This window comes from Cricetulus griseus, assembly GCF_003668045.3.
Source record: "Cricetulus griseus strain 17A/GY chromosome 1 unlocalized genomic scaffold, alternate assembly CriGri-PICRH-1.0 chr1_0, whole genome shotgun sequence".
Classification (NCBI taxonomy): domain Eukaryota; kingdom Metazoa; phylum Chordata; class Mammalia; order Rodentia; family Cricetidae; genus Cricetulus; species Cricetulus griseus.
The window spans coordinates 119,718,618-119,777,282 of NW_023276806.1; the positions used below are offsets into that span (position 1 = coordinate 119,718,618).

Consider the following 58,665-nt stretch of genomic DNA (forward strand, 5'->3'; position numbering starts at 1 on the left):
AAAGGAAATGTTTGACTAACGTTTGCCTGCTGTACCCATAGCTACCTGCCCACAAGACTGTGGCTCCCTGGTGACAGCTGCACTAATTATAGAAAAGCAAGTGGAAGATGAATTATGTAAATTTACATTGACTGAGGATCCTGCTGGAACATTCAGGAGTCTTGGTTATCAAAATACAATGAGGATTTTCTGACACTGAAAAGCAGTTAGAAGACAAAGTATAATTTGCTATAATCTTAGAATGAGATATGGATTGTTCAAAGTAACATTGACATTACTGTAAGTTATTTGGAGGTAACAGACATTTTGTGAATTTGACAGAAAACATCACATGGCTTTTTGTCTTAAATTTAATATTTGTATTTTTAAAAAGGAAAATTATTTACATTTTCTATAAATCCTCATTGGTAAGTAAAATAAAAATCTTCATGTCCTCTGCTTCATTACAATCAGTTTTCTTACTTTTTAAGTGTCAACATAGTTTAGAAATTTTATTAAAATAATGAAAATAAGAAAGAATAAAAAAGCCTTCTTAAAAAAAAGAAAGCCAGGCTTACTGTGTACATTTGTAAAGGCAGCTATGAACTTAGAACCCTTAATAAGGATGTGTAACACAATGCTTTGCACATCAGAAAATTTAATAATTTTTTTTTTTTTGCTAGCAGAAGCAAATGAAACTGGTATTTAAGATGTTTCTTGGGAAAGCGTTATTCAACATCTAATTGAACATGCTATAATTTAAAATGGATCTTTTTTTTTTCCTTCTCAGACACGTTGGGAATGTAGCTACACTGTACTCACCATATAGAAACAAACCACAGCAGAAAGATCAGCTAGATATTATTTACTGTGTCTCAGGAAGGGTAAGGACCAGTCACAGAGGCAGCACCCTTCCCAGGGGATGCTCTCGTCTTACTCCCTGCCTCACCTGACTTAGAAACTATGTTAACTCTGTGTGTGTGTGTGCAGCCAGGGGGGAAACGCTGAGCCTTCTCCAAATCCAAATCCCTCAGGATTTGTACTGTATCCGTGTGGATGAAGGACAGTGTGAGGATTCCCACTTGTTCACATTTAGCCCTGACACAGCACTGTGATCGGAGTGGTGTCTTATAAACATGAATTAATTAAGAGGAACAACAAAGCCTCAAGGTACTTAGCAGGATGCAAAAATGAAAACCTACAAGCAAGACAGCCAGGGTGCATAAAGGGTGCACTGTTAAAGCAACATGACCTAGGGCAGCAGGGCTCCATTCTCTTTTCTTTGCTGCAAGATCTTGGGGGAAAGTCAGGAAGTTATATTTTAGGTCAAGATGTGCATCTGTGTGGGGTGGGGTGTTGCCTTCATGGAGATGCCTGAGAGGACCGGGAGGATTCCAGGCTTCACATTTGCAAGGGGGAAATGTTCTATTGACTCATATTAGAGGCTTCAAGGATACAACCCTTTCAGAAGTGCAAAATCAATGCAGGGTTTAATTAATCCACTGCAGATGGACTTCATGCAGAGAAGCCTGAGTAGGAAAGTCATGCTGGGAAACCAGACAGGGCTCAGGTGAGCGAGCAGTATGAGAAGGCGAAGGACTACTGGGCTGCAGGGCTAACCTTCATTTTTTGTTCTAGGAGGCCGGGAGACAGAGGAGGACACGGTGTGCTTCCTGGTATCTGACTGCACCGACTTGTCTGGCCCGTTCTCTAAAGGCACACCTCACAGGCACAGCGCAGTGGCCAGTGAACGGAGTCCAGCTGCTTCCAGAAGAGGGAATAGATCATAACAGACTGCACTAAAGGCAGTGGCTAGCAAATAGGAACGTGTTTAAGATGATGTAGTGTTCTTATTTCATATTTCAAGTTCATCAATTTGGAGGGATTTCTGTTAGCAAAGAAATAAAGAGCTGGCTATGTGTGTCTGATGTGAGTTTTCATGGGAGATCAAAGCATAGTTGCTAAAGGAAAACAAAATAGGAAGAGGGTAGAGGGAGAACTTCATCAGTAAAGTGCTTCCACTCAAGCTCAAGAACCAAGTTCAATCCCCAGGGCATTGTTATCTACATCTGTAAACCTAGCACTGGGGAGACAGACAGGAGATCCCTGGGGCTAGCTGGCCAGTCGATTTGGCCTCACAGGTAAGCTCCAGGAAAGGAGAGATCCTATCTCCAAGCCCGTGATGGACATTTCCTTGGGGATGACACATGAGGTTGCCTTCCAGCCTCAATATGCATCACACACCTGCGAAGGAACATGAAAACACACACGCATAGAAACAAAAGTAAACACACTAAATCTAAATACATACTTCTAAGTGTACTCATCCTGTAATTTAAATTTTCAAAGTTACCGCTGGAACTTGTGTTTATGGAAGGTTAAAGTCACATAAGGAGTTCACATTGATAGCTGACAAGTATTGCCTTCTAATATCCCTGATTATTACTTTTAGAAGTCTGAAAATACCCTACCAAATATATAATTTTATGTTTGGAAATATATTTTACATACATTAGAAAATCTGTAATCAAAATTAGGAAAGAATGAGAGAAAATATATGACTAGGCCTTCTCTCTCCCTACCTGCCCCAGGATCTTCATGTACACCCTTAAGCTGTGCACAGAACACCCCAGGACCTTCATGTACACCCCTGGGCTATGTACAGAATACCCCAGGGTCTTCATGTACACTCCTGGGCTGTACACAGACCACCCCAGGACCTTCATGTACACCCTAGGCTGTACACAGACCACCCCAGGACCTTCATGTGCACCCCTGGTCTATGCACAGACCACTCTAGAGATTGCCACCTTAGAAATGACTTGTAATGAGGTCAAGGCCCGACTGGTCACACTTTGTTGGGGAGAAGAATTTGGTGATTGTAATTGGAAAGAAGCAGTTATAACAGAAACTGTACCAGTCTGATGAGGTTCTCAGTGGGTTAAGGTGCTTGCTCCCAAGCCTGACAAGCTGAGTTCCATCTCCAATACCACATGGTGAAGGGAGAGAACCAACTCCTGCAAGTTGTTCTCTGACTACCATTTGTGTGCATGGCATGTCCCCCAATAAATAAATAAATGATAAAAATAAAAGTCACCGTAACAGCATATAGATCAGCAAGTACGACTGAAGCCAAGCATTACAGATGCTATTACAGTAAGAAAAGACACACTGGCATCCCCAGTTCCCTCTGCAGCCCTTTGCTGGGAGCAAGCAGCGCCCAGGCAAGCTTCTCTAATGAGGGGGCTCTTCGTAAATACAGCACTGCAAAGAATCAGGAAGTTGCCATTTGGGACAAGAAGAACGGTAGGCTCAGGCTACTCTTGATGCCTTCTTTCCCCAGTTCTTTGTAGTAAAAAGATGTGAGCTCTGGGTCTCTGAAATTTCAGTGAGAGGAAGTTTGTTGTAAGTCTCTCCAAAGTGGTGATGGTGAGGGGTTGCAGGGTGGAGGAGGTGCTGAGAAAAGCATGACTGGAGTCCAAGGAGGAAAGTATGTATATATCTGAGAAAAGACAGGAGTCCATATGGGGTCCCAGGGCGACAAGGCTGCCTTCCTCTCTTCCTTCCATCTCTCCCACCAGTCCTCATCTCCCAAGCCTCTTTCTCTGCCCTCTGTGGACAGCATCTCATTGTGTGACTCTGACACACTGGTACAGAGCTCAGGATCCATTTGCCTCATGCTCCAGAGCAGCCAGGTCACTGGCATGGACCAAACCCAGCAAAGCATAGAAAGCTCTCTGATGACAGGGCACTAGGCTTTGAGGGCACATGTGATAGTTAGAATTGATGGCCAGCTTGACAGTCACAGAGGACACAAACCTCTGCACCTCTGTATGAGAGTGTTTCCAGAGAAGTCTAGCTGAGAGGAAAGACTACCATGAACTCCGGGCATCATCCCATGGTCTGGGACCCTACAATGGTCTGTGAGGTAGTTCAGCAGGTAAAGGCAGAAAGCTGATGATATGAGTTTGAGTCCGAGAACCCACATGATAGAAAGGCAGAACTTACTCCCACTAAGTTGTTGTCTGACCCCTACATGTGCTCTCTCTCTCTCTCTCTCTCTCTCTCTCTCTCTCTCTCTCTCTCTCTCTTTCTCTCTCTCTCTCTCTCTGTCTCTCTTTCTTACACACACACACACACACACACACACACACACACACACACATATTAAAAATAAAAGCAAAAGCACAAAAAAGACCCAAACAAAACAACGACAACAAAAACCCAAATTAAAAACTGTGTTGGTCACTCTTGGAGGCTTAGAGACTGAAAACCCGAAAACAAAAGGAAATAGACAAGCAGTCTCCTTCTCTGAAACAAGAACAATTATAGCTTACAGCAACCAATAAATGATGAGGAAGGACACTTTAAAAATTAATTCTGGCTAATCAGTGAAGAAGGAGCAAATGATGTTGCCTCCTGGGAAAATAGTTGGTCCAGGTTATGCTCATCATTGACTATTGATTCTGCTGTTGAAAACTGATGGGGGATTTTTGTTGTTGTTTGTGTTTTGGCTTTTGAGACAGGGTTTCTCTGTGTAGCCCTGGCTGTCCTTGCACTCACTCTGTAGACCAGGTTGGCCTGGAGCTCACAAAGATCTACCTGCCTCTGCCTCCTGAGTGCTGGAATTAAAGGTGTGTGCCACCACTGCCCGGCTCTAAAAAACAGAGAATTTTATAGTGGACTCAGGTTGACCATACCTGAGCACACTGATTATTATCAAAGTAGCTACTACATGTCTTTCGTAACCCACAGAGAGGCAAGAGCACTGAAGTTAAATATTCTTGCTTCACACACTACATGAACCCTGATAAAGTTTCTAACCTTTTCTGGAAACAGGGCCTTACATATGCCAGGCTGGCATCAAAATCACTATGGGGCTGAATGTGACCTTGCACTTCTAACCCTCCTGCCTCCACCTTCCAGTTGCTGGGATTAGTGTGTACCACCACATCCAGTATCTGCAGTGACGAGAATGGAACCCAGAGCTCATGAATGTCAGGCAAGCACTTGGCCAGCTGAGCTGGACCCACAAGTATAAGTCTCTAAATTCTTGCCATCACTATTCTGGAAAACAAGAAGGGGCCAGAATATGGTATCTGATACCATAAAGATGCAGCCTGCAGAACTATCTAGACTTAAAAAGTAGGAACTTCTATAAGATGATAGCTCCTGCAGTAAATGAAATGTAAGGATAAGAAGGTAGGTAGAGCCGGGCGGTGGTAGCGCATGCCTTTAATCCCAGCACTTGGGAGGCAGAGGCAGGCGGATCTCTGTGAGTTCGAGACCAGCTGGTCTACAAGAGCTAGTTCTAGGACAGCCTCCAAAGCCACAGAGAAACCCTATCTCAAAAAACAAACAAACAAACAAACAAAAAAAGAAAAGAAAAGAAGAAAAGAAGGTAGGTAAAGAGCTTCAAGAAACACGAAGAAACAAACACACAACCCACACAAACAAGTGAGTAAGTCTTCAGGAGACATCTAGGAAACTGAACACTGAACAAGAACTGTGTTAACCACTGAAAGTAGCATCAGCCCTGTGCCTGTGTTTGTGGTGATCCCTTGTTATCTAGATACAGCATACAGAGAAGCTAGTGTGGCCTAGCACTCTGGTTCCACCAAGTGTTACCCCGAGGGTGGGCTCTTGTCACAAATGCTGTCATGGGTGCCCAGACCTCTCTGAGACCTGTCATAGCCTAGGTATGCGGAGCCAAGAAGACCCAGGGTAGCTGGCTGGATACTAATTGTTGGGTATGAAAATGTCTGCCTGGGCCAACGACAGGGATTGATTGGTGGGGCCAGGGCAAATTAAAGAGCAAGCTCTATGTGAAAGCATTCAGGTTAATTGAGGAAGAAGGAAGTGGGGGGAGGGGTGGGAGGACAGGGTGAGGGGTGGAAACAAAAAGGAAAAGGAGGATAAGGAAAGAGAAAGAGACAGAAACAGGCTGGAGACAACACAGCCCAAGGCTATGTGTTCTGGCCAAATACATGATCCCGCTTACACATAAATTTATACTCGAATTAAATCCATATTTTTCTTGGAAGTACAGCTGTTGAGTGCATTCATCTCTTCAGTAGTCATTAGAAAACTCCAGTGCCTAGTCAAGGTGGAATAAAAAAATTAGCACACTTATCACAGTAAGAATGGGCAGGAAGTGCTCCACAAGGAAAAAAGCTGTCCCTTGGGGAGCCTGACTGTGTTGGTTTAATGATAAGGATCTGTACACTAAGGTTGTCCGCCAGCACAGGAAATTTCTTCTGGTGGTGAGCAGGCTTCCCAGTCAGGACTGATGGCCTCCGGCCACATCGATTGGCTCCAAAGGGCATCTCTTAGACACAGGCAAAGGGCATCCTATCTAGATTTCTGGGTCACAGAAGGCCTTCCTGGCTTCTGAATGGGAGCAAAAGGCAAGGACCCAAGCGGAAGAAAGAGGCTGGAACCCTGCTTCTTCACACCTGTGAGTAGCTGGTTTTCACCTCATTTAAGGCAATTTGAGGCCTGTAAAGATGGCTTGGCAGGTGAAAGTGCCTGCTGGCAAGACTGAGACCGGAATTCAGTCCCTCAAATCTACACAGTGGAAGGAGAGAACTTCTCCAGCACGTTGTCTTCTGTCACATGTGAGTTAAAAAAAAAAAAAAAAAAAAAAAAGAGCAAAACCAGAAAGGCAATCCTGAGAGTATTCCAAAAATCCTAGACAAATAGCAAAGTGTGGGGGTTGAAACTACTGCAAACAATTTAGGATTTTAGGATTTTTTTTCGGTTTTACCAGATAGGAACTATTGTTTATGTGTTGGATTTGCAGAGAGACTGACTGTATCAAATTTGGTATAATCAAGACAAAATATCTTATTGAGTGTACCATGTAGAGGAACCAGACCAAGCCCCATGGAGGACATGGTTCTGGAGAATTTGCTCTGGAAGATTTTCATAGCAGAGCAGCCTGAAGAACTACACAAAACAACTTAAAATTCGTACATACATTCTCCTTTTATACAGGGTCTTGATGCTGTGTAGTCGGTCTGAGGCTTAGCGGAGCTCAGAACTGACTCTAGTCCTGCAAGGCAACCTGACGGTTTAAACTGGAGGAATTCTTTTTTCTGTCTAATTCCTTCACAGTAAACAGATGTGTCCAGTGTATTCCCACCAGAGAAACTCCTTTAAAAAAAATTTCCTCGAAATGCTGGGGGTCAAAACCAGGGCTTTGTGCAAGTTAAGTGAACGCTCCACTGCTGAATGGCACCCTCAGCTCCACACTCAAGTGCCTGTCACACCAGACCCTGTTAATCCAGTAGGTTAGGCAAGAGGTCACCCAAAGTCTAAGGATCTCTGACATAGCAATGGTCTGACATAGCGAGTTACATTCGGATCCAATCAGTCTCTTTGACAGCTTAAATGTAAGGACACAGGCACAATTCAGGTCCAGAGTCACATAAAATGAAGAAAAGGTTCCACTAGGCCACTGAGAGTCTGCAGACTTTCCGGTTCCAGTTACAAGTCTCTTTATGATTCCCCACCCTGAAGTGACTTTGACCAGATTATGTCATTACATTATATGGAGAGCATGAATGGAAATAGTAATACAATGTTTTGTTTGTTTGTCTCTGAGACCCTTATGCTACAAGTCTTCCTTTGACCGTCTCAAGAGATACCCACCTCACACCCCCCAAAACCATCTTAGTGTTTACGAGGTGGACATTGTCCTTACATTTACATGCAAGAGGGACCAACAAATGACACATTAACCAGCATTTCCTGTCTTTCTTCTGCCTTGGACTTCTCTCCTCCACTTGATTTCCCTCTTTACTCAATTGTGGATGAAATGAGCAATGAAAATTTATTTGTAGGAAATACAACCATCCCTGGGTAGAATCAACATTTAACTGTTGCTGGGAGATGGTCTATGAAGGGAACTTTGTAGAAAAATGCTTTATCTTGATTCTTTGGGAACCTGTAGGACAGAAACAAATGAACTAAAAACCCAAAGAAAACATTCCCACAAGCCCCAATGAAGGAATACTGAGGACTCTCAACCAACCAATTATACACAGCTTTTCCTTGGAAAGCCCCTCCTCAGACAGGGAACCCTCTTCAGGTGGGAGCTCTCTCTCTGTTTTATGTATGAACCTCTTGGATGACCTGAGAAGACTCCAGCCAAGAAACTAATATGCCTGGAGGAGTGGCTGGCTTTCTTCAGGACATCCTTGATGAATCAAATAGTGCTCCCCACAGATGTGTGCTAAGATTTCACAAGCAAGGTCTAGGGAGATGGTTCAGTGGGTAAAGTTCTTGTCACAAAAGTGTGAGGCCCCAAAATCAGATCCCAGAACACCTGGGCACCAACACCGGGGAGACAGAAACAGGAGGATTGCTGGTACTTGCTGGTCAGTCAATCAACTGACCAGTGAGCTCAAGGTTCAGTGAGAAACTGCTTCAAAAGTAAGATGGAGCCTGGTGTGGTGGTCCATGCCTTTAATCCCAGCACTTCGGAGGCCGAGGCAGGCAGAACTTTGTGAGTTGGAGGCCAGCCTGGTCTACAGAGCAAGTTCCAGGACAGCCAGTGCTACACATAGAAGCCCTGTCTGGGGGTTGGGGGGGTTGTAAGGTGGAGCCTGCATGTTAGTACACACCTTTAATCCCAACACTCAGAAGTGTGAGTGTTGCAGCTCTGAGGGGAAAGTCTTTCCCAAAGGAAGTGTTACAGCTCTGAGAGGAACGGTTTCCCTAATGAAGGTGTTACAGTCTGAGGGGAAATGTATCCTGGCAATGGGGAGCCAAGTAATACCACAAAGTCACACTGCATTCCAAACCTCACACAAGAGGTTTACTGGGAGAGACACAAGAGGGTGGCTGCCTCTGCTGGGGAGAAGCAGCAGGCAACTGAGCAGGAGGCAGCTTCTGTAGGAATTCTTGGAGGGGAGGAGTTTTCCAGGGTGAAGATTTCCAGGGTGGGGATTGGTGAGGTTTCAAGCCAAATCTGGTGACTGGTGGGATTCTATGTTCAGAGATTGGTGGGTTTTGGTAGATTTTCAAACCTGGAAGTGGGCTTGGACTTTTTAACCCCACAAGGAGGCAGAGGCAAAAGGATCTCAATGCATTGGAAGCTAGCCTGGTCTACAGAGAGAATTCTACCAGCAAGGGCTACATAGTGAGACCCTGTGTGAAAAACAAATCTTGGAGAAGGGATTGAGGAAAATATTTGATATTGATTCTGGTCCCACCTCACCCTGCATGCTCGATCCAGTGGGTCATGATTGCGCGCGTGCGTGCACACACACACACACACACACACACACACACACACACACACCAATCCTGAAGCACAGAAGTTTGACATAGTTGACCAATGGCAGTGGTATGTTTTTGGTAGTTGGTAGTTTCTGGAAGCAAAAAGGCACACTTGGAGAGGGGACAACAGAGGAACTTCAAGTTAAGGAAGAGGTCTCAAGGGACACTGAGCAGGTGTGTCACTGCTGGTGAGGTCACCGAGGCCTGTTGGGGACTGGACACTTCTGTTCTATTTACTTTGGCTGGATGTGATAGCTACTGTGTATATTTCATGGATGGCCCTGGGAGTGTGCCTCTGTACAGACAACTGTTTGCAGCTAAGTAAATGTTAACATCTATTAGCAAGTTTTCCACGTTCTTAAAATTATGGTAGTGTAGTGTTTATTCTATTTTTGAACGTGTTAGATATTTAAATATTGAGTACTGAATGCCTGTCCCTTGTCACTCCAAGAGAGGGGGACCAAAGCCCAAGAGGTAAACATTATACAGTGCTTTATTTGACAGACTGATTTATTTAAAAAATCAACAAAGTGGCTGAGGGAAATTTAGGGTATTAATTTTACATTTTTATTATCTTTTAAAGAGCCAATGTGGCTTTTAAACATCTATATTATCTACGTTAGGAAGTCTATTCATTAGCAACTGAGCTGAGTAGAGAACCAACATTCACCAATTGGAGTGAGTGTGAAAATCCAGGACAGTTAACTTCATGAGTAGAAGGCCTCATTGCCCACACCTATTTCCAATGATGGCTGAGCACCCATCATTGCTAATAAGAGATGGAGAGGTTGATGGGTAAAACCATAGCACTGTTAATACCTTCCTCAGTAAATTTTACATGTGTATTAGGCACATTTACAAGTAACTATTTTACTGCCTGCCTAACTATTTTACTTGTATATTAGTAAATATGTATTATTTATTAAAGATATATTTCAGGCTAGGGAGATGGCTCAGTGTGTAAAGTGCTTGTTATACAAGCTTGAGAACTGAGATCAACTCCCAACATGCATGTAAAAATGTCAGGACTTGTAATCTCTCCACTGGAGGACTGGAGACAGGTCCCTTGGGCTCTCTGGGCACCAGTCCTGTCTATTTAGGTAGCCAGGGTCCAGTGAGAACTGGTGGACACATCCTGAAAAATGATGTTGAAGTTGACCTCTGGCCTCTATGTGTATACGTTCACAAGAGTACAGACTCACATGAACACACACCCTCACAGACAAAGAAAGGAGAGAGGTCAATTCCAGATGAGTGTCTTTTTTGAGCAGATCATAAAGAGAAAGTCTCATTGGCTGAACAAACCAGTACCAACTGTTTAGCTGAGCTCTCTGGGACACATAAAGGCCAGGTTGGTCAGCCTATGGTTCAGGTCCCTTTCCCTGGTCCTTTCAATGCCATTCTTCACTCAGCAAGGGACTGTGGCCAGGGTGATTTCTGTTAGAAGAGGAGTTTGGAGCATTGAGAGTGGTATGTTCTGAATGAGTGCATCTCTGATTTTCTCTCTGGGAAACACCACCAGTGTTGCTGCTCCCCCACTAACTTTGTTAGGATGAATTCTAGAAGTGCAACTACTGAGTTTTCAAAGGGTATGGGAATACTCTAATTTTGATGACTATCCTGCCAGATTTTTGCTGTTTTATTTTTTGTACTAATTGATCAATGCTTGTATGTGTATGGTGTATACACGTGTACAGATACAGAAGTCTGAGGAAGATGTCTGTATTGTGCTTAATCGATCTCCATTTCATTCCTTGGAGACAGGGTCTTTCAGTGACCCTGGAGGTGGCCAGCAAGCCCCACTGATCCTCCTGTCCCATGCCCCAGCATTGGATTTACAGGGATCTGAGTGACCACATCTGAATTTTTAGATGGTGCTGAGATCAGAATTCAGATTCTTATGTACACAGAGAGCCACTCTTACCCACTGTGATATCTGTCCAGCCCTTTTATTTTTCTGGATTTTCTACCCACATTTCACTTACCAAACAACACCATGAATACGGTATTCCTTTTTTTTTTTTTTTTTCCATGTGAGAAAACACGTAGGAAATAAAAGTTTTACCCTTTTCTTTCCCCCTCCTTTCTATACCGGTATCAACCCCAGGATGTCACATATGCTAGGCAAATACACCACAGCCCCAAAGTGTCACTTTGGTGATCAACTTTACATATGTGGTTGAACCTCATAACCTTGTTCTATTCTTTTCTTTTTATATTTAGCTTAGCTTGAACACTTTTGTTTTGTTTTGCTTATGGTTTTTTGAGACAGGGTTTCTCTCTAGGTAGCCCTGGCTGTCCTGAAACTTGTTCTGTAGTCCAAGCTGGCCTTGTACTCAAAAGATCTGCCTGCCTCTGCTTCCCAAGTGCTGGATTTCAAGGCGTGCACCACTACCACCTGGCTTGTTCTTTGTTTTTCTTTTTCTTTTTTCTTTCTTTTTTTCTTTTCTGTTTTTTTTTTGTTTGTTTGTTTGTCTTTTTTTTTTTTTTGGCTTTTTTCGAGACAGGGTTTCTCTGTGGCTTTGGAGCCTATCCTGGAACTAGCTCTTGTAGACCAGGCTGGTCTTGAACTCACAGAGATCCGCCTGCCTCTGCCTCCCGAGTGCTGGGATGAAAGGCATGCGCCACCACTGCCCGGCTGTTCCTTGTTTTTCTATGGACTTACTTATTCAAGAGTTTCAATATTATTTGGGGAAATATTCTTATCTCTAGAAGGTTTTCTATTCCAAGGGCAGCTTGACGGCTGGGAGGACACCAGTGTTTCGGGGGAGAATGAATATTCCAGGTGCTCTTTTTACTTAACTTTCCAGTATGTGAATAAGTGTAATGGATTGCTGCCCCTACCCTCAGGTAAGTCTGTGTCTCTGCTTCAGTTCTGCCAGCCCCAGTGTCCTGCCTGAGCCGGTACAACTGCAGGCTGAGAACTCCCTCTGTCTTTCCTTTATCCTTCACTTGATGCGAAGTCTCTCAAGCTTAGGGGACAGAAAAGCACCTGGAGCAAACAGAAAGTGCACTTTCCTACATCCTGATCCTGGAGGTTCAAATCTGGAAGTTCTGGCATCCTAGGATTTCATATTTTTAATGTGTTCCTTGGAGGATTCTGGGGGAAAAAACTCTCATTTTGAAGGATGTTGCATTGGAAACTCAATAGGTGTTTTTGTTGGGGTAGAGCCGGGTGGAATGGGATGAAACCAGATGAACCCCTCTCTACTTAAAAACATTGGGCTTCAGCTGGGTGTGGTTATGCACACCTGTTCTTTCTGCTACTCAGGAAACTGACATCTGGAAGATGAGCTTGGGAGTTTGTGGACAGCCTGGACAACAAGTGAATCTCAAAATATTTAAAGTGTGCCTGGGGAGTTTGTTGCCTTCCAAGCATGCGGACATGAGTTCTATCTCCAGACTCCAGTTAGCTTTGTTTGTTGTTATTGTTATTTTCCTTCTAAAGGAGGGTGTAGTGGCATGGGCTGGAAGTCCTAGCCCTGGAGGGAGAGGCAATGTGGTCTTTGGGGCTCACTGACTGTTTGGCAAGTTCAAAGCCAGGGAGAAACCTGTCTCTGAAATTCAAGGTGGACTGCTCCTGAGGTTGTCCTCTAGTTTCCACATATGCCCCCCACACAACTTAAAACATGGGCTATCCCACTCTATCAGCAAGTCTGGTCTCAGCAAACACCTTTGTTACAAAGGTTGAGGAACCTCCTTCCCCAGCACTTCTAGACAAGAATGCTGTTGCTGAGGCAGGAAGGTTTCTTCCTCTTTCCCCCCCACCCCCTTCTCCTTCTCTTCCTCCTCCTCCTTCTGGTTAAAGCTATGTTATCCCAACTGACCACACATTTCTGGACTCAGGAAACCTCTGGCCTTAGCCTCCCGAGTAGCTGGAGGCTAAGGCCATCCATTTTAGTTAACCCATGGATCCGATAGTCCCTCCCTGTTGTTATGCTCTTATTTGAACCTTCCAGAATAGTTCTAGAACCTCCAGTCTCCCCTTCTGCTATTTTAGGAAACACTGACTTGAGGGTACATTCCTGAGACAGGTCAGGGAGTTGGTGGGGAGATCTTTGGCTATCTGACAGGGGCCTGACCAAGCCAGCATTATATGAGTTAATTAGAACCTGGCTTACTGCCTTGTAGGTTCAGACAACTGATTTTTGTCAGCAAACAAGACTAAATCTGGTCTGTGACAAGGTTCACATTAACCAAACTCATAGCACCGTGAACACACAAGCCTCACGTCATGGACTTGTTTACAGTTATCGAAGGAACTGTAACGTGGAATCTCCCCCTGCACAAGTGGTTTGGGAAGCCCCATTACAATCAGAAGGCTGCTTTGTGGGCAAGAAGTTAGAATAAGGGAAGTTAAATACATAACTTGCTTTCTGAGGAGACTGGGCCTGCTTTATGAATTTCCACAATTGAGATAACGTTCCTGACCTTGCAGACTGACTTATGCCTTCGGAGCGGTACATTCATTTTGTGGATTTTTTTTAAAAAAAACAATGAGTTAAATTTCACTCTGAGAAGAAACTACTTTTCATTCTTTAAAGTGATTCTGCAGGGCCCAGGAGAGAGTGTCTGCTATACAAGTATGAGGACTGGAATTTGAACCCTTGAAAGCATATTTAAAAGCTGGGCATGGTAGTGCTTGCTTACTTGGAATCTCACTAGCACCAACATCCACCCCCCCCACCCCCCCACCCCCGGCCAGTCAGGCCAGGCCAGGCTAGCTGACTCAGCAAGTTTCAGATCAGCATGGGACCCTGTCTCAAAAAACAAGATGCAAGGCACCAGAGGAACCACACCCAAGATTGATCTCTGGCCTCCACACCTGTGCACACAGGCATACCCACAAACAGAAAAGTGACCAACCCCACCCACACCTTCTTTCTCTCCCTCTATGCCTCCCCTTTCTGTCTTTTCCTTCTCCCCTTTTCCTTTTTGTTGGTTTTACTAGTAATTCTTAGAAAACCATCTCCATTAACCGATTCGGGGTCACTAATAACACAACACCGCAGGCTGGGTACATCCTACAAAAAAGGGTTTTTAGCTGAACATGGTGGCACACACCTAATCCCAGCACACTTGAACAGGAGTACTGCAGCAGGCTTGAGGCCAGTCTAGTCCACACAGCAAATTCTCTACCAGGGGAGGTGAGGTACCAGGGAGTGGGTAATATGTCTGTTTTGTCTCATGTTCAGTCAAGAATATCTGCTTGAAAAGGCAGCCTTTTCTTTTCTTTTTTTTGGGGGGTGGGGTGGGGAGGGAGGGTGCAGTTGAGGGAGGGACAGGGTTTCCCTGTAGCTTTGGAGCCTGTCCTGGAACTCACTCTGTAGACCAGGCTGGTCTTGAACTCACAGAGATCAGCCTGCTTCTGCCTCCTGAGTGCTGGGATTAATGGCATTCACCATCACTGTCCAGCTCGAGAAGATAGCCTTTTAGATGGCAGAACTCTCAGGCAATGAGGAATACTACATGGGAAGAAACAAGAGGACATACATTTGTGTTTCCTGGTTTCTCCCTCTCTTCTTATGAAGCCATCAATGTTCAAACACAGGATACCCCATCCCTAGTGACGAACATAAACATAATCCCCTCCCATAGACATTGCAGTGTTTTTAACACCTCACAATGGGCTTAAAATCCACCATGAGTTTTAGAGGGCATATGCCGCAAACCATCACATTATTCATTTCTCTAGGTTACTGCATGGAGTAAGAGTTAGGAACATAGTTTGTGGTACTGGGTCGGTTAGTGTACAGTTATCCCATAGTGGTTCTACAATAGCTACTTTTCAGAGAAAAACAAAAGATCCAATGAAACACAACAACCCATTTCTTTTGCCTTTGGCATAGCATGTAAAATATTTCAGGGTATTCATGTTTCTTTTATTTTTAAAAGATTTTTTTATTTTTGCATATTTCTGTGTTTGTATGTGTGTGCACATGCATGCAGGTGACTGTGGAGGCCAGAAGAGGCCATCAGAGTTGGGAGTAAACCAAGCAGAGACCAGGCATTCCTTAGTAATAATAGACTCCATGTGTGATTATTTGGGAGCTGGGTGGCAGGCCCCCAAAGAGCCAAAGAGTAACGAGTAAAAGAACAACCAACAGCAGTCAACCTTAGCTGTTTGAAACTCTGTTGTTTATGTCTATGTGCCTTAAGAGGTTGGGAAAGGGACCACGTGAGAAATAGGGCTTGGGTAGGAAACCCCATGGGAGGTGACCACAGTGTTCACTGTCTTACTAGGTGACCTGGTCCTTCACTGAGTTGTATAGTGTGTCTGTCTCTCTAGCCTCCTTTGATGGAGGCATCCTTATCTTGCATTCCATTACAGCAGAACTCTGCTGCTAGGTGACTAATTAATCTGATAGAGGCAACAATCTATAACAAAGAACTCAGCTCAGGAGCCTAGTTAAGAGCACTGACTGCTCTTCCAGAGGACTGGGGTTCAATTCCCAGCACCCACTTGGCAGCTGACACCTGTCTATAACTCCAGGATCCAACACCTTTACACAGGCAAAATCTCAAATAAAAAAATTAAATAATAAAATAAAATAAAATAAAATAAAAAAATAATTTATTCAAAAACACAAAAAAATTGCATTGTACATAATAAGGGTACATATCACTGTGAGCTATTGTGGTGGTTTGAAAGAAAATGGCCCTCATAGGGAATGAGTGCACTATTAGGGGGTGTGGTTTTGTTGAAGTGTGTCATTGTGGGGGTGGGCTTTGAGGTCCCCTATGCTCAAGCTACACTCAGTGCTTCTGCTTCCTATGGATCAAGATGTAGAAATCTCGGCTCCTTTTCCAGCATCATGTCTGCCTGCATGCTGCCATGCCACCTGCCATGACAATAATGGACTAAACCTCTGAATTGTAAGCCAGACCTAATTAAATGTTTTCTTCATAAGAGTTTTTGTCGTCATGGTGTCTCTTCACAGCAAGAGAAAACCTACTAAGACAGCTATGAAACATGTGCCCAACCCAGGAGTTTCAATACTTGTCTTTTTGGCTAATATGAATTAGTCCTTATCACTTATTTGCATACTCAACAAGAAGAGGGAATGAAAATCAAAACCTGCTCTGGTGTAGGTCAAGTGCATATGGTTCTAATTCCTGTTTTGCCATCAATGAGTGATGAGTTTCGGGAGATGACCTAAACTCTCCCTCAACTTCCTTTTAGTATTTCTTAGAAGAATATGAGAAGTGTTTTGAGCTACTTATTGAGTCGAGCTCCATTAATTAGAAAATATCTCTCTGCCTTTAATCTCAGCACTTGGGAGGGAGAAGCAGGTGGATCTCTGTGAATTTGAGGCCAGCCTGGTCTACAGAGCGAGTTCCAGGACAGCCAGGGCTACAGAGAAACCCTGTCTTGGGAAACAAAAACAAAAACGCACAAACAAATAAACAAAAACAAAAAAGAAAGAAAAGAAAGGAAAGGAAAAAAATCTCTCAACCTGCAGGTGACATATTGTAATATGTTGTATGTGGTAATATGTAATAGAGCCAATTATAATTCCCCACTTTCTTAGATTAAAAAAATCAAAGATAAATGTTTGATTTCGGGGGATGGGGAGATAGGTTGGTAAGATACTTTCTCTACAAACTCTTTTGAAGACTTGAGTTTCATCTACAGAACCCATCTAAAAACAAACATAACACCCCCCCCCCCTCGCAAACACTAGTGCAGTGATATGTGCTTGTAATTCTAGCACCGGGGAGGTCCAGGTCACAGGGTCCCTGGGGCAGCCTAGCCTAAGCAGTGAGCCAAAGGACAATGAAGTAATCCTGTTTCAAAAAACAAGGTGAATGTCGTCAGATGAAGGACACCTGAGGTTGACCTCAGGCTTCTACACACATGCACGAACACATGTGTGTGCATACAATTAGTTATACAATTCCTGGAATTAATAACATACATTTAATGTGACTGCTACACTAATTTTAGAATTTTTTTAATTTAAAAATTGAGACACTGAAGGCTAGAGAAATGGCTCAGTAGTCAAGAGCACCGGCTGTTCTTTCTAAGAGAACCTGGGTTTGATTCCCAGCCCCAACAGGCTACTTACAGCCATCTGTAAATCCAGTTCCAGGGGATTGATGCACTCTTCTGGACTCCTCAGGCATCAGGCTTGCGTGTGATGCACAGATACACATGAAGGCAAAACACTCATGCATGTAAAATAATAAAAGTCTAACATCTAGCAAGACTTTCTCTTTTTGGCTATTGCTTGTCTGTTTTCTCCTTCTTCCATTCTAGTTTCATAATGTTTAGTTAAAAACTGGGGGGGGAGGCATATTGTGTAGTATCCAGGGAGAAGAGGCTAACTTTTCATCATTTGTTTGTTTTTAAGGCATGACAGTAAGAACTGGCGCCTTGTTAATCCAGTACTGACTTGGCAGATAGGAGGTAGGAGGCCATGCAGGGGCGAAAGCCTGGGCAGTGATGGGAAGGAATCTCTCACTGCTGAGCACTGCAGCACTGAACAAATATGGAAGAGAAGACTGTACAAGGAAAAGGATGGGGAGGGAGGGAATGCTGAGAGGAAGGCAAAGTTCATCATTCTCACAAAACATCATAATAAATCGATAAATGAAAAAGCTACAGGAAAAGTCAACAAGATGGAAAAGAACATGTTGGAGGACCTCCCAGCACTGGTGCTGCTGCAAACAAGTCTTTGCAATGAATTTTGGTGTCACCGGGGGAGCAAGGAAGAAGAGGAAGAAGGATTCGAGGCTACAGATGACTTCTCTTTGGAAAAGAGCAGAAAATACACCACATACAGAGAGAGAGAGAGAGAGAGAGAGAGAGAGAGAGAGAGAGAGAGAGAGAGAGAGAGAGAGAGAGAGAGATTTTCTAGACAGGTTTCTAGAAAAGCAATAATGATTAACATATTACAATGAATAATGATTTCTAGAAAAGCAATAATAAATTAAGACAAAGGGGAAGCATTTGCCCCAAAGTATTAGGTCAGAGTGAAGCAGGGAGAAGGGCTGTTCTCAAGTATGAAAGAGAGTTTATGTTTCAGGTGTGCACTGCTCAGGTGCGAAGAGTCCTGGAATGCTCAGGGTCACTCACACAAAACTTCCTTTGAGTCAGTGGCTTGAGTTCTTGTCTCTCAAAGTCAAAGAATGAAATTCAGAGTAAGAAGAGCAAGTTTTCACGGTAGGTTTTTTTGTTTGTTTTTGGTTTTTCAAGACAGGCTTTCTCTGTGTAGCTTTGGAGCCTGTCCTGGAACTCACAGAGATCAGCCTGCCCTTGTCTCTCCAGTGCTGGGATTAAAAGCGTGCACTACCACCACCAGGCCTACACGGTAGTTTTTATTATAGGAAGAAGGTTAAAGAAGAAAGATTCCAGAGAGCAGAGCTCTGGAGAGCAAGTGAAGCTCAAGAGGCTACCCAAGAAAGGTTAGATTAGTTCTAGAGGGGATGCAAGAGAGGGAAACCCATTGAGATGTCAGTCTAGGGGTGAGTGCTTCTTCCTTCCCTCCGTCCCTTCTCCCCTCCCTCCCTTCTTTCTTCTCATGGCACAAACTAGACAAAGGAAATTTCCACTCAGATTGGTTAATAATAAGCTGAGCCAATGAAGAGCCCCTGCCCTTGCCCCAGCCTGAGAGATGATCAAGGACTGCTCATCACACCTATATGCTCAGTTAGGGAGTGGTCACAAGTTGAGGCCCTCTTCTGTCCATCTCTTGAGTTGCTTTGTCCATCTCTGACTTGCTGCATTTTGACTTCTGGTCATTAGTTCTGACAGGCATTGCTAGTCTGACATTGCAGGTGTTGCCAGTCTTAGACGTTGATGGGGTCTGCTAGCTGCTTATTCAACTACACTGTTTCCCCTCTTACATGACTGGCTTACAGTTTATCATGGGTCTTTCCCTTCACTGTCTACAGATAATTAACACTTATCACAGTTACCAGGATGTGGCTCTAGTTCTCACTGGTTCCCTCACATCAGCTCCTTGTCTATCTGATGGCTTCTTTTCTGGAATAGGTGGGAAGCCTTTTGTTAGAAGCCATCCTTCTTACAATGCGATCTGTATAGTTAGCTGCATTAGAAGAATACGTGAAAGGACAATGTCTTGTGTCTGTTCCTCAGGGGGCTTCAGACGTGGCAGGAGCCAACCAGCCTGCCAGCACTGGCTCAGAGCCCTGTCCTGCCTCTTAGCTGGTCAACTTGCTTATCTCCTATCCAGCTGTAAGCCTCTTATTTACCTTCTTCAGTGTTCCCAACCTCACCCTTTAACCCTAACATTCCCTTTAACCCTAAACTGTTCTTTTTGCTATAGAACAGGACAGAATTTGCTTTTGCAGTTGTAGCTTCTAGAGTCTTGGTTTCCAATATTACCAGACAGCTATAACTACTAATGAAGGGATTCTAAGTTATCTAGTCCCAGACCTTTTGGGTTTTCTGTACTTGCTTCTACTTACTATCTAATGGGAGACAACACTGGGCAAGGCCCCACTCCACCATCTGGAATTCTTAGAACAACACTGGCATTCTGATCAATACTTAATTTTTCAACACTGATAAAGACTACCAATAAGTGTAACCATAATGCTCACTACCTGATGGCACTTTTTTTTTTTTTTTTCTTTTGTGTGTGGACATGTTTCCTTGTGTGCAGGTGCATGTGCATACCTGCATGTGAAGGCTGGGAACTGACAATGGGTGTCTTCTTCTATGGTGATTTGAATAAGAATGGCCCACATAGGCTCATATATTTGAATACTTAGTCACCAGGGACCAGAGCTGATTAGAAGTATTAGTAGGTGAGGTCTTGTTAGAGGAAGTGTGTCACTGCGGATGGATTTTGTTGTTTTAAAAGTTCAAGCCAGGCCTAGTTTCTCTCACTTTGCCTGTGAATCAGGATGTAGCCTTCAACTATTTCTCCAGCACCATGCCTGCCTGCCTGCCTGCCATGCCTGATGCCATGCTTCCTTCCTGCCATGGTAATGGACTAAGCCCCTGAAACTGTAAGCAATCCCACAATTAAATACTTTATTAAGAGTTGCCTTGGTCATGGTATCTCTTCACAGCAAAGAACAAAGACTAAGACATCTTCCTTGACTATTTTCCACCTTATTTCATTTTAGGAGAGTTTGGTCTGCATGTATGTATGTATGTACATATGTATGTCACGTGTATGCTAGGTGCTCGAGGACATCTGATGCACTGGAACTGGAGTTACAGACCATTGTGAACCACTGTGTGGTCCTTTGAAAGAACAAGATGGCCCCTCCACCTTACTTTTTGAGACAGGATTTCTTACTGAGCCTGGAGCTTATGGATCCAGTTAGGGTGGTGGCTGAACTCTGCCAATCTGTTTTACCTCAGTATTGGAACCCAGCCCTCACAGGGTCTCTAAGACTTGTTTTCCAGCATAACCACAGGTACCTCCTGTTTTCCTGACCTCACCCCACTAGGATCACTACTATCCTGTTGTGAACCCTTTGACCTGGGGTTTTTGTAAGTTTGTATATAAGGCTGTTCCACAATAAAGGTGAGAGACATTCTCTCAGAAAGTGAACCAGGCATCTAGTCATTTATCCAAATCTCCAGCCTTTCATCCATACTCAGACTAAGTGTTGGCCAAGAGCAGCCACACCTCAGCTGGGGTTACAGATGCACACTTCTGTGCCTGGATTTCATGTAGGTCTCATGCTTGTATAGTAGACACTACACAAATGAACTCTCCCCAACTCCCATGATTTTTCCTAAAACCTGTATATTATCTGTCTGTTCAGATCTGTTTCTGGAATAATGAACCATCATCATCTGCTTTCAGTGTCTTTAAAAGAAATGATCTTTTGTTGAGACACGGTCTATTTGTAGTGCCCGCTAGCCACTTACTATATAGCTGAGGAGGACTCTGACCTTCTGATCCTCTTGCCTCTACCTCCTGAATGATAGGATTACCTATTTATGCAGTACTATGGTTCAACCCAAGACACTGTGCCAGCAAGCACTCTCAACTAGGCTGTATCCACAGCCCTAATTTTACATTTACACATTTACTGATAGTACTGAAAATCCTGAAGTAGTCTTCAAAGACGTGGATTAGAAAGGGCCTACCCATCTGCAGCAAAGTTCTGCAGGCAGCTCTGCTTAGGTTCACAACCAAGCTGTACCTTTAGGCTGAGACCTTGGGAATTCAAGGGCAACATGAATTTTATTTTGTAATTGAGAATAATGCTGAAAATGCCCCCAAAGCTTGGTTCTAGCAACATGGCTGTGACTATGTTTCTCAAGTGTTATCACAGACACAAAGATCCCTCAAAAACAGATTCCTGGAGGGAGCAAAAGAACAGAGAGAAAATGTATTTGATTTTTCTAAAAAGTCTGTTGTTCAACTAATTTTGTTTCTTAGGCCTTTGGCCATGCTAGCAAGTAATTACTTTTATGGGTGGTAAGAGGACTACTAAATACTTAGCACTAATTGAACTTTCAGAATGGCTTAAACACACACACTCACACACACAGTTATCTTGCTTTCTAAATTTGTTTCTTCTGGCTACATTCAGAGCCAGGTGCAAGGTGACCAGGTGCTTAGTCTCAGGACTGTGCTGGCTTTCACCTCGGCTTTCCAGGCAGGCCTCTGAATATTCTGGCGGTTAGAACATCTATTCCTCCAGACTCGCAGATGCTGCTCTCCCCCCACTGGCTCTGCACAGAACATCATTATCTTTGCTGAGCTTCTGTCTCTATGGCAATAACAGATGGGAAGTGCTGTGGAATTATTCATGTTCACACAGGCAAGCAGTCAAGGAGCGGAGGGTAGGAGATGGGAGAGGGGCATGACCTGGGAGTACGAAGATGGGGACCGACAGGAGCTGGGGCGGGGGCGGTGAAGAGCTTTGTTAGACCTACTGTGGGGGGAAGAGAGGAGAAAAATCTTCGAGCACAAAAGTACTCCTAATTGGACAGCTGCAAATGTGGACCCAAACATGAGTAACCCCGAAGCGGTAAAATAAGTAACTAGGCGAAAAGAAAAAAAGGGGGGGAGGGGGAGTAGAGGAGGGGTGCGCGGCCGCCGAAGCTTAAGTTCCCTAAGTCTGCGCTATTTCAGTTCCTGGTCCTGCGGTGGGGTGGAGAAAAGGGGATTTCTTTGCTGTTTCGAAATGTGACGGACTAGCTCCACAGACTTGAATATTCGAACTGACTCTCTCCTGGGTACGTTGGCTAGGAACTCCCCCCACCCACCCGCCCGCCCGCCCGAGGTGGCAGCCGACAGCTCTAAAGTGGTTATCTTTCTCCACCTCCTACCGTCTCTGAAAAAAAAAAAGAAAAGAAAAACCTGAAAACCCCAAACGAAAGCGCTCAGTGAATTAGAACGGGTCACTTATGGAGGGCGAGAGCAGCTGGGGCAGCCAGGTCTGTCCCGGCGGGGTGGAAACGGCGGCCTCCCTTGACGATGGCGGCCGGGCGAGGCCACCCCAGCGCGGCCAGGCGGGGCTCAGGGCCGGCAGCTGGCAGGGCGGCGGCGGGAGGAGGCCCCACAGGGGCGAGGGCCCCGCGACGTCTGCGCGGCGGCCGTGGGGGGGGGAGGGGGAGCGGCGCGGGGGTCGCCGCCTCCGGGCGGGGGCGTCTGCGCGGCGGGCTCACCCCAGGGGTCGCGGCGGGGAGCCGCCCGCAGGCCACCTCCGGGGCGGGGCCGGGCGGCCAGCTGCGGCCGCGGGGGAGGGGGGGGTGGCCGAGCCTGATCGGGCGCGCCAGCTGCCGGGGTCGCGCACAGTGCAGCCCGCCGCGCCCTGCCCCCTCCCCCGCCGCGCGGCGGCCCAGCGGCCGGGGCGCCCCCGGGTCTGGCCCGTCTCCACACGGCAGCGGGCGTGGCGGGGCGGCCCCAGACAGCCGGCTGGGCGACTCGAGGAAGGAAGGAGGGCGGCGGGGGTGGGGCCGAGGGAACATCCTGTCTGCGCCGGGCACCGCAGACAGCGCCGTGCGCCAGCCGCCCAGACGGCGCGCCGAGCCAGCAGCGTGGAGCACGCGCCGGAGCGGGGAGTAGGGGGAGGGGGCGGGGGAGAAAACAGACGCACGCGCGTGCGCGGCTGAGGCCGCCGGGCGCGCGCCCCCGGCGGGGCTGGAGGGACGCGAGCGCGCAGCCTGAACCGCGCGGCCAGCGAGGAGGAGCCACAATAGGCCAGACGGCGCGCGCGCCCGAGGGACTGGCTGGCGCGGGGCCGCGCGGCGCCGCTGGCTTCGTTCCCTCCTCTCCCCCCCCCCTCCGCCGCCCTCGCTGTCCCCCGGGCGGCCGGAGACGGCGGCGGCGTCTGCGGGAAGCCGTGTCTCCGCAGTGACGTGGGCGGGCCGAGGGCCGGGTGACGTCAGAGGCTGTGTGTAGCGATGTGTGTGGGGTTCGGAGCGGCGCCGGCACAGCGAAGGCACAGCGAAGGCGGCGGGCGAGCGACGGCGACGGCGGGCACAGGTGCGGCCGCAGGTCTCGAGGGGACGAGAGGGGCGTGCGGCCTCTGGGGACGCTGAGGCGGCGGCGGGGGTGATGGGGAGGCCACAGACCCCCTGGACCTCCCCGGGGTGCGGAGGGCCGGAGTGGGGGCGTCCGGGATGCGTGGGGTCCCGGGCGGGGTCTCGGGCACAGGGCGCGCGGCGGGGGTCCCACGGGTGTACAGGCCTCGCGGGTCCTGGGACGGGTCGGCTGGCAGGGGATGGCGCTGCACTTGACCCGAGCGGCCGAGACCCGGGAGACCTGGACGCCGGTCATCGCCGCCATCCCCCGGCCGTCTGAGCTCCGCGGGGATGCCCCGGGCTGGCCCCAGCTCCGAGCGGCCGGCGACTCGGGCTTGCGGGCTTCCGGGCTTGGCGCCCAGCCTGCCCGCGCCCCTCTGGGTGCCACGGCTCGGGGGTAGGTGAAGGGGGTGGGTGGCACAGCCCTGGGGCGCCGAGGTAACCCCAGAGAACTTCCCGCGGACCGGCTGCGTGGGGATTTCCATCGGCGGCCCCCGCAGTGGGGCGATGTGGGGAGGGCACTTGGGGTGATCCCAGTCTCGGGTGGGGGTTGGGAGGACTCCTCCCTCTACTTCCTTCTGCCCCCTCTCACCTCGCCAGACGTCCGGAGTCCCCGGCTTTCCTGTCCTACCTCCCTTCGGTTGAAGATGGGTGGGTGTCTGCGTGGGCGCAGGGCTGTGGTGCGCCCCCGGGCTAGGTCATACCTCCTGCCCTTTCCCTTGGCTCGCCTTGGCTGAGGTGTCCCTGGAGTGGCGAAAGTCACAGTACGGCGGCTAGATGGCTTTCGGCGGTCATCCTTTGGGTTTGTGTAAACGTAAATCGCGGGGAGTTTAGAAAGCAAAGGTTTTTATTTATCGGCGTTCGTTGCATTTTCTCCCGAGGGGAGTGGAAAAAGATTTCTTTTTTCCCCCACTCTGCCTCCATTTGCATTCTTTGTGAGGTCTGTCTGCCTTGTGCTTTTTTGTCCCGGATTAGTCTTGCTCAAGGATGGAGATTTCCAGGCATGGAGTCTTACAGCTTTTGGCTTCCATTAAAGCAAATTCACTAACCTTTTAAAGGGAAAGTTTATTTTTTTTCCTTAATTTCAGAAATAGTTTATATTGACTAGATGAATTAATCCACTTGAGACTAACTTGGTTACATATGGTAGGTATATTAACATGTATCTGGTTCTTTTGGAGGGTGGAACCACATATTTTTTAAAATGAAATAAAAGCTAATTTTTTAATTAAAATGGCATAGTTGAGAAAGCCTCTGGTACTGAGTTTTATTTATTTGTATTCTAAATTTGTGCTCTTCCTTGTTCGGAGGGATATTATTTAATGTTCCTGTTATCCATCTTCTGGGCTGCTTCCTATTTAAATGAAGTTTCTTTTAGATAACTCGTGTTTGATTGAAGGAAATCACTCAAGTGTTACCTTTGGTAAAGTGAACTGAGTTTAAGATTAAGAAACTGGTTTTAAAGTGACCCTTTGGCCTCTGGAGCATATTGAGTTGTAACTCTCCCCACCCTTTCTCTTCTCCAGGTCAATTGAAAGAAGAATGAACTGTAATCCTTGAAGATAACTGGGCAGTTTTTTTTTTTTTTTTTTGGATTATAGAAGTTCAGATTCTTACTGGTGTTGGAGGTTTAGACAAGTCTTCAGTTTGTGGACACACAGCAGCAGACCACCATTTTCAGTGAAGATTAGCGCCCCCCCCTTTGGTTTCCTTGGCAAAAATTAAACCGTTGCATCATTGCAACTCCTGTTTGGGTGTGGTTTTAGGATATAGTAATGGCATACACTTTCCAATGCTTTGCTTAAAAGACAAGACCACCAAACTCTACCATTACACCAAACCTTGCTCATCTTGAATTCAGAAATTAGCCTTTTTTTTTTAATACAAATATCTGAAGAACTCAAGAAAACAAGACTTTCCTCAGAAGTCTGCTTATTGTTATATTCTTTATTGTTAGATACAAAATGAGAAGTTTTGTAGTATTTTCGGTTATCTCCTAAGGTATAACTAAAAAAAAAAGTTGCACAAATCTATCGAGAAAGAAAATTCATCTTTGCAAACTAAAAAAATTTCTAAGGGAGCCATAAGTATTTGTATACATTATCCCTTTCTCTTCAAATTAGAAACTGAGTACAACATGCCAATTGCAGACTTAATTATTTAAAACACCAGTGTAGCCATGGAAAACCTACAGTCCAATTTTTCCTTAGTTCAGGGTTCAAATAAAAAACTGAATGGAATGGAGGATGATGGCAGCCCTCCCGTGAAGAAAATGATGACAGACATGCATGCCAGTGGAAAAACGCTGACCAAGGTGAAGAAGGAACATTTGGATGACTATGGAGATGTATCAGTGGAGACAGATAGAGACCATGCTAAACGAAACTGTACTTCCATCCCCGAAACTTTAAATTTAAACCCCAGCCTGAAACACACACTGGCACAATTCCATTTAAGTAGTCAGAGCTCTTTGGGTGGGCCAGCAGCATTTTCTGCCCGATACTCCCAAGAAAGCATGTCGCCGACTGTGTTCCTGCCTCTTCCATCTCCTCAGGTTCTTCCTGGCCCTCTTCTCATTCCTTCTGATAGCTCCACAGAGCTCACACAGACTGTTTTGGAAGGGGAGTCTATTTCTTGTTTTCAAGTTGGAGGAGAAAAGAGACTCTGTTTGCCCCAAGTCTTAAATTCTGTTCTCCGAGAATTTTCACTCCAGCAAATAAACACAGTATGTGATGAGCTATACATATATTGTTCAAGGTGTACTTCAGACCAGCTTCATATCTTAAAGGTCCTAGGAATACTTCCGTTCAATGCCCCATCCTGTGGGCTGATCACATTGACTGATGCGCAAAGACTCTGTAATGCTCTACTGCGGCCTCGGACTTTTCCTCAAAATGGTAGCATACTTCCTGCTAAGAACTCTTTGGCCCAGTTAAAGGAAACTGGCAGTGCCTTTGAAGTAGAACATGAATGCTTGGGCAAATGTCAGGGTCTCTTTGCACCTCAGTTTTATGTCCAGCCTGATGCTCCCTGTATCCAGTGTCTAGAGTGCTGTGGAATGTTTGCACCCCAGACATTTGTCATGCATTCTCACAGATCACCTGACAAGAGAACTTGCCACTGGGGCTTTGAATCAGCCAAGTGGCACTGTTACCTTCATGTGAACCAAAAATACCTAGGGACACCGGAAGAAAAGAAACTGAAGATAATTTTAGAAGAAATGAAAGAGAAGTTTAGCATAAGAAATGGAAAGAGAACCCAGTCAAAGGCAAGTTTGCTTTTTTTAAGTAGTGATTTTGAATAGTGGTAATGGCTTCTTAATTCTGTGTCTATAGCTTTGTATTATGAAGCCAATGTCTCAGCTTACTCTTTAATAACAAAAAGCCATCTGTGTTGTGTTTTCCAATTTTGCCCATAAAGTGTTTTAAACTGTCTATTCCCACCTGAGAGAAGTAAATCTTTCCCATTTTACAGGTTAAGAGAATGAGCCTCTGAGTCTCAAGACTTTTCTAGACTTGGAGGCATTGTGGCTTCTGTTGGCCAATCTTTCACACGTCTTGCTTCTTGACTAAATCTGTTGCCTAGAACTCACGATAGTTTGCACTTTGGTGTTGTTATCTCCATTTGCAAATGATACAGCTAGCTAAAACTGGTGTGGTGATGGTTCACAACTGCCTTTCAGAGCTACACCAGTGGTTTTTGTTGTTTCTGTGCTTGGAGATAGAGGATTGAGCTGTACTCAAGTCAGATCGAGACACTTACCTGAGTAGTTTGTACTAGTAACCAGGATTTGGGGTTTTGGTTTTTGAAGACAGAATTTCTCTGTAGTCCTGGCTGTCATGGAACTCACTCTGTAGCCCAGGTTGGCTTCGAACTCGCAGAGATCTGCCTGCCTCTGTCTCCCAAGTGCTGGGATCAAAGGTGTGCTACCACCGCCTGGCTCCGGATTTTATTTTTAATACAAAAGAAAGGAATGCTTTTGAAAAATTGTGACAGACAAAAACAGAATAAAGACTATTTCAGAATAACAAAATATTATTATAACTAGCTATCAGCAAAAGAGATCTTTTTGGTTTTTTTGAGACAGGGTTTCTCTATGTAGCTTTGGAGCCTATCCTGGCATTCACTCTGGAGACCAGGCTGGCCTTGAAATCACAGACATCTCCCTGCCTCTGCCTCCCGAGTGCTGGGATTAAAGAGTGCGCCACCGATGCCCAGCCGCAAAAGAGATTTTAACATTACTCTTTCCACAGCACTATTTGGTAGGCTAAGATAACTAATTAAGATTTGAGTGCCTGGATGAAAGACAGTTTGAAGTGTTAAACCTTGATGTGGTTATTATATATATATATTTTACTTCCTTTAAAATTCATATGTAATATACCTAGCACAGTTTAAAATGTATTGAACATTAGTCTGGAGCTGTTTTTCATGTATAATTTTACTCAATTCTTGATAGAAGATTGGCCACATTTTAACAACTTTATAAAGTTTTCCACTATTTAGGTTTCCCTTTGAAATACCACTTTCTTTCTGTTTAACAGAAGAAAGTTTATTAAGTAACTCAAGGTTGTTCACAGCAGAGTTAGGGAGGCTTAAATTTAATATTGGGTGTTTTGTGCCTTTGAGGGAACATCAGTGTCCTCTAAGACAGTGGTTTGCTGCTGAAGTTCAACATGGAGAGAATTCAGCTCAGACTTTTCCTTGGGGTCACCTGCTGCTTTCCCAAAAGTTATCACTCCTCGCCGGTGGCCACTAGATAAGTTTTATTCTTCAGGTGTAGTGTTAACTGACTTAAAGCAGGATTGACCTGATGCCATTACTTCAAAGTGTGAAACTTGCCTATAGCTTCTCCTTGTGTGGTGTTGGAGTTCCTGCTCGAGACCTAAATTTGAAAGTGCAGGGCGCTCCTTTTGATGCTTCTGTGTAGCCTCAGCTAATTAGGGCCACTACCCTTCATGTCTGACTGTGGCCGAATTATATACAGGACCCTTACTCTGGTCGTCATTACTTTTGATAGGCATTCTTAGAACCACCTATTTTGTGCTTGGGTGAAAACCCATATGGGCTTGTTTTGTAAGATAAACTTACTGAGACAATTGAATCTGTCCTTCACGTGGGATACAGTAATACAGATACATTTTTTGGGAGGGTCTAAGTTTTTCTCAGTTTGCTGGAGGTTTTGTGCCATGTTTACAATTTTATGTGAATTGAAGGAAGTTAGGGGAATTTAAGAAAATTTCATCAAGTCTTTTAGAAGAAAAAATTGGATTTGTATTTACCACATGCTTAAGCAGGTTTTAAAATGCTGCTAACTGCATATTTTAAGATTTCCTTCTTTGAACATGGAGAGGTAGTTTTTAAGGATCTGTGAGGGAAGTGACTTGGACCGTTTCCTCCTGTCCATGTGCCTGGTGTGTGGCTAGTGGCTGTAGAATGAGTTGAAGGTAGATTTTCCTGAAGCAGCCGAAGCTGCACTTGAGGAATAGTATTAGAGCTTACTTTAGCACAGGCTCTTCAATTTTTTACTGCACAAAAATTGAAATACTTACATGGGAAAGTATTCTGAGAGTCCGGGGATTTTAGTTGTTAGTTGTCAGACAAACCAAATTGATGAGGAAACTCCATTTTAAAAAAAATCAAATCAGGCGGGGCAGTGGTAATGACGCACACCTTTGACCCCAGCATTCAGGAAGGAGAGGCAGGCGCATCTCTGAGTTCTGAGGCCAGCCTGGTCTACAAAGCTACATAGAAAAACCCTGTCTTGGGGGGAAAGAAATCAAATCAGTCTTTTGTTTAACCTGAAGACTGCTGAATATTTTAACCTGCTATGTGAAGGAAATAATATTCACTGTGACCAGTGTAATTTGATAGGGTTTATGTAGTCAAAATACTGGTTTTGGATTAAAATAAAAAGAAACCTGAAAATATAGGCACTTGTTAGAAATGTAGTGACTTCTTTTAAGGAACAGAAATTATATTAGTAATTCCAACAAGGTGCTTATTTGCGTTAACTAACATTTAATTTGCATAGTTAGATATATTTAGATTCTAGGAATAGGTGGGGTAAGGTTAAGTGTTCTTGGAGAACTGTATTCTTTGTAGAAACTAAAATATTTTGGACCCTTTCTTAGGCTTTCAGAAAAATGCATGATGGGTCTGGGCACATAGTTGAGTTGGTGGAGTTTGCCTAATTTGCACAACGCCCTGGGTTTGATTCCCAGCACTGCATAAGCCTGGGGGGTGGTGCACCTGTGTTCCTGTATTTGGGAAGTGTAAGTAGGAGGGTCATCCTTAGCTACATAGGGAGATTGAGGTCTACATGAGACCTTGTTTCAAAAGTAAAAAAGTGCATATAATTTTAGATATGCTTGGGTGTTGCTGTAGAGTGGGTATTTCCAGACTCTGATGGTAGGTTTTTGTTGTGCTTTTTATTTTAAAAGGTTTTTGTGTTTTAGAATGCACAACTAATAATGGAAAAAAACTGTTTTCCTAATTTTTTTTCACCTCCTAAGTTGGTATTCAGACAGATAAGAATCAGACCCACTGAGTTTCTGCTTTTAGAACAAGGCTAAGGCAAGTTTGTATGCAGATAAACCTGAAGATTATTTTCAAGCAGCTAGGAAGAGGTCATTTTTGGTTAGCTGGTAACAACTGTAGGTGATTCTTCACCTAACACTGGACTGACCATTTCTGAATCACTAGTTAAGAGTGGTTTGTGCTGAGCTGGAGAGAGAACAACACTGATGGCTCTTGCTGAGGACACAGCTTTTGTTCCAGCACCCAAATGGTAGCTCACAACCATATGTAATTCCAGTCCCAGGGGATCTAAAGCCCTCTTCTGGCCTTTGAAAGCAACAGTCACATAAATTTATTCAAACAAACACTCATACACACAACACATAAAACTTCTTTTTAAAAAAGGGTGGTATGTGCCCTTAAAGTATTACAACTAAGATTTCAAAGTCAGACTGGTTTGCTCTAGTACGATAGTGTAGTTTTACTTTGTGCAGCTAAGGGAGTACTGGTTTCTAGGTTATCTGTGATGCAGACAGATGCCCTGAAGATAAACAACTTAAAAGTATTTTCTCCTGGTTGGTAGAGAAAGTGCTTAGCTTGTATTAGCCCTGGGTTGAGCTTCAGTTCACCTGTCCCTGAAAAAAGCATTGACCCTTCTACTCCCTTTAGTTTTGCATTTTTGTTTCTGCAGTGATCTGGAACATATTTCTCCTCTCTTCCAGGGTGCTGGATGTTTAGGAAACATACTTGTTATAACCCTAATAATGTAAGCAAGTACATTTTTTAATATTTGGTGTTAAAATTTTTTGTAGTTCTGAAGTCAAACCCAAGGCTTTGCCCTTGCCAGTCATGTGTTCTACTACTGAGGTAGGAAGCCTCCCTAGCCCAAGGATATCCCCCGCCCTAAGACAGGGTGTCTCTGGGTAATACTGGAACTGGCTCTATAGACCAGGCAGGCCTTGAATTCAGATCTGCCTGCCTCTGCCTCCAAAGTACTCGGATTAAAAGTGTGCACCACCACCCAGCAGAATAATTTTTTAAATAATGGCTTAACCTTTTAAAATGTATTTAGCTTATATATACAACTTAGTATAACTTATCAAATGAAAGAATGAATGCAGAAGCATTTTGTATAGAAATATCAGATGGTATTGAATTATAACTGAAATATCAATATATACATGGGAATTCCTCCCAAACATCTTCGTTTACCAAACATGTGCAACAGGTCTGTCATAAGACAGAAACATTTAAAAATTATATATACTTGTAGACTGCAACCCAAATAGGTATGTGAGTTGGTTCCCTTGGAGATGGTGCCCATTCGAAGTCTGGTTGAGATTACCTTGAGGTTTTGGATAATGGAGCCCAGCACAGTCTTGTTTGGATTGGGTCAAAGTTTGTTTGGTTCACCATTTTCTTTGACAGTGGGTTTTGATACGGAATTTATAGTGATTGAGTTTTCGGAGTTTTTTTTTTCCCCCCACCTCCCCTCCCAGTGATTTTATTCTTTTAATAGTAGGAGTTCCCTGATTTTATTGTAAAGTTTTAGAATGCTTTGGGAATAGTACGCCCATGTTTTAATAAGTATAGGATATATTAATTTTTAACCTAAAATGGAATTGTTAGCACTATTTTTTAAAGACATGATTTTTAAAAAGTTAGATATTCTTTTTTGTTTTGAGTTCCTTTCGCTACAACTTTTCATCTGTGGGGCTCCATGAGAGAAGTAAGCCCCACAGAAAATGCCTAGGGAGATGGCTTTGTCAATTCTCCTAAGAGAAGTGCAGAGTGTACCATTCCAGTGTGCTGGAAAGGGTTAGTTTACCAAATACAGTGAGTGTCTAGGCATTTTTAACTCTCTACATAACCAGGTTGAGAAGGTCAGAAGGAAGGAGCATGAAATCATTTTAGTAGATCATTAGCATATAAAAAGCCAACACAAAACAGAATAAAATAGAAAATTGAGGATATTATACACAGTAAAGCCAATTTTGTTTTTGTTTTCATAGTGAACATTATTTGAAAGCCCAAATCAGACCATATTTTTTAAATGCATGTGTTTCCAACTAAGGAAAATAAAGCCTTACCTTTATTTTTAATTATAAAAGAATACGGCAGACAAATGGAATACTCATAAAAAGAGAGTAGATGGAATGCAGTGATTAATAATAGCAGCAAATGTAAATCATCTAAACACCCCCAATTAATGGCCAGATTTACTAGATTGGCTAAAAATAGCACAGTTATGTGCTGCCTAAAAGAAAACCATTTCAGGGGCTGGAAAGATGGCTCAGCAGTTAAGAGCACTGGCTGCTCTTTCAGAGGACCCGGCTTCAATTCCTAGCACCCACCTGGCAGCTCACAACTGTCTGTAACTCTAGTTCCAGAGGATTGAATACCCTCACACAGACATACATGCTAGGAAAATGCCAATGTAAATAAAATAAAAAAAAATTCAGATATAGAATCGGTGAAGTTAAAAGTTGAAGCATGGAAAGAGATGACACCTGAAATTTTAAAAAAAAATTATTTTGGGTTTGGAGAGCTGGCTCAGTGGTTAGACCATTTACTGTTCTTGCAGAGGACGAAGGTGTGGTTTCCCACAGATGGTGATTTACAGCCAGTTCCAGAGGATCCCTTTGGTACCATTCAATACATGCAGGAAGCCTTAGGTTTATATATGTTAAACATTTTTGATGTATTTCAGTGAAAATACTGTTACAGCATTGAGATTGCTGCTTTTCCTAGTTGGCTACAGCTGCCAGGGTTACCTGAAGGAGTCTGAATTGGGGTGCTACCTCAATCAAATTGGCCTGTGGCTTGTATTTGGAGCATTTTTTTTTATTGCTAATTGATGTAGGAGGGCCACCCCCTGGGCAAGATATTCCTGAGCAAGCCAGCTTTCCTTCTTCAGTTGATTCCTGCCGGAGTTGCTGTCCTGAGTTCCCTCAGCGATGGACTGACTTAGAAGCGAAAGCTATGTAAACCCTTTCTTTCATCCCCAAGTTGCTTTTGGTCAGTGTTTTGTCACAGTGACTGAAAACAAACTAAACTGTGCTTAACTATCTGAGGATGTGGCTCAATGGCTGGATGCTTGACTGTCGATCCCAAGCACCTGGGGTGGGAGGGGTCCATGGGGGCGCGCAGGACAGTGATGTTTACTATGTAAAGTTTATAGCAATAATTATAGCATAAAATTTTATTTTCTTAGTTTTTTTGTTAATTCCGTGACAAGAGTTTTATCAGTACAAGTTGCAAAGGGAGAGCTGTGCTACCAACTTCACATGAAGATTTAAGATAATGATTACGTATTTATTAAATGAAGAATAGCCTTTGCTTTCCACCTGGGCTTTGTCAGGTGTGTGGGGAGTTTGATCTTTTTAGTGTGAACAATAGGCACCAATTTGACTCCCAGTTATCCATGGGATCAGCCCTTGAGAAGTTAATACAGGTGCTTAGATCCTAGTGTTTCAGTTTTGCATTAGGTTAATTCTCAATCAGGTGAGGCATAAATCTAAGCCTGAAAAGCTCCTAAGTAGCTACTTGCTATCTCATAACAGTTTTATTTCAGTTGTTGACACACTCATTTACAATATGCTGGGCACACTGAGGAACTGGATACCATCTGAGGGATTGGGTTTCTTTTAGTAAAAGTTGTTGGCAGCTATCTGGTAGAAGGTGCTTTGTATAGTTCTGAAATCGTTCATTAACAGCTTAAATGTCTTTGTTATATATGATATAAAGACCCAGGGCCAGGGTATTACTTCATACCTGAGGAGGCATTTCTTAAGCAGTAGCAGCTAGGTTATCTAGTAGTGTCCTTGGCAAGGTTGCTGACAATTTATGTTGAACTTATTATATAATGATATGCATTTAATGTGCATTGTAGTTTATTTTTGATTTAAGTGTTCCATTAAGACTGTTAAACTGTCCTGTAGTGGCACACACCTTTAATCCCAGCACTCAGGAGGCAGAGGCAGGTGGATTTCTGTGAGTTCAAGGCCAGCCTGGTCTACAAAGTAAGTTCCAGGACACAGGGGAACCCCCCCCCCCAAAAAAAAAAGACTGTTAAACTTACCAATTGGTGTACTGTCTTTGAACACAAGAATTTAAAAATGATATAGTAATATACTTGTAGCATTTTTAGCCTTTATTGTATGTGTGTAGGTGTTTTGTCTGAATGTTTGTCTACATCACTTGCACTCCTGTGACTGCAGAGAGATCACTAGAGGGTGCCAGGCCCACTGAGACTGTAGGTACAGATACTTGGGGATTACCATATGGGTGCTGGAAATTGAGTCTGGGTCCTCCTAATCACTGAGTCATCTTTCCACCCTCATTTGTAGGTTTTTGGGGTTTCTTTTTTTTGTTTGTTTTTTTGGGGGGAGGAGGTTGAGACAGAGTTCACTGTAACAGCAGCCTTGGCTGTCCTGGAACTAGTTCTGTAGACTAGGCTGGCTTTGAACTCAGAGATCTGCCTCTGCCTTCCAAGTGCTGGGATTAAAGGTTTGTGCCACCAATGATGCCTGGCATATTTGTAGCATTTTAAAAAAAATTCTGCTTTTCAAAAATTTTGGGGGTGGGGGCAGCAAAATGACAGTGGGTAAGGGCATTTGCCATCCATCATACCTGATGACCTGAGTTCAGTCCCCAGGTTTCACATGGTAGAAGGAGAGAACTGTCTCATGAAAATTGTCTTTTGAGAACACACATACACACACACTCACATTCTATTCACACAAACACATACTCTCATACTCTAAAAGTAAAAGCATTTAAAACTTTAAAAGTGACTTAATTTTATTTTTTATTGGGGTTTTGGAAGTCTCACCAGCATTTTAAAGCATTGTCCCATTTTTTTAAATCAGTGTTTTTCACTACAAATTAGAGAGTATAATATTAATCTATTAAAATTAAAACTGAGCGTACCACTTAGAAGACAAGTTTATTCTTGAATGTAAGTCTGGGACTCATAAGGACTTTAATGCTTTGAGCAGGTGAATGTGCTTTGTATTTAAATTTCTTGTAAAAAGCAAAGTCAGTTTCCCAAAATTGTGTCATTGTTAAACTGATACGAAAGCATCATTTGTTAGGCTATCTGATTATGCAAGGCTGTGTATACGAAGTCAGTTAAGATGCAGAAGTCTAGGGAAACTTTGAAATTATTACCTAAATCTCATTTATTAAAAATGAACTTACTGTATATTTTGGGATCCTTTAAATTTGCTTTTATAGGTGTTACTTTGGTATCTAGTAGAAAAAGAATCTTTGGATTGAAATAATGTATCTGAAACTTTGCTTGTGTGTGTGTGAAATGGTGCCAGCTGTTCATTTTGAGGTAGATGGTGGTGGGGCAGTTCAGCAGTAGAAGCATTTTAAAATAGGAAGGCTGTCTTAAACTACTAAATGATGTCTTTCTCCATCTGCCAAGTGATAGGATGCATATTGTGTTAATGTTTAGGTACAGAAAGGAGTAAATTGTCCCACATTGAGTGGTAAGATAAAAGGCTCCCATTCTGATAACTAATTTGTATTTCTGATCAGGAGCATTACTGCTGTTCTGTTTAATTATATTCTTTTTTTCCCCCCTGAAAACCTAATTTGTATGTTGACACAAATGTTGGCTTAGGAGAGAAAATCTGGCCTCTTTGTGAATGTTCCATTTTGTAATATGTGCTTAATTGTTTTTAACATGTAGTTAGGATAATTTGTTAGATGTGTTTATGGCTTACCACAGCATTTTAGGCAGAATTAACTTGCAGTACTTTATCACTGTTGGCATTGTGCATTTTCTTAGGATTTGTAGTATTTAATTTGTGCACCAGAGAAAATGCAGCCAAATATGTTCAGCTTCCCTTGTGCTCCATGGAGGAGAATGATACCAAGAAAGGTGGCCAGTAACCTTGTACTACTTCCACCTCCTTTGTCCTGTTGTCCTCTCCTCTTTGTTGGTGCTGGAGATTGAACCCACTGCCTCACATATCCTAGGCAGATCCTCTGCCATGGAACACTTGCAGCTCCTTGCCACAATAACCTTACAGTGCTATCCTGGAATTACTGAGCTACCCAGTCATTCAAAATCACTCAACAAATACTGCATGGTAGGCATGGTGCTAGGTACTGAAAATACAGAAGTAAAACTATCCTTGGATTTGAAGTTACCGTTCAGTCTGGATGGCCACTTACTAGGGCTGTGTTGGGGAATTAGATATTGACTAGGGACAATACTAGCTTCTGGCAAGAGTGAGAGTCAGAGGTTCTCAATACTGTGTGCTTTCAGGGTCCTGTTAAATTACTTGAAACTGATTCCCAATGTATGAAATTGTTTCTGTTGGGCCGTGCCATTTGAATGTCCATTTTAAAACTTGAGACCAGATAGGAGCAGTCACTAAGTTTCAAGGAATGAGAGAGACATAGCACTGTGGGAGAACACTTAGTAGATGAGTCTTAAAAATGTGACACTTGCTCTGTGGCCCTGCCAAGTGGGCATAAGATTAGCTTCAGGGAATGGCTGTGAAGTCCAGTGGTCACAGTGCTTTCATACCATGGTCAAGGCCCTGGGTTTAATTCCTGGGTTCTATCCCTTAAAAGCACACTAATTAAAGAGAAGTCATCTTTCCCTCAGTAACTTTCATTCCACATACTTCTACAGACAGAGGCACCATCGGGAATGGAATTGCCATCCTGGTATCCTGTTATAAAACAGGAAGGGGAACATGTTTCTCAGCCACATTCATTTTTACATCCCAGGTAAGTGATTTTTCATTTGTTTGTTTGCTTGTTTGATTCATTTATTAACAACTGCCTGTTAAGAATGATTTCAGGAATTAAAACTTAAGTCACTTCCCTTTAGGTTTTCCTTGTTACTGATTACCTCTGAAGATTTAGAATTGTTTTAGACAAGTACATTAGGACTGAACACACCTTTTGCTTGTTTTTAATTATAGGGAAATTGTTTAGATATTTTATTAGAAAAAATCAGGGTCTAAAATGAAGTGAACTGTAAGTTGTATTAATATTTGCAGTAACCTTTATTAGGTATTTGTTTTTCTAGAAATAAAAATTTCTACTTTGAAGTAGAAATTGAAGGAATCAATTTCTTTTTTTTACCTATAAGAGGGAGACTGACTCTTCAAGAGTGTGTTACTTTGCTGTTTTGTTGTTTTTTGTTTGAGACAGGTTCTCACTAGATAGCCCTGGCTGGCCTCCTTATGTAGTCCAGCTTGGACTTGAACTCACGGAAGTCTTCCTACTTCTGCTTCCTAAGTGTGCACCTCTGCACCTGGCCTTACTTTGAGGTTTTGAAACTTGGATATTTTATAGTAACCATATCCTTCACAATCCCGTGTTTATTTTTTAATAAAAGTGCATCCCAGTTGTCAGTCTTGCTTTATGGTTCACACATGCACATAGTCACCATCATGCAGTTTCCAAATAAGTCTCCAGAGCACTGTTAAACAGAGGGTCTGTTTGCTTAATTTTAAGGCAGAATACTGAGTATTTAGAACCAGAGAAAAAGAGTAGTAACATAGGTATCCTGCACAAAGAGATGTAAAAGGAGATTAAAGTGTAGGGCCATATCTTCTCAGTGTTAAATATTTCAAATTTGTTATGCAAGGCTTGCAGATAACCTACTGAGCAATTTTATGTGAACTTTGAGAAAAGTCAGTAGTTGTTCTTTCCGTTTTAATTTTGTATAGTTTATTATTGCTGCTGTATTAAGAATTTTAAGAGATTGCTCTATGGGTTTTGTGTCAACTTGATACAGCTAGAGTCATCATAGAGGAAGGAGCCTCAGTTGAGGAGATGCCTCCATGAGATCCAGCTGTAAGGCATTTTCTCAATTAGTGATCAACCTCCCAGTCCATAGTGGGTGGGGCCATTGGTGGGCTGGAGGTCCTGGGTTCTTTACAAAAGCAGGCTGAGCAAACCCTGGGGGACAAGCCAGTAAGCAGCACCCCTCCATGGCCTCTGCATCAGCTCCTGCCTCCAGGTTCCTGCCCTCTTGGGTTCTTGTCCTGATTTCCTTTGGTGACGGACTGTGATGTGGAAAAGTAAGCCAAATAAACCCTTTTTTCCCCAACTTTATTTTTGATCATGGTGTTTCATCTCAGCAATAGAAACTCTAAGATAGGTTTTGATGGAAGCATTGCCTGGTAGCTGGGCAGTATTCCAAGAATATGTTCTTTCTCTCTGAGGCAAATAAGAAGGTCCCTGGGAGCGCCTCATTGACTCAGTCTCACTGTCAAACACTGCTTACCTGTGGGAAGAAAATAGGCGCCTAGAGCAGCTGCCATCCTGTTCTCTCTGTGAAGAACTTCATGCTGTAGTTATTATGTCTTGAGGAAGGGTCTTTCTGTACAGCCCAGGGAAGCAGGCCTGTACTAACTATGTCACCTAGACTAACTCATGGCAGTCCTCCTGTTTTGGCTTCCAGGTCTTGGGATTATAAATGTGAGGTACCATACCTGGTGTTTCATGGTTCTGGTTCTGGTTCACAGGTGCTTTTGAGGGAGAAAGCAGAGACTCACCTTTTCTCTTCAGTATCTCTTTAGTGTTTTGAAATTGCTCTTAACAAAAATCCCTCAGAGTTTTGCTGTCCTTAAGTGCTGACTTTTTTCTTTGTATTTTTACATTGATTGTTCTAGTACCAGAAAATGGAATTTATAGAAAGATGCCACATCTTATCTTAACGCATGATATATAATGTGTGTTTTGTTTTGCCTGTCTGTTTCAGCTACTATTTGTACATGTGTGATAAAGTGGTTGCACCGAATGTGTCACTCACATCTGCTGTACCCCAGTCTAAAGAGGTCACCAAGACAGAGACAAGTAAGTTCATCTCCAAACAGTCAGAAAAGCCTCATGGTAGTAGTAAACATCAAAAAACAGTGTCTTACCCAGACGTCTCACTTGAGGAACAGGAGAAAATGGATTTAAAAACAAGTAGAGAATTATACAGTCGTTTAGGTAAGTATTTAGAAGTTATATTTTTAAAATAGCTAGTTAAGAAACTCATTTACTCGGTATTTTGAAAGTCTTTTCTATTTAAGGTAATTTCCCCCCATATAATCACAGCTTTTACTTTAAAACAGTTCTAACTTGAAAACTCGGGGTGATTTCTTTGCACTTCAGTCGTGAGCTTTCTGGAATGGTGGCAGCCTGTGGAGGCTGAGTGAGAGGAAGGTGCAGAGCTTCAGTGCACATGACTTTCTCATCTGCCCTTTCTTCCTTCCTTTGTTGGTAGAGTTCTTTAGCGGTTCCTTGTCTTTTTTTCTGTGAGCTGAGATGCTGTTTACCTGTTGCTGAGTGTATTTAACATTGAACTCCTGTGGTTCAGGAGGTTCAGAACTGGTGCTGATTACACAGTAAAGCAAGGTTGGGGCAGACAGATGGCATTGACACACGTGCTGACTGGTATTGCAAAGAAAACCTGCATGTTTCCTATGCCTTTAAAAATGCCACAGGCCACTGGAGAGGTGTACATGTTGATGCTGCCAGGGTTTATTGAGCATTGTGATTTTGCTCAGTGCCCTGCAGTTGAAGTCATCTAGCATCCTTGGGTTGTCAGGCAGTCTTGCTGTAACACTACTACTTTCATAAAGGTCGACATCTTCCTGGATTTAAGCTGTTATTGCTGTGACTCGGTTTCCTCTGAATTGAACTATGATGGTAATAATTCATACATCATTAAATTTGCATTGTTTGGCTCCCCAGTTAATTAGATGTCTCAGCAATAAAGAGCACCTGTTCTTTGTGAGGACCTGGGTTTGGGTTTGATTCTCAGAACCCATGTGGTAGCTCACATCTTGCCTATAACTTTAGTTGCAGGACATTTAATCTCCGCTGCAGACACCATACATATAAACACATGATATACACACATACATGCAGGCAAAACACTTGTGCATATAAAAGCTAAATCTAAAAAACTAAGTCAGGTGTCTTTGACATTCCATGGAACTTAAAAGTTTGTCTTAAGTGCAATCACCATGTTGTGAAAAGCATCCCATCTGTTTGATCTCAGGGTATTTTCATGGCTCCAGTAGGAGTCCCTGGCACCTGCTGGCAGTCACCTCTATTCTCTTTTCTTTTCACTCATTGTCAGTGTTTGGTCTTATGTATGTGCTTATTCTGGACATTTTAGAAAAAAGAAGGGCAGTGTGCATGTTTTTATTAGGCATGTTCTCATCTTGTGTTGTAGGTAGGAACAGTTTCTTTTAAGAACTTAAGTGTTTTATATGCTGTGTTTTGTTTATCCCCTCTTCAGTTGGTGGATGTTTTGCATTGTGTCTCTATGTAGTTATTATGAAGAATACCTACAACTTGTATGCAAGTTTTAGTGTGGACATGTTTTCAGTTCTTCTTAGTATATGTTTAGTTGGGCCATGTAACTGCTAAGATTTTTAGTGACTTAGATTTTTCTGTAGTAACTGCACTGTGCTGGATTTCTCAGTAGTTTTTGAAAGTTTCAGTGCCTTCACATCTGTGTCAACACTTGTTCCTGTCTATTCTGAATGCAGTCATTGCAGTGGTTATGGTAATAGTGTCTTATGTGGTTTTGGTTTGTAATTTCCTAATGATTGTTGAAGCTGAGTATCTTATGATTTTCTGGACTGGATATTTTACTTGAAAAAAAAAGTCTAATTCGTAACATCTGCTTGTTTTTAAATTGGGTTGTCTTTCCTATTGAGTTCCAGGAGCTCATTTTATATTTTGGTCTTATTAGACATACGATTTGCCATTCTGACAATTCCCTTTTACTTTCTTATTAGTGATACTTAAAGCATATGAGATTGCAGTTCTTATGCAGTTGAGTTTAGTTTGCTGTCTTACCTCAGGTGTCATACCTAAGAAAGCATTGTCTAGTCCAAGGCCAGAAAGGTTTGTGCTTAATGGTTTCAGCTTTTATGATTAATTCTTTGATCTCATATTTAGGTCATTTAGAATTAATATTTATACCATTTTGAGGTGGATTTTGAGACAGGATTTCTCTGTAACCCTGGCTGTCCTGGAACTCACTCTGTAGACCAGGCAGGCCTCAAACTCAGAGATCCACCTGTTTCTGCCTTCCAAGTGCTGGGATTAAAGGTGTGTGCCACCACCCCCTGGTCTTGAATTAATATTTATATACTGTGGGTAGTTCCACTTCTTTTTTAGTCTCTTTCTTCCTTTCTCTCTGTCTGTCTGTCTGTCTGTCTATCTCTCTCTCTCTCTCTCTCTCTCTCTCTCTCTCTCTGTCTCCCTGTCTCTCTCTCTCTCATGATTGATTTATTTAATATGTATACAGAGTTATGCCTGCGTGTATGCTTGCAGGCCGAAGAGGGCACCAGATCTCATTACAAGTGGTTGTTAGCCACCATGTGGTTGCTGGGAATTGAACTCAGGACCCTGGGAAGAACAGCCAGTGCTCTTAACCTCTGAGCCATCTCTCCAGGCCTAGTTTGTTTCTTTACATGTTAGTATTGCTTCTCATTTGTTGAATTGTCTTAGAACAATATTAATGGCAGTTGATGAAAGTATGGATGTACTTCTGGACTCTTTAAGTTCTTGGAAATTGAGTTTTTGAGGCATAAGATCCTCACTGGTAGCGCAGGCTGGTCTTGCATGTTGACTATATCAGCCTCCTGTGCATTGGGATCACAGGTGTATGCCATTTACCACTCCTGGCTTGGACCTGATTTTTTTTTTTGTTAGCTTTTAAGTTATTGTAGAAAATAATAGGCCTCATTTATTATATTTACATACATACATGTCGTTTATTTTATTTTGCTCTAAAAATAGGGAATGTTTCACAAGTTTGTATGTCATCCTTACTCAGAGGCCATGTCTAATTTTGAATTATTCTACTTTTCTCATATATGCTATTGAAGTGAGCACTTGGACTCTGAATTTTTTGCTGATTTAATTGTCTAATCGTATGTCAGTATCACCATTTTGATTGCATATGTATGTACAGTATGTGTTTGTGTACATATATATGTGTGTGTATATATACATATATATATATACACACATATATGTATACATTTGTGTGTGAGTGCATGTGGAGGTTAGAGGACAATTTGGGTGTTAATCTTCACCTCTTATCTTGATGGTCTCTTTGTCGTTTGTCTTTTGAGTTTCTGGGATCCATCTGTATCTGCCTTTCTTTTTGCCTTAGGAAGGCTGGGTTACAAATGTGTGCCACCTCACATAGCTTTACAAGGGTTTTGGGGCTCAAACTCAGGTCTTCATACTTTGTGGCAAGCACATTACCAGCCCCACATTGTGATTTATGTAGCTTATAGGGAGAGTTGAAGTTGGGGGTTGTGAGCCCTCCAAATTTATTACTCTTTTGCTAGATTGTTTTAATAATTTTGAATTTCGTGCGTTTCAATGTGAATCTTAGAATGAGCTAGTTAGTTTCTGTGAAAATAGGAGCTGGGGTTTGATGTGGATTATACTGGGTAGGTTAAGTTTTTAGTCTCAAAAAAGTATTTTATTGCTTTTGAGTTGATTTATAAATTGAATTGTTAATTTCACTTATGTATTGTTTCAGTAACTTTTTGCCAGTGGTATTAATACTTTTTTCCCCCTTTCTTTTTTCTTTCCAAAGATCCACTGATCTCAAATAATTCTATGAGTAAAAAGAAATCTGAGTCTACTGTTTGCAACTTGGTGAGAGACATAAGCAAGCACGATGCTGAAGCTTCCTCTCCATTTCTGGTCAGAGATGTTACATGTGAGGATGACAAGGGAAAGATTATGGAAGAAGTGATGAGAACCTATGTAAAACAGCAGGAGAAGCTGAATTCAATTCTGCAAAAGAAGCAACAGCTTCAGATGGTAAATTGTCTTAAATAGTCACTGTTATGATAAATTTAATAAGAAAATCAGAATGAGATACCGCAAAGGGACTTGGGGTGGTTCCATTTTATACTAAGAAGCAGTTCTTTAGTCAGTCACTTCTATATAGACATGCTATCATAGCTAAACTTTAGATACTTGGTGACTTATGTTTTTCTAAGGATATGGAAATAAAGAACTGTCGCTCTTGTTACAGGAAGTGGAGATGCTGAGCAGCTCTAAGGCGATGAAGGAGCTCACTGAAGAGCAGCAGAATCTGCAGAAAGAACTCGAGTCTCTGCAGAACGAACATGCTCAGAGGATGGAGGAGTTCTATGTGGAGCAGAGAGACTTGGAGAAGAAGCTGGAGCAGGTGATGAAGCAAAAGTGCACCTGTGACTCGAATTTAGAGAAGGACAAAGAGGCTGAGTATGCGGCCCAGGTGAGAGTGCACCAGCCAGTCTTTCAGCATGGGGTGGGCGGACACTTGCCTCCAAGGACTTAGTTCCTTTAGTTCAGCCAGGCTGGGCTTCAGAGTGGAGAATAGCACAGCTTTATATGCTCCACTAAGATAGCTGTCTTGCCCTCCTTTGTTCCCTCTCCCCCTTGTTCCCTCCCCCCCTCCTGTCTCCCCCTCTTCCTCTTATCCCTCTTTTTTGGTGGGGATGTGGGGAGAGGTGCCTCCAATAAGATTTTGGGTTTTTTGCTTTGTTTTTGGAGACGTGGTTTTTCTGTGTAGCCTTGTAGAGCAGGCTGACCTAGAACTCAGAGATCCACCTGCATCTGTCTCCAGAGTGCTAGGATTAAAGGCATATGTGCCACCACTCAATATTTTTTTAACGTTTATTATTTTCAGTTTTAATTGGGATTCTGTAATTTAGTTATCTGTTAATAATGTCTAGTGCTCTCTGTATAAAATTTTGCATCTTTTTGGGCTAGGAATATAGTTGAATATTAAAACACCTGCTTAACATAGATAGGACCCTGGTTCAGTCTCTAGCACCATATAGTTTTTTTGTTATTTTGATATGATAAGGTGAGCTTTTGTTCCAAGTTATCAAACATGAGTAACTCTGTTACTATTACAAATATGGAGATGATGAGCACATTAACATAGCAGCTGTGGAGAGTCGGAGTGTTGCTATAAGCCTTTGTGACAGTATGCTACATCCTCATTCCTCTAATACTCCTATTCCTTCAATTCCCTAACATGTCAGATGTCAAAAGTAGGTGTTCTGAGATATGCATGAAAATAGTTCATTTTGTAAAAAGCAAATGGCAGTTTGTTTTATAACCATGGTAAGGTGATTAAATGGGAAAAAAAATCAAAGTGATGGAAAACTAATAGTCTTTTAAATTTTACAGTTGGCAGAACTGAGGCAAAGACTAGACCATGCTGAGGCGGACAGGCAAGAACTCCAAGATGAACTCAGACAGGAGCGGGAGGCAAGACAGAAGTTAGAGATGATGATAAAAGAGCTGAAGTTGCAGATTGTGAAATCATCAAAGACCACCAAGGAATAGGAGCCGAAGAAGAGATGGATCTGTATTTGGTCAACAGGGATTTGTGTTTGTCACTTACTTTGGAAATTGAATTCTGTTGTCTTGCCATATCTGCATGAAGATAGCTAGACATTCTATTCATTTATAGGGCAGCAAAATGAAGAGATTATATATTAGTACATAAATTTTTCCACTTTCCAAATGATAAGTGTATGCTTCTTTGAACTTTTTCCAGTCAGCTTGGTGATGATAACCCATGTAATTTCAACCTGTAGACATCTACCTGTATTTCTAAGGCAAGCCTAACAGTTACATATTTTTCAAAGCTGTGGTATGTGATGGGAAATATCTGTCAGTTTTATTATGCATATTTCAGGCTCGATTTTAGATACAGTGCTGATGTTTATGATGCAGAGTTCCTCAACCCTGTATCATCCTTCTCATTACAGAATATGTTACTACAGAATCTCCTTTTTCTTTTTTTTTTTTTTTTTTTTTTTTTTTTTTTTTTTGTTTGTTTTTTTGAGACAGGTTTTCTCTGTGTAACAGTCCTGGCTGTCCTGGAACTCACTCTGTAGATCTTGCTGGCCTCAAACTCAGATCCGTCTGCCTCTGCCTCCCAAGTGCTGGGATTAAAGGTGTGTACCACCAACGCCCGGCTGAATCTCCTTATATACCATGTCTGTTTTTAGTTTGTTCAGGTTGTGGAGTAAGGTTCCTCCTAAGAGCAGTTTTGCTGATGGAATGATAGTACCACCACCCCAACATGCAGTGGGGGGAGTGTGCATTGCTGTGCCCTGATGTTGCACACAAGAAGCGGCTGGAATTTGTCTTTCATTTAAGAGTGGCTATATCTAAATATGTGTGTGTGACTTCAGAAAATTAAAATGATTACTGAACTTTTGGTAATAGTGCTGTGAAAGTACTTCATGAGGAAAATGGACTCCACTGATGTACATTGGTTCCTATGTAATTCATAACCCTCTTGTACAGTTTTTGTATGTAGTCTTATAAAGGTCTCACTGAAATTTATATAATGGATTTTTTCTTTTAAATTATAAAATATAAATATCTTGAAGGTTATTTTGGACTTTTATATGTTTAAATGTTATCTTAAAACTTGCACGAATGGACCATTATGACTCTTTAATCTTAAAATCAGGAATTTACAGTCAGCTAATAATATCTGATAGGTTAATAATCCATAATTAAAGTATCTGCTGCTAGCAGGAATTTTAGATAATTTTTAGGTGACAAATGAATTCCGTGATTTGGGGAAGGGCAGCCTCTGCACTTTTGTTTTTATTTTTTTGCACATTAAAGTCTGACATTTTTACCAGAGAATTTTATCTTAGTTGATGTTTGGCTTGATATTTACTGGAGAAAATTCTCAGTGAGCATTGTATTTTTCTTTTTGTTTTGTTTACCCTCCAAATTGCAGGGTTCTTGTGGCCTCTGCCTCCCAAGTGTTGGGTTTATAGGTGTGGGCCCCATCACACCTGGCTCTGTGTGTGTGTGTGTGTGTGTGTGTGTGTGTGTGTGTGTGTGTGTGTGTGTGTGTTTAGGGAGATTTCCTGAAAGTGGCAGTAGCATCATCGCCATGTTTTATGTTTCCCAAGCTGTCTTATGTCACTACGTTAAGTGACTTGATAGCTATGCTTACGAATAACGTAGAGTTATGGCTGTCATTGCCCCAGTGGTATTATCACGTACCTGCTTATAGTCCTATTTTGTTTATGATTCATCTAAAAGCAACTTTTCTGCTTTCCAAAAGGGAGTTTGCTTTCTAAATATATTGTGACCTAAAAGAGGATTTACTATGCTTTATAATTTAATGTGTTGACTTTTGTAACCTCTTTGAGGAGAAACATGTTAAATTGCACAGGGACCATATATGCCATTTTATTTAGATTTGGAGAAAGAAAAACCACAGGCATTTGTAAAATAGCTTTAGCTTAGTTGTCAGTTATAGCACAGCTTGGCTATGTGGGAGGCAAACTTACACCATTTATTTTTCTGACTTCCTCAAAACTTGTACTTCCGTGCTACTATAGCAAATGTAATTTTTCTAGTCTTTCAATGAAACTTGCCTCATGACATAGTTTAGCATAGTCTACTTCCCAGAAGATGAAAGGATGTGCCATAGTTTTCTGTCTGAACTTCCCTTAAAATAATTTTTAATCAACTGTAAATATTATACCTATTGCTGTTGAGAGTAACTTTTAGTTACATTGCACCATGTAGCTTGAAAACAATTGAAATTCTGTAAAACTCCCAAAGTGACCTCTGCTTAAATTTTCATATGAAACTTACTTTATGCATGCTCTTTTTGTGTGCTGGTTGCTATCTTAAAGTTTATTTTGGTGTTAGGTCTTGTGGTAAGTTCACTAGGCAAGCAGATAGTTCCTCAAACTTCATATTATGTTTAGGGAAAAATGAGACCATTTACAATGAAAAGCTGTGTTTAGGAGTGGATTGTAGAGTTTGCAAATGGAGGAAAGATGGTGGTGTTAGCTTTTATAGTAAGTGATGCTTGCTCTGGTGGTGATAGTCTCTCTGTGGGCCAAGTCTGGGAGCTCCTGCCTCTGTCAAGGAGACTCTGAAACCACCTGCCAATCACAGCCAAGACTTTGAACACCAAAAGATTCGACCAACAACTTAGATTTGGCTTGAGCTTTAATATTTTTGGAATATATTCTTTCGCTTGAATTTCTTGTGTTTTTGAGGATAAGGATGTTTTATGCTTCTTGAGCTAATTTTATAACATTTAATATATAACCTGTTTATATGTAAAATCTTTTGTACAGGGGTGGGGTGGGAAGGAGAAATGAAAAAATTCATGTGTACATAGTGAATTATAAAGCAGACTGAAGTAGGTGAAACAGTGAGTACCACTTTGTTCGAAGGTTCCTGTAGCCTTTGAAAGTTACACCAGAACAACCAGTTTCTTTGTGTGTCTGTGGCTTGTTTGCAGAAAAGCAAAATGAAAAGGAAACAAAAGTAGTAAGAAATGTGTGGAGGTCTTTCCCTAGCAACAGCTTCAAAGCTGCTCATGAAGGGTTTTTTATCTGCTTCTGGAAGGTGTGCTCAGTATGTTATGCTCTGAGTGGGTGGGGAGGAATGTTTTTATTTGTCCATTGTGCTAATTTAATCCTTAGGGCGCAGGGCATTACAACTGATGACAAACTGTTCACATTGTACATCTCTCCTGCTCTTGGATGTACTTGTTAACGGTTCCATGGAAGCAATCAGCAATACATGATATGAACTGCTGCATTATATATTACCCTTGTGTAACTGAGATATTTAAACAGAACTTAATTTTTTCTTTTTCTAGTGTAAGATACTTAAGCATTTCCACTATTGGAAGAAAAACATATATGGGTATTTTGTATTGTATCTTGTTTAAAAGGACAGTCTTTTTTAATCTTCCCACTTAGATGGCTTTTAAAAATACATAATACAATTTGAAGCTTGTTTAGAAATAGAATTAAATGTCATGTATATAGTGTTACTGTTTTGGAATTAGGAAGTGATCAAATATAAAACATTTTAAAATTAAGCCCAGAAAACAAAATAGTGTTTAAAGTTAGTTTAGTATAAAAGAAATTTATAAGATTTTTTTCTTCAATATAGATACCTCACTTGAAAATAAAGAAAGCACAGCACACTTAATTCTCATGAAAACACCCTCTTAAAATAATTGTTAAATCTAGGACATTGTTTGAGTTGTTAGAATTTGTGATAAATATAGTTGCCTTTAGCTTTTCTGCTGGAAGTACTTATATTGGCAATTTTAAGGCAGTGTAATAGTCTTCAATTATTCTTCAGTTTCTAACCTGTGAAGGCAGTAAGTGAATGGTCCCTTCTGCAACTACTGAAGCAAATTGACTATATTGAACATAATTCAACTGGTAATTTTGCCAATGTGTATAGTTTTATGATTAAAATTGCTGTGGTTGGTTGCATTACATGACACACAAAACTGTCCTCTACCTCACGTGAAATAAATATTTTCTATGGTTTTACTAAAAAAAAAAATAAGATTCATCTATCTGGTTACTTAGTTTACAAATTTTGGATTATATTTATTGAAACATGACATACTGTGCTCTTAGCTTATACCTCAATTGTATTTTGTGCTGTTTTCCATTTTCATGCCTTGTACATAACTTGTATAGATTGTGGATGATATTCCCAATAAAAGCTTTTAATGCCAATGAGATTTGGTTCAGGTAGTCTCATTATCAACTGCTTCCTTTAATTTTAAATAAACAGTGTACCTAACTGCCCAACTATCCCCTCCAACCCCCATTTTCTCTTTTCTGTGCCTTACTCATAATGTATAGATTAACATGGAACATTTGTTTTAGTATAAATGATAGACTTGTATATAATAACCCAGGTGTTGAAAATGTCAGCATTTTGTGATTGTTTGTTGTAACCCCTGGAACCCTTGATTTAACATTTTCCCAAGTTATTTCATACCTTAGGCAAACTGCCAGTTTCTGAGTCAAAATCAGGTAGGCTGGGTGTTTTGACTTGGGGTCCAGATGAATGTTGTCATTAGAGCTTGACTGTGCTGCAGGGACTGCTTTAGGTGAGCTTATGTGGGTGTTGACAGGCACCCCACATGTGGATGTGTTTGTGGCTCTTGATGGCATCGCAGTGTCAAACCTGACTTACCCATATAAGTGACCGCAAAGAAAGCAACACTGCTGTTTCCTTATAACCAAGATTCTAAGTCCCTCAGCCACTTGCCTCTCCTTTCCTTGTGTGTTAGAAATGGGTCACTAGTCTAATGGTGGTGACACACGCTTTCTTTTAATCCCAGTACTTGGGAGGCAGTGACAGGTGGAGCTCTAAGCTTAAGGCCATCCAGGCATACAGAGTGAGTTCCAGGACAGCCAGGCCTACCTGTCTCCAAACCAAAAACAAGGAAAAAAAAAAAAAAATAGGTCACTGAGTCCAGCTCATACTCAACAGAAGGGGTTTTCACAAAGACACACATACCAAAAGAGCAGTCCCCAGAGATCATAGAGTAGCTGTAATACTCTACACAATTTACATTCTGTGGCACACATAGACACATTCAGCCACTTGAACTGTGCAATTCAGTGCTGCTAGGTTAGGTGCATTCAGTGTTGTGCAGTCTATTTCCAAACTGTTGGTCCTACTGAGCGGCAACTCCCTCTGTTTTCCTGTGTTTAATTCGCTGTTTTTGGTACTTACATGGAGTGAAAACATTTGTCCTGTGTGTCTGGCTTATACTAGTTGGTGTGCTTTCTGTATCTACATGTCACACGCATGCAAATGTTATTTCTCTTACCACTGAATAATACTCCTTTACATGTTTATATCATAATTTACTTACCCCATTGTGTGCTGATGGCTATTGGGTTGTTTGTTCCTTATAACTCTTGTGAATAATGCTACCTGACTTAATGCTACCTGACTATTGATTTACAAGTGGTATTTCTTAAGGTCATGCTTCAGTGCCTTTTTTTTGTTTGTTTGTTTTTGTTGTTGTTTTTTTGTTGTTATTTTTTTTGTTTTGTTTTTCAAGACAGGGTCTCTAGCTTTGGAGGCTATCCTGGAACTCACTCTGTAGATCAGGGATGCTTCAGCTGTTAATTTACAACTATTCAGGAAGCTGGCAAATGTCCACAGGTGTACCTTATGTGTCTAGAAAAGCAGTATAACCCTACCAGCTCTTCTATATCCTTGTGAGAATGTGCGACTTTTCATTTTATCGGTAGCTATCCACAGGCATATGAAATGTGTTTTCATTGTGGTTTGACCTGCATTCCTATAGTGGCTAATGATGTTGAGCCCTTTTTCATGTGCTTATTAGCCACTTGTGTATTTTTGGAGACATCATCAAGTCCTTGATTCATTTTAAAACTTGGCTTCTGTTGTGTGTTGTTGAATTGTATGAGTCCTTCATCTCAGCCTAGGTTTCTTTCCTGTGCTGAAGACTGAACCCAGGGCCCCTTGCATACTGAGCATACATTATTCTTTATCTTGATTCTTTGTCAGAATATGACTTCCATATATTTTCTACCATTCTGATTTGTCTTTTTCATTGTAAAGTCTTCCTTTGCTTGATGCCATGACAAAATACCAGACAAAAGCCACTTAAGGCTTATTTCACACTTTTAGAGGGTGCAGTTGAATGATGGCAGGAGCTTGAGGCAGCTGGTCAAGTTGTGCTGCCATCAGGAAAAAGGCGAATACTGTTGCTCAGCTTGCTTGCTCCTTTTCATTCAGTCTGAGGCCTCAGCCCTTGGGTTGGTGCTGCCTGTATTCAGGATTCTTCCTCTTCAGGTAATCCTCTCTGGAAATACCCTCATAGACAAGTACAGAAATTTGTTCCCAGGGTCATCCTACATCTTAGGTTGACCCAATGATTCATCATACCTTTGATGAGTAGACTTTGAAGTTTAATAACCCAGTTTGTTTTTTCTTTTGTTACTTGTGTTTTTGGTGTCATAATAATTGTTCTTAAACTCAGTGTCAAGAATCTTGGTCTTTGATCAATTTTCACTTAATTTTTGTATATGATGAAAAAATTCCTCCATCCTCCTCCTCTTCTCTCTCTTTACATGTAGAGAGCCAGTTTCCTAACCCTCTTGTTGAAAACAAACCACAAACCACAAAACCCAACCTCTCTTTTTCCCATCAAATGGTCTTGATACCTTTATTTGAAAAAAATCACTTAGCCATATCATGTAAGCATATGTCTGGGCTCTGTTGTAGCTGTCCTCACACCAGGAATACCCTGTTCTGACATGGAGCTTTGAAGTAAGTTTGAAAATGAGGACTTGTGAGTCTTCTAAATTTCTTTTCCTTTGTTTTCCAAATGGTTTTACTGTGTGGTCTGACTGGCCTGGAATTCACTGTGTAGACAAGACTGGCCTGGAACTCACAGAGATCCACCTGCCCCTGCCTCTCCAGTGCTAAGATCGTGTGCCACCATGCCTGGCCCCAGATTTCTTCATTCTTACTGCTTTGATAACTTGATGTCCTTTGGATTCATACCAGTTTCATAATGATTGTGATTTTGATAGGATTGCACTCATCTAGGGTATGCTTTGTGTGGTAGTGCCATCCTAATGAAATTAAATCTTAAGGAATGTGAACTTGAGATGGGTCTCCACTTAGGTCTTTAATTTCATCCAGCTTTGTTGTTGTAGTTTTCAGTCCACAAATCATTCTGTTTCTTAAAGTTATCCCTAGACAATTCTTTTTGCTTCATAGAATAAATTAATTCCCATGTAGGATTCCATGTTTTTAGGACATAGGAATGCAATTAAGTTTTATATGTTTATTTTGTAGCTTGGCACTTTGCTGAGTGGATTTATTACCTCCCTCTCTCCCTCCTCCCCCCCTCTCTCTGTGGTGTATGAGTATGTAGGGTGTGGTGTGTGAATACAGGGTGTATATGGTGTGTGTTTGGTGTGTGTGTGTATGGCTGAAGTACTTGATCATTCTTTTGGGGGGCATGGTTTGAGACAGGGTTTCTCTGTGTAATAGTCCTGGCTGTCCTGGAACTCGATTTGTAGAACAGTCTGGTCTCAAACTCACTGAGATCCACCTCTGTCTCCCAAGTGCTGGGATTAAAGGCATACACCACCACTGCCCAACCATTGATCATTCTTGATGATGATAGACTTTAATGATTCAGTCTTCTTGTCACTGGTCTATTTAAAGTTTTCTATTCATGATTTCTTCTTGGTGGATAAGTGTGTCCAAAAATATATAAATTTTATCTTGGCTGTCCAATTTATTACCATAGAATGATTGTGCTCATCCATTTGTATTTCTGTTGTATTGATTGAAATGAATGCATTCTTCATTTTGTTTCCTCTTTTTTTTCCTCAGTCCAGCTGAAGTTTCATTCTTTTTTTTTTTCTTTAACAAGGAATGATTACTTTTGAGGGTATCCAAACCTTTTTAAAAATTGTTCATTTATTTTCATTTAAATGCATTGGTGTTTTGCCTACATATATATCTGTGAGGGTGCTGGATCCTCTGGAACTGGGGTTATCGACAGTTGTGAGCTGCCATATGGATGCTGGGAATTGAACCTGGGTTCTCTGGAAAAGCAGCCAGTACTCCAAACGTCTAAGCCACCTCCCCAGCCTTGAGGGTATCCAAAACTCTTATTGTTGCTTTTCTGGTCTCTGTTTTAATCCTTCTTCACCCATATTGCCCTGTTCTTTCTACAAACTTCAGGCTTCTCTTAGCCATCTTTTTGTAGATACCAGATAGAGTGTTAGTTTGTTTGGGATCTTTAAAATTAAAACCACGTATTATTGTGTATGTGTGTACCTCGTAGTGCTTGTTTGAAGGACAGAGGACAAGTTTGCTGGTTCCTTCCCTGGGTTCTGGGATCAGGCTGGGTTGTCAGGCTCGAGATAAATGTTCTGTCTTCCTACCTGCTGGGCCTCTTGCTGTCCTAACCTTAGGAACCGGTTTTTTAAATGTTGGTCTGTGTCACCATAAACTTCCCTTCTTAGCATTACTTTGGCTGCATACATGCTATAAGTCTTGGCATACTGTGTTTCTGTTTTGTCGCAAATGAAATTCTTAAATGAATTTTCCTTTTATTTATTTTTTTGACTCATTGGAATCTTCTTGTTTGTTTAGTTTTTATTTTAGGAACTATATTTGGTTCCCACAAACTGGGAAGTTGTTGAAATTTCTCCTGTTAATGATTTCTAGTTTTACACAATTGTGGTTAGAAAAGATTGTTTTTGCATTTTGGTTTTTGAATGCATGGAATTTTGTTTTCCCTCCCCCATTTACTTCCTTCCTTGTGTACATATCTGTGCATGTGTGCCTTATAGACTGAATCAGGGTGCCATGCTATACACATACTCTGTCTACTATTGAGCAACTCCCTTAGTCATCCTTAAAATCTTCAGTCTGTGTCTTTAAAGGTAAAAATGAGTAAGCACTATCCACTGTGCTACCCTATCTCTTCTAAAAAGATTTATATTATTTAAAATTGTATGTGTGTGTGTGTGAGAGAGAGAGAGACAGGGAGACAGACAGAGATACAAGAGTGTGGGTACCAGAGGGGGAAAGAGGGGTTCCATCTTCTGGAACTAGAATTACAGGATGTTTTAGCCACCCAATGTGTGTGCTGGCAATTGAACTCTGGTCTACTGCAAGAGCAGCAAGTATTCATGGAGGCTGGAGAGATGACTGCACATCTCTTCAGAACACTTGCTACTCTTGTAGAGGACCTGGGTTCAATTCCCAGCACCTCCATAGCATCTCACAACCATTTGTAATTCCAGTTCCCAGGATTCTGGCTCCCCCAGACATTGCATACATAAATACATGCAGAAAAACTCACACATGGAAACATTTTTGAATTCTTTATTTAATTTATTTTATATCCCAACTGCAGTTTTTCCTCCCTCCTCTCATCCCATTCTCCTCCCTCCCCAGCTCTTCCCCTCCCCCAATCCACTATTCATACCACAGGACATTGCTTAACTATGTTCATAGCAGCTTTATCTGTAATAGTCACAACCTGGAAACCACCTAGGTGCCCCTCAACCGAAGAATGGATAAAGAAAGTGTGGTTAATTTACATAATAGAGTATTACTCATCTGTCAAAAACATCAACATCAGAAAATTTGAAGGCAAATGTATGGAACTAGAAAAAAACATCCTGAGTGAGGTAACCCAGACCTAGAAAGGCAAACATGGTGTGTACTGACTCATAAGTGGGCATTAGCTGTTAAATAAAGGATAACCATGCTACAATCCATAGACCCAGAGAGGCTAGGTAACAAGGAGGGGCCAAGGGGGGATTGCATGGCTCTCTCTGGGAAGGGGAAATAGAAGAGATCTCCTGGGTGGACTGGGAGGGAGGCATGGGAACATGAGGGAACAGGTTGAGGGGTGAATATGAAAGAGATGACTACAAAGAGGGTACATCTTGGGGTCAGGTAGACACTTAAACATTTTTTTTTTTGTTAGTTTTTTGAGACAGAATTTCTTTGTGCAGCCTTGGAGCCTATTCTGGAACTTGTCCTGTATACCGGGCTGGCCTGGAATTCACAGAGATCGCCTGCCTCTGCCTCCCAAGTGCTGGGATTAAAGGTGTGTGCCATCACTGCCTGGCTGACTCATAAACATTTTTAAAGAAAGAGTAGCAGTATTCTTTTTATTTATTTATTTATTTTTTACATTCTAATCCCAGTTCCCTCTCCTCCCCCAGCTACTCCCCCTACACCTCCCATCTGCTCCTCGGAGAGGGTAAGGCCTCTCCTAGGAAGTCTACAAAGTCTGTCCCATCATCTCCTTGAGGCAGGACCAAGGCACCTCTCCACCCCCACACCTCTGTGTCTAGGTTGAGTAAGGTATCTCTCCATATAGAATGGGCTCCACTAAGTCAGTTTGTGCATTAGTGTGAGATCTTGGACCCACTTCCTTATATACTGCCCCAGCCTCACCACCATCACCTATATTAAGGGTGTCTAGTTTGGTCTTATGCAGTTTCCCCAGTTGTCAGAACTGAGTCAGTGATCTCTCACTAGCTCAGGTCAGTTTCACATGTAAGTCCCTTCTCCCTCTCCCTCCCCTCACCCTCATCCCTCCCCACCCCCAGCCTACCCCCCACTCCATCCATCCTCCACTCCCCAGGCAGGGTAGGGCCCTCAATGGGGTCTCTGCAAAGTCCACCAAATCTTCCTGTGCTGGTCCTGGGCCCTTCCCCATGTGTCCAGGGCCAGAGTGTATCCCTTCACGTGGGATGGGCTCTCAAAGTCCCTTCTTGCACCAGGGAAAAATACTAATCCACCACCAGAGGCTCCCTGGAGTGCAGAGGCCTCCTTATTGACATCCATGTTCAGGGGTCTGGATCAGTCTTGTACTGGCCTCCCCGACAGCATCTGGGGTCGATGTGCTCTCCCTTGTTCAGGCCAACTGTTCCTGTGGGTTTCTCCAACCTGGTACAGACCCCTTCTCTCTTCAACTAAATTCCCGATTTCAGCTCAGTGTATGTCTGTGGATGTCTGTCTCTGCTTCCATCAGCCACTGGATAAGGGCTCTAGTTCCTGGGTCGGTCGGCGGAAAGCCCTTCCCTCTTTTTAAATGTTATTTATCATACTTTTTTTCATTTTCATTGTTGTAACTGGATGCTGAGAGCTGGATAGATTAAACAGTGGAAGTGCTATTAAGTTGATATGTATTTTTTTCTAGAAAGATCTGGTTCTGGAGAGATGAACGATTCATAGGTTAAGAGTCCTTGCTGCTCTAGGAGCTGGGAAATCTGAGATTGGGTGCCAGCAGGGAAGCATCTGGTGTGGGTCTCCTGCTCTGCTTCATTCTGTGTCCTCCATTCAGGTGGTCTAGTTCGGTCTTATGCAGGTTCTCCAGCTGTCAGTCTGGAGTCAGTGAGCTCTCACTAGCTCAGGTCAGCTGTTTCTGTGGGTTTCCCCATCACGGTCTTGACACCTTTGCTTATATTATCACTCCTTCCTCTCTTCAACTGGACTCTGGGAGCTTCACCTAGTAGTTAGTTGTGGGTCTCTGCATATGCTTTCATCAGTTACTGGATGAAGGAAGGTTTGACAATTATGGTAGTCTTCAATCTGATTATAGGGGAAAGCCAGCTTAGGCACCATCTCCATTTTTGCTTAGAGTTTTATCTGGGGTCATCCTTGTGTATTCTTGGGAAGTTCCCTGGTGCCAGGTTTCTTGCTAATCCCAAAATGGTTCCCTCTATCAAGGTATTTTTTTCCTTGCTCTCCCTCTTTGTCCTCCCCCCAATTTCACATTCCTATTCTCTCATGTTCTCCTCTCCACTTCCCTTCTCTTCTCCTCTCTCCCCTTCCACCCTCCATTTCTGGTGGGAGTGGGGGCGGTTTCTCAGAAAATTAGCAATCAATCTACCTGAAGACCCAGCTATATCACTGATAGGGATGTCTTCTGTACATGTTTCTATTATTGGTTGATGAATGAAAATTGATTGGCTGATTGGCCAGGCAAGAAGTATAGGCAGGGTATGGAGAATTATAGAAGTGTGGGCAGACAGGAGTTGCGATGCTGCTGAAGGAGTAACAACATGCTGAGGCATTACCAGGTAAGCTAAGCCTCGTGGCAATACATGGATTCTTAACCAGAGTCAGCTTTCCAGCCCCCTCTGTGTCTTTTTATTGGAAAACTGAAATCATTACATTCAAGTTATATTGGTAGGTAGGAGGGGTTGGGGAGAGGTATGGTACACATACAGATATGTAGGAAAAACACTCACACACATAAAAATAAATAAATCTTAAAAAACAAACAAACCTGTGAGGCCTGTGTAGGTAATCACAACTGCCATGAATTCAAGAGTTCGACAGCCATGCTGGGCCTGGAAGTGAAAGCACTACACTGCTTCCCAACCTCTTTCTTTGTTTCCTTTTCTGCCATGCTCATTGAGTCTTAGAGGGGGTAATAATGGATTTGGATGTCTCTTATGACTGGAGTTCAACAGTTACTTATTATCAGTACTTTAACCAGTCATTAGTTTCTGCAGTCACCATTCTGAGGAAGGAAGGAAGGAAGGAAGGAAGGAAGGGAGGGAGGGAGGGAGGGAGGGAGGGAGGGAGGGAAGAGAGAGAGAGAGAGAGAGAGAGAGAGAGAGAGAGAGAGAGAGAGAGATAGCTTCTCTGGCCAAAGCCAATAATCTGTGAGCATAAACATAGCTATTTAGAAGCAATTTGACATTACACACATCAGTAGTTTCCCCAGGCCTATCTCCTCCCCAGCCACTGGGTTTTGGTTGGCTTACAGTACCAGATGTGAATTTTCTGCCTGTGGAGTAGGCCAAAAATTTAATCAGAAACAGATTGGTTACCTCTGTGACAATCTTGCCATTTATGCACCAGTGGGTTGGTTCATCTTGTCTAGGTAGTTAGAATTGCTATAGACAGGGTCCACAGTGAAGACTTTGATGACAATTATCTTCCAGTAGTCTGCATAGCATATTCTGGCACTATGAGGGCTAGCTGGTAAAGAGGAAGTTTCCTGACCAGTTGTCAGGAAGCTTGATTTCTCTATGTCCGGAAACAAAAGTATGTGGTGTCCTCAGCAATAGGGTCATACCATCAAGGTCTGGCAGACAACCAATAGCAGTGGCAACTGGCCACATTATTCTTTTGAGAGCCTCTGGGCCTCCCTAGTAAAAACTTGTAGGGAGGTGGCCCACCCTTCACTGTGTTTTTTGCTTAATGAGTGTTGGGTGCAGCTTCATCCACCCACATAGGGTGTCTTTGTCAAAACTCTTAAAAATGAATGTTTGATTAAGTTATTAACTATCACATACATTTTGTCTTTGATAACACATTTGCATTGTTTATATTGCATTTCTCTCAACAAATCATTGAAGATTTTATTATTTTTAATAGTTTTATGCTTTGCGCTTTTTTTTAAATCAACACATGCCACCATTGCAGTACTTGAGTATACTGAATTTGAAGTGTCCTTTCCAGTGAATTTCATATTTTCATTTGTATAAAACATCTTCTTTCCATTTGATGAACTTCTTTAGCATTTTTAGTCGTCTGATGGTGATAAAGGCCCTTAGGTTCCTGTTGAGGCAGGTTTTCTTTCCTCCTTCATTCTAGAGGACAGCTTTGCTATTGGCCCTCTGCCCCCTCTGGACACTTCCCTCCACCTTCTTTCCTTCTTCCCATCTTCCTTCCTTTGCATCCAAACACATCTCTTTGTTTCTCTTTATCGTCTTATTTCAACCATTCCACCTACAAGTCTAGTTTCTTCTGCATGGACAAATTAGTGCTTTAACTTCGTTGTACTTTGAATATGTGATGCACTCATGAACTCATATGGTTGAACATTTTGTTTCCAGTTGGTGGCTCTGTTATAGAAGATTGTGGAAGGAACCCTTAGGATGTGGGGCTTCGGTGCAGGAAGTGGATCATTGGGGTGGGTCTTTGTAAGCCAGCCCCACTTGCCTGCTTTCTGATGACAGCCACAGGGTGCCCATCCAACTTAGGCTCCCGATGACATTACCACTCCACATGATAAACTGCTGTCCCTTGAACTTTAGGTC

General features: G+C 42.5%; 1 protein-coding gene and 1 non-coding gene across 3 annotated transcripts; one reads left to right on the forward strand and one right to left on the reverse strand.

Moving 5' to 3' along the window:
• Window positions 1-23,557: 23,557 nt before the first annotated feature.
• On the forward strand, window positions 23,558-48,807 carry Skil (SKI like proto-oncogene). Of its 2 annotated transcripts, none has more exons than XM_027392061.2 (7): window positions 23,558-23,693; window positions 25,258-26,999; window positions 36,906-37,003; window positions 38,991-39,223; window positions 42,852-43,081; window positions 43,299-43,523; window positions 44,447-48,807. In XM_027392061.2, the coding sequence occupies exons 2-7, from the start codon at window positions 25,911-25,913 to the stop codon at window positions 44,603-44,605; spliced, it is 2,034 nt and encodes a 677-aa protein (XP_027247862.1). In that variant the 5' UTR covers window positions 23,558-23,693; window positions 25,258-25,910; the 3' UTR covers window positions 44,606-48,807. The 2 variants fall into 2 exon arrangements, with proteins under 2 accessions (XP_027247862.1, XP_027247863.1); XM_027392062.2 differs by having other exon boundaries at window positions 38,991-39,085.
• On the reverse strand, window positions 42,030-42,133 carry LOC113833045. The gene has a single exon (XR_003480590.1). It is a non-coding gene; the product is annotated as a U6 spliceosomal RNA (small nuclear RNA).
• Window positions 48,808-58,665: the final 9,858 nt, after the last annotated feature.

Excerpts from the sequence above, each read along its gene's own strand:
- Skil (XM_027392061.2), top strand. The coding sequence starts at position 25,911 with ATGGAAAACCTACAGTCCAATTTTTCCTTAGTTCAGGGTTCAAATAAA. Across the intron at positions 43,082-43,298 it reads AGAAGCAACAGCTTCAGATG|GAAGTGGAGATGCTGAGCAG; the intron begins GTAAATTGTCTT and ends CTCTTGTTACAG. Across the intron at positions 43,524-44,446 it reads AGGCTGAGTATGCGGCCCAG|TTGGCAGAACTGAGGCAAAG; the intron begins GTGAGAGTGCAC and ends TAAATTTTACAG.